General features: G+C 50.8%; 1 protein-coding gene and 1 long non-coding RNA gene across 4 annotated transcripts; one reads left to right on the top strand and one right to left on the bottom strand.

Moving 5' to 3' along the window:
• Positions 1–21,993: 21,993 nt before the first annotated feature.
• On the top strand, positions 21,994–40,341 carry LOC120855105. Its single transcript, XR_005719145.1, has 3 exons — positions 21,994–22,085; positions 24,080–24,083; positions 40,331–40,341. It is a non-coding gene; the product is annotated as an uncharacterized LOC120855105 (long non-coding RNA).
• On the bottom strand, positions 24,963–62,309 carry RPS6KA1 (ribosomal protein S6 kinase A1). Of its 3 annotated transcripts, XM_040229590.1 has the most exons (22): positions 62,128–62,309; positions 56,211–56,255; positions 47,713–47,829; positions 47,367–47,448; positions 45,432–45,512; positions 45,172–45,251; positions 43,444–43,550; positions 42,434–42,471; positions 41,952–42,094; positions 41,466–41,536; positions 41,062–41,150; positions 40,036–40,100; positions 39,673–39,775; positions 38,144–38,274; positions 36,566–36,691; positions 36,121–36,210; positions 35,591–35,749; positions 28,338–28,499; positions 28,031–28,107; positions 27,632–27,749; positions 26,277–26,414; positions 24,963–25,922 (listed from the first exon to the last, which is right to left on the bottom strand). In XM_040229590.1, exons 1-22 carry the CDS (start codon positions 62,188–62,190, stop codon positions 25,800–25,802), a joined length of 2,208 nt encoding a protein of 735 aa, XP_040085524.1. In that variant the 5' UTR covers positions 62,191–62,309; the 3' UTR covers positions 24,963–25,799. The 3 variants fall into 3 exon arrangements, with proteins under 3 accessions (XP_040085524.1, XP_040085526.1, XP_040085523.1); XM_040229592.1 differs by lacking the exons at positions 56,211–56,255; positions 62,128–62,309 and adding an exon at positions 50,594–50,695; XM_040229589.1 differs by lacking the exons at positions 56,211–56,255; positions 62,128–62,309 and adding an exon at positions 48,682–48,886.
• Between the last annotated feature and the right edge of the window lie 8,252 nt (positions 62,310–70,561).

Genomic DNA, 70,561 nt, shown 5'->3' with positions numbered 1-70,561 from the left:
GTGACCTTGGTATGGAATTACTGAAGCCCAGAGCTTGTGCTCTACAACAGAAGCCACCGCAACGAGAAGCCCACACAGGTAGAGAGCAGCCCTTGCTCGCTGAAGCTAGAGAAAGCCTGCATGCAGCAACAAAGACCCAGAGGAGCCACAAAGAGATAAATAAATGGCAAATTTCCTTAAGCTCTTTGGCCGCTTTAATTGTTTCCCATCTGACCATCTTGTGTAGTCTCTCTTCCCTCGCAGTGTCTCTTACACTACTGCCACCCAGAGTGATCATTCTAAAATGCAAGGTTGGGATTTCCCTGGCAATCCAGTGGTTAAGACTCTGCGCTTCCATTATAGGGGGCATGGGTTTGATCCCTGGTTGGGGAACTAAGATTCTGCATGCTGCATGGCAGGGTCAAAAGAAAAGAAAAAAATAAAAGGAAGGTTGATGAAGCCATTCCCCAGCTCAGAATCTTTCAAAGGCTCCCAGTGCCTTATGGAATTAAGTTAAAACTCCAGGCTATTTCACCGGTTTGTGATTTTGCTCATGCTGTTCCCACTGCCAGGGATGCCTTTTCCCACTATCTGCCTGACAACTCCTCTCCATCTTTTGGGACTCAGTTCAGGCATCAGCTCCTCTTGACACCTTTCCTGACACCTGGCCCTTCGACAGAACTGGCCACAGCCTCCTTTGTACCAGTGGCTCCCCTCCCCACCATACTATAATAGCATCATTCATCACGGAGTCAGGTAATTTTCTGTTTCCTTATCTGACTCCCTCCCTGGATTTAGGGCTCCTTGTTTATGAATCTTGAATCAAGGGGTAGATCCCGGACTTCCCTGGTGATGCAGTGTTTGAGAACCCGCCTGCCAGTGCAGAGGACGCAGTTTTGATCCCTGGTCTGGGAGGATTCCACGTGCTGCTTGGCAACTAAGGCCATCTGCCACAACTACTGAAGCCTGAGGCCCAGCACTTGTATTCCACACGAGAAGCGGCTACAGTGAGAAACCCACGCACTGCAACTAGATTAGCCCCCGCTCGCTGCATCAGAAAAAGCCCTCGTGCAACAACAAAGACCCAGTGCAGCCAAAATAAATAAACAAAATGAAAAAATTTTAAAGCTGTATATCCCAGCACCTAGTACTGTGTCTGGTTTATACTAGAAGTTCTATAAATGCTTGCTCAATAAGGAATTCACCTAAAACATTTTGTTATTTATTTATTTTGGCCCTACCACTCAGCTTGCGGGATCTTGGTTCCCCAACCAGGGATTGTACCTGTGCCATGGCAGTGAAAGCTCAGAATACTAACCACTCGGTCACCAAGGAATTCCCACATCTAACACTTTAATTTCCATAAGGGCTTTCATTATAATGTGGCATTTGATTCTGATAAGTGGCAAAGCAAGGACTTGAACCCAGGTTTTCTAAAAGGAAGGAAAAAACTCGAACCCTGTAGTAGATACTATTTTTGCTCTCCCCAAATCCTCTCAGATCTTTTACCAGTTCCTCCCCACCTCTTTTAGGTGCTGTTTGCTTTTGTTTCCAATAACCAGTACCTGCAGCTCTTCCCAGGAGGATGGTCCTCCGGCTACTAGAATGGCTTTGATTCTTTCCTCTTCCCTTTGCGATTGTGTGAAGTCACCTCAGTTGAGTCAGACTCTGCAACCCTGTGGACTGTAGCCCACCAGGCTTCTCCATCCATGGGATTCTCCAGGCAAAAATACTAGAGTGGGTTGCTGTTCCCTACTCCAGAGGCTCTTCCTGACCCAGGGATGGAACACACATCTCTTTTGTTTCCTGAATTAGCAGGCGGGTTCTTTACTACTAGCAGCGCCTAGGACGTCCTCTCTCTTCCCTAGCCTCTAGCAAATGACTAACTGGAGGTGGGAATTTGCAAACTCTGTTGACTGTCTCCAGTAGAATTTATACTCTTGAGTTCCCTAAGGGATTAAGCTACCCTTTCTGGGACTGCCTGAAACCTCCTTTTTGCTTGGCTTCTTTCTCCTCTTTGCCTTGCTTCCCCTTGGCCCTTTCTGGCTTCTTGGAGGACTTCCTTAATTAATCTCCTAACTAAGATTGTTGTCTCAGACTCTGCTTCTAAGTTTCCCAAAGCATCCAACTAAGCATTTCCTTAGTTCTTCCTATATGTCGGAACCTGTTAAGTGCTCTTACAAAGCTAGTTTATTTATACTTCACCAACTTTCTGTGAATGACGTATATAATTTTTTTTTTACACCTGAATAAACAGGCTTAGAAAGCCAAGGTAATTTATCCAAGGTCACAGCCATCGGAAGAGTCAGAAGCTGAACCTAGTTATTTTTACTCCAAAGATGTGTCCTTTTCACTAAATCTTGATGCCTCTTGTGACTCTAAATTCAATGTTTTTCTCTTTGTGAGGACGGCATCATAGGCTGACTGAGTTTAGTGGGAACTCTTTTATTTTGGACATTTATCTGCACATCTGGTGGATTCATTTGCCAGTTTGTATAACTTTTAGTAATGTCAGATAAATAGTAAGAGCAGGTAAGAGACAAAAAGCGCTTCATCAAAATAGGCTTGCTCTTTTCTCTCCTACAGGATGCTCCTAGAATAACTATGTATCATTCTAATAACTTGTGATCTTTTTCCAGTTTCCTAACTCTCTGGGCCTCAATTTTATCATCTTTAAAATGGGGAAATAAGATAATAAGAATACCCACCTTACTTGATAGGTTAGTGAAAAACACTTAGAACTGACACAAAGTGTGTGTTCAATAAATGTTGGTTACTGTTGTTATTAAAACTGCTACTTAATATTAAACATATTATTTCCCAAAAGGCTGTGTATAAATCCTTTTGGTCACATGTACATTACAGTGTAGAGACTCAGGATGGACAAAACGCTAGCAATGAGTCACTTACAGAAGCCCTGTGTGTACTAAGAAAGAGCTTGTTCCTCAGATATCAATATTGTTATCAATATTTCCAAGTAGGTAGATTGTTGTTGTTCAGTTGCTAAGTCATGTCTGACTCTTTGCGACCCCATGGACTGCAGCACGCCAGGCTTTCCTGTCGTTCACTATCTCCTGGAATTTGCTCAGACTCATGTCCATTGAGTTGGTGATGCCATCCAACCATCTCATCCTCGTCACCCTCTTCTCCTCCTGTCCTCAATCTTTCCTAGCATCACAGTAGATAAAAAGTATTATTGAGTTCTTCACAGTCCGTAGAAGTTAATTCCTAGTCCCTCTTGTGGTGACTCCTAGAATTACCATTATCACTTAGATAAATCATAGACTTATAGGATCACATTTGCAGGAGTTGTCAGACACTGAAAGACCACTTTAGTTCAGAGGTTACAAAGCTAGAGTTTGAGACCCCCATATGTCAGAGAAGGTCTAATGAATATTTTTCAAAATTTCAAAAAGTCTAGCTAAAATTGTTCTTTTACTTATGACAGAAAAACGTTTTTTCCCATACATATTAACTCTTTTAATCCTTTGAGGTAGGTGTCACACTACTATCCCCATTTTGCAGATGGGGAAGTTAATTCATAGAGACATTGAATAATCTGTCCAAGCAAGCAAATAACAGAAATGGCTTTGAACCCAGGCAGTGTAGCTTCAGGGCCTATCTCCTCACCTAATTGTCTAGCTGTATAGTTGCAGTAGTACTAGCTCTGTTTTCCCAGTGCTCACTATATACACCAGTCCACAGATTAAGCTCACATCACATTTTCTCACTCTGGAGCTGCATTTTGCAGATAAAAAAGCTCAGACTCGAAAAGGGCACAAGGAAGGTTAGGAGTGAAAGATTCATCACCTCTTTGTGAAGATGGATTCACAGGTGTATACAGATGTCAAAACATCCAATTTACACTGTGTAGTCTATGGTATGTCAATTTTATTTCAATAGAGCTGTTTTTAAAAACAGCAAGAAAAATATTTTGAAAATAAAAACAACATGGAGATGTCAGGTTGTAACGAGACTGGTAAAAATTATAAAGCTGGGGAATGTTAACTGTTAGCCGGAATGAGGGGATATAGAGATTCAAGAGCCAGTGAAGCCATTCAGAACAATTTGCCAGTACACGGCCGAGTGTACTGGCTTCAGCCTCTGTACCAGTAATTCTGTTATTGAGTCAACATTAAAAAAAGAGTCACATCATTGTGAAATTGCACAAAATCAAGGAAAAGAAAACACAAAAATATTCAGGAGAGGGGGACCTTTTTGGCTTTGTGGTGCAGCTTGTGAGACCCTTAGTTCTCCAATCAGGGATCAAACCTGAGCCCCCTGCATTGAAAGCACACAGTCTTAACCACTGAACCACCAGGGAAGTCCCAGGAGAGGGGTACTTTTAACTGCAATATTAATATTTACTTTAAATACTATAAAGCTATAGTATAAATTATACTACAGTATAAACTATATATAAATCTTTAGTAATAAAACAGTGTGGTATTATGTTAAGACATATAGCTCAACAGAATAGAGAGTTAAGGGACAGAGCCACATGTATATGGTCAATTGGTTACCAAGAAAGTGCTGTAAAAGGATAGTCAGTCTTTCAAAAAATGGTGCAGAACCAACTTGGATATCCATAAGTAAAAAATAAATTTCAACCCTTCTCTCATACCATACAAAAAAAATTAATTTGAAGTGGATCATAAACCTAATTATAAATGCTAAAACTTGGCAAGAAAGTAGAAGAAAATCTTTGAGAACTTGGGATAGAAAAAGCTTGCTTAGGAACTTCTCTGGTGGTCCAGTGGCTAAGACTCCATGCTCCCAGCTCAGGGAACTTAGATTCTATCCTTGGTCAGGAAACTAGATCCCACATGGCCCCACTAAAGATCCTTGCATGCTGCAAGGGAGATCGAAGACCCCAGGTACTGCAACGAAGACCTGGCACCACCACATAAATAAGTAAAAAGGCCTTTTAAAGTCACTTTAAAAAAAGAAAGAAAGAGAAAGCTTTCTTAGAGTTAAAAAGGAAAATTAACCACCAGAGAAAAACTTTACATTGAACTTAATTGATAAAAAAACCTTCTGACCTTCTAAAGACAAAGCAAGTTGCAGACGAGGGGAAAATATTTTTTATGTATATTTCTGACAAGGAAACTGTATCCATTATATGTAAAAAAAAAACAACAAAAAACCTATCAACTCAATAATAAGAAAAGTCAGGGAAAAAGAAGCGAAAGATTTGTTCAGACTGTTTTCCCAGGAAGATATACAAACAATGAACAAGCTTGTGAGGAGATGCTCAGGATCATTAGGCAGCAGGTGAAATGATGCAGATTAAACCACAATGAGATGTATCTGTCTGCTTTCACCAGAAAAGCTGTAATTTAAGCAGGCATAACAGCAAGTGCCAGTGATGTTGCTGAGCCACCAGAACCCTCATACGCGGCTGATGGGATTGTAAAGTGGTTCATACAAATATTTTGGAGAACAGTTTGATAGTTTCTTATAAAGTTGAACATATGCTTAACTTAGGACCCAGCAACTCTACTTCTAGATAAGTAAAAATGTATGTCTACAAAATGTCTTGGGACTTCTCTGATGGTCCAGTGGCTAAGATTCCTTGCCTCCAGTGCAGGGGACCCATGTTCCATCCTTGGTCAGAGAATGAGATCTCTCGTGTCACAACTAAGGAGCCTGCATGACAGAACAAAAAAAAAGATCTCGCTTGCCTCAGTAAAGATTGAAGAACCTGGATGCTGCAACTAAGACCTGCTGCAGCCAAATAAATAATTTTTTTAAACTTAAAAAAACGTAGTCCTTAAAAAAGTTTTGTATATGAATGTTTATAGCAGCTCTATTCATAATAGCCCCAAATTGCAAGTAACCCAAATGTCTTTGATTACAGGTAAATGAATAAATAGATTGTGGCATAATAATACAAAGGAATACCACTTGGCAATAAAAAGGAATGAACTACTGAAATATGCAATTATGGATGAATCTCGAAAACATCACGCTGACGAAGGAAGTTAGACAAAAGAGTATATCCGTACGTCATATATTACCTTCTTTACATGAAATTTTAAGGCAAAACTGGAAATAGAATCAGTGGTTTTCTGCGGGTAGAGAGGTTAATAGCAAAAGAGTATGAGAGAATTTGGGGGGCTAATGTAAATGTTCTGTATCATGCTTGGGGAGTTTTTGCATAAGTATATATATTTGTCAAAACTCATTCAACTGTATAGTTTAAGTGGATGTATTTTATTGAGTGAAAATTATAACAGGACATTTCTTTCACTTTTTCACTTTGATTTTAAAAATAAAAAAGATCAGAAAGAAGACAAAAGGAGTAGGAGGAGGGAGGGGAAGAGGAAAGCGAAGGTGAGGGAGAAGAAAACATCACTCGGGGTCAGAAATGGAAAGTCATTTACCTAAGGTCACATAGCTGATGAACTGTTGAGCTGAGAGCCCAGTCTAGGTCTAACTGACTTCAAATCTCAATCTCTTCCCACTGTTCCCATCAGCAAATGTGGTTTGATTTTACACACAGGATTGGTGAAAGAAAAAATAACATAAAGGGAGATTTAGTGGTTTTAAGCAAACAGAACAGTTGGTTGGGTTTTAGTCCCTTATATTACAGATGAGAAACCTGAAGTCCAGAGAAGGAGGTGACTTACCCAAGGTCACACAGCTGGTAAATAACAGGATTGGGACAATAACTCGGCTTCAGTGTTTTTATTTCTCCATGAGACATTTTTTCTCCAATTTCATTCTATCATTTTTCTCTGCCTCAAAGAGTTAAGAAAAGATTAAAAAAGAGTTAAAAAAAAAGAGTAAAAAAACAATAGTCAAATGAGTGTTGCAAGCAACAAAAATAAAAAGAGGCAAGAGCAAGCTATGGGGCTCATATGGTTAAGAATGTTTTTCTGGAGGAGGTGGGACTTGATGGAAACCTGAAAAGACAGCCATAGTGATATTTGTGAGCAAGAGAGTTTAATTACAGGGGAGAAGGTAGATTTCATGGGAATATGTTTCCAAGGTACCTTGCCATCCCATTCAGAGTGTTTTCCTCTGGAAACCTGCCAACCCCAAAATGTTATCTTTCACTGGAATCTTAATTTTTTAGATTGAGATCATATTCATATGTTCCCAGGAGTCCTAGGTCAGGGGAAGTCTCCAACATGCTGAATGCATAATTCAGTCATGAGTCCTTCTGTCATTTCATAACTGTGTCTCCTGAGTGGGGGTGCAGAGTGTGAGGAGGTGTGGCATAATGGGTATGACCCTGTGTGAGCTTCTCAGGTGCAAAAGGACAGATCCTGGGAGACTTGGAGGCTGTGGAGGATGAGAATGGACCCTTTGTTGATCTCTTAAGGTAGTACTTGCTGGGGTAATAAACAAACCCATGAACAATTTATTTTGGACTAATGTGAAGTCCAGAACAGGTGTCCCTGATTGACATGTGACCTTCTTCTAAACAGTGATTCATTAACCCAAGCTCTTTCCATCTCATGGCTCTGCCATCTCACCACATAAAGCCCAAAGTGACTATGTTTGTCAAACCACAGAAAGGAGAAAGAGATGGGAGGTCTTCTTGGGAGGATTTTGTGAACAGATGATGTCTGCTCACATCCCATTGGCTAGAACTCTGTCACATGGGCACATCTTAATAGCAAGTGTAGTCTAGCTGTGTGTCCAGGAAGAGGAGGAAACAGCGTCAGAGGGGACACAGACCAAAGGGACCTTGCCTACGGCTCGCAAATAAAATAACTACCGCATTCAACGAATGTCTGCTTTAGGGCCAAACATGGTGCCGGGCACTTTGCTTAACTCAGTCCTCTGAAACACTTGTGTAAAGTAGGTATATTATACAGAAGATGATAGAGAAAAACACTGAGGTTCAGGAAGGTTGGATATTTTACCTAAAGTCATACAGATAGTGGGTCATAGAGGCAAGTTTTCAAGCCTGGGTCTATCTGATTCTAGAGCCCAGTCTAGTTGTAAGAATGGGATCCCTTGGACTTGTGTTCCTTATTTTTATTTATATCTGATCATCTTTCTATAAACTACTAAAGAGCAAACAAATTATTCGTGTATGCATCCTCCCAGTGCTTCCCAGTATTGGCTGTGATCAATAATTTTTTTTTTTTTTTAATTCTTGGCTGCACTGAGTCTTTGTTGCCATGTTCAGGCCTTCTCTAGTTGTGGCCCCCTCTTGCTGCAGAGCATGAGCTCCAAAGTGTGTAGGCTTCAGCAATCGCAGCTCTTGGACACTAGAGCATGGGCTCAGTAATCATGGTGCCCAGGAGCCACAGCCTGTGGATTTCATTTCGTTTTACCCCTGAACAACATTCCATGGACTGAATGTGCCACAATTCATTTAACCCATTCATCTGTTGATGGACATTTCCCCCAGTTTTGGCTCATTTGAATATTCATAGCTATGAATATTCATAGCTCACATGTAGGAGCTTTGTGTGAACATGTGTTTTTATTTCTCTTCGGTAAATAGAGTTGACCCACAGCATGTGGAATCTTCCCAGACCAGGGATTGAACCTGTGTCTCCTCCATTGTCAAGCAGACACTTAACCACTGGGCAACCAGGGAAATCACAATAATCTTTTTTGATTAAATAATAATACTTTTTTTAAAAAATATAAATTTATTTATTTTAATTGGAGGGTAATTACTTTACAACATTGTATTGGTTTTGCCATATATCAACATGAATCTGCCACGGGTGTACACGTGTTCCCCATCCTGAACCCTCCTCCCACCTCCCTCCCTGTACCATCCCTCTGGGTCATCCCAGTGCACCAGCCCCAAGCATCCTGTATCATGCATTGAACCTGGACTGGGAATTCATTTCATATATGATATTATACATGTTTCAATACCATTCTCCCAAATCATCCCATCCTCTCTCTCTCCCACAGAGTCCAAAAGACTGTTCTATACATCTCTGTCTCTTTTGCTGTCTCGCATACAAGTTTAAAGTGCCTTAAAAGTGTACAAAGCCCATTTGTGACTTAAAAAAAATCCTCACTAAAAAACTTCAGCAAGGACTTCCCTGGTGGCTCAGTAGTTAAGACTCCACATCCCCAGTGAAGAGGCACAGGTTTGATCCCTTGTCTTGGGATGATCTGATGCTGCATGCCACTCCAAAAAACCCCCCAAACTCCAAAAACCTTAAGAAAAAACTAACCTGAGTTGTTCAGTGTCTTGCCTAAAATCACGCGGTAAAAGCAAAATCAGAACAAAGTCTACCAATGCCAAGTCCAGTACTGATCCCTGCTTTACCACTTTCTAACAGGATGACCTTGGGTAGATAATTTAACATCAAAATAATTTAACCTCATACTCTTAAGTAAAATGAGTATAATCAAAGGTAAGCAAGTAAAGGCAGTAATTCTTTTTTTTTTTTTATATGGGGAGGGTGGTGGTGCACTGGCATTATTTTAAATTTCTTGTTTTTTTTTTTATTTTTTTTAAATTTATTTATTTATTTATTTTTAATTTTTACTTTACAATTCTGTATTGGTTTTGGCATAGATTGAGATGAATCCACCACAAGTGTACATGCGTTCCCAAACATGAACCCCCCTCCCACCCCCCTCCCCACAACATCTCTCTGGGTCATCCCCGTGCGTCAGCCCCAAGCGTGTCATATCCTGCATAAGACATAGACCGGCATTTCGATTCTTACATGATATTATACATGTTTCAATGTAAGGCAGTAATTCTTATAAAGCACTTAGTACAGTGGGTAGAACCCACAGCACTCAATACACATGAACTACTGATTGAAGGATTTAAGTTCTTTGATATTTCAGTTAAGTTCTCTGACATTCCATTTTTTCATGTGTGAAATAATAATATCTCTTTGATGTGGTTTTTGACAATTAAATGAGCTGACTTGAAGAGCCAACTCATTGGAAAAGACCCTGATTCTGGGAAAGACTGAGGGAAGGAGGAGAAGAGGGCAACAGAGGATGAGATGGTTGGATGGTATCATTGATTCAATGGACATGAGTTTGAACTAACTCTGGGAGACAGTGAAGCACAGGGAAGCCTGGCATGCTGCAGTCCATGGGGTCACAGAGTCGGACATGATTTAGCCACTGAACAGCAACAGCAAAAACCAGCATTTCAAGGCCCCAGTTAAGTGTTGAGCATGTGGTAAATGGGAGGAAAGAGGAGTGATTACCTTTTAACAAACATCAAACCAAAGTCATCATTTTTTCCTCCAAAAATTAGATGTTGGGTAGGTGCCCAGGAAATGTTTGTTGACTGACAAAGGAGCTAATGCCAACATCACTGCGATGTATCGTGTAATAAATAAATTTCATCTGTCTAAACATGTTGCTTTTCAGGCAGTCAAAACACTTGCCCATCCCTATTTAGGCTTTCTCAGTTTCAGTGCTGGGAATCAGTAAATTATTCCTTTTTCCCATGGTGTCCCTGAGACCCTGGGGAGTAGTTAAGACTCTCATTGACATCCAGAAGGCAGAAAGGTGGCTCTACAGGGCTATGGTCAAGGGTACAGCAGCTGATTCTGAATCTCTGCACTGGTTTGGTTCTTAGGATGTGTGCTTAGGGCTGGACTAGGTTCTGAAAACACACAGGCACACATATATGTGTGTTTGTGACTTTTTTAAAATCCAAAATTCATCTTAAAAAGTCAAGTATTTTAAAAGCACAAAGAAGAATCATTGTTAACATTTTATTGTCTATCATTTTTGTTTTTTCTATACATATAACATTGGGGAAACAGTGGAAACAGTGTCAGACTTCATTTTTTTGGACTCCAAAATCACTGCAGATGGTGACTGCAGCCATGAAATGAAAAGACGCTTACTCCTTGGAAGAAAAGTTATGACCAACCTAGATAGCATATTGAAAAGCAGAGACATTACTTTGCCAACAAAGGTCCATCTAGTCAAGGCTATGGTTTTTCCAGTGGTCATGTGTGGATGTGAGAGTTGGACTGTGAAGAAAGCTGAGCACCGAAAAACTGATGCTTTTGAACTGTGGTATTGGAGAAGACTCTTGAGAGTCCCTTGGACTGCAAGGAGATCCAACCAGTCCATTCTGAAGGAGATCAGCCCTGGGATTTCTTTGGAGGGAATGATGCTAAAGCTGAAACTCCAGTACTTTGGCCACTTCATGCGAAGAGTTGACTCACTGGAAAAGACTTTGATGCTGGGAGGGATTGGGGGCAGGAGGAGAAGGAGACGACAGAGGATGAGATGGCTGGATGGCATCACTGACTCGGTGGACGTGAGTCTGAGTGAACTCCGGGAGTTGGTGATGGACAGGGAGGCCTGGCATGCTGCAATTCATGGGGTCGCAAAGAGTAGGACACGACTAAGAGACTGAACTGAACATTAAGAAGATAAATCTATCTTATACTGTACTCATACTTGCTTTTTTTTTTTTTTTAATATTTATTTGGCTGTGCCAGGCCTGGGAACTCTTAGTTTCAGCATGTGTGATCTAGTTCCCTATCCAGGGGTCCAATCCAGGCCCCTGCATTAGGAGCACAGAGTCTTAGCTACGGGACCACCAGGGTCAGGAAGTCTCCACAATTTTTTAAATGAAGCAAAAGTTTTGAACATACAAAAGAATAGGTAGGAATAAGCGGTAAATACATGAAAAGATGTTCAGCATCAATAGTCATTAGAGAAATGCAAATTAAACCCACAAAGGGAAACCAATTCACACCCACTAGAATGACTAAAGTTAAAAAGACTAATAATACCAAAGATTGGCCATGGTATGAAGCAAATGGAACGTTCATACATTGCTAGTTAGGGTGTTAAATGTCCTTTGGAAAACAGCTGAGTCATATTTTAGTTAAACCTACACCTACCCTAGCATGGAGCAATGACACTTCTACATATTTACCCAAGAGAAATAAAAACGTGTGTCCACACAAAGCTCCTATATGAATATTCATATTAGCCAAAATGGGAAAAAAAGTGTCCATCAACAGATGAATGGGTTAAACGAGTTGTGGCGCATTCAGTCCATGGAATGCTGTTCAGGGACAAAACGAGATGAGCTCCTGACACAGGCAACAGCACAGACGAATGTTCGTAGATATCATGTTGAACAAAGGAAGTCAGACAGAGAGCACACTCTGTATGATTCCATTCATACAAGCTCTAGAAGAGGCAACACTAATTTATGGAGACAAAACATTAGAATGGTGGCTGCCTCTGACTTTGAGGGAGATCGAGAAGGGACAGGAGGAAATTCTCTGGGTAATAAATACGTTCTCTATCTTGTGAGCAGCAAAAATCCACGCGTCTTGTTGACTATGAATTAAACCCCACATAGTTGATATGAATACCCTTGTGCAATTGCTTCCTGGTCTGTCAGCTTGTGTTGGAGTTTAGGAAAGGAACCTCCCTCCCTGAGTCAGCTCAGAATAGAATAGGGCCAGTCATAGTCAAGGATTTGCCCAGCTGCTGGCAGTTTGTCTGCACCCCCATAAGCTGTATCCACACCTCAGCTCCTGTGACCCCAAGGCGTTGTTTTTTTTTTTTTTTTTGGCTGTACTGTGTGACTTGTGGGATCTTAGTTCTCTGACCAGGAAAGGAACCTGGGCCCCAGCGGTGAAGGTGGGCAGCCAGAGGATTTCCAACTTTTTATTACCATTATTATTATTTTTTTTTTTTCCGGCCACGTGTGTTGCTTGGGCTTTTCTTGTTGTAGAGCATGGGTTCTAGAGCCCACGGGCTTAGTTGCTGAGGCAAGGCATATGGGCTTAGTTGCCCCGAAGGTATCGAACCTGCATCTCCTGCATTGGAAGGTGGATTCTTAACCACTAGATCACCAGGAAGTCCCCCCAGGGCCTTTCTTATGCAATCCTGATCCTGCCAGTCTTGGCTAAACAGAGGGAACTTAGGCAAGTCACAGGCCTGGGGAGGGGGCCCGCTCCTGATACAAACGTGGCCAGCTTTGTGGTCAGAGATTTAGGGTTCCAATCCCAGCAGTAGGCTTCCTTCCATTCTCAGATGTCTGTACCTTGGCTAAATCACTTATCCGCCCAGACAGGCAAGGAGAGCTGGTCTTAGCTTCCTCAGTGCATGTCTACTAAGTGCTGGGATGAGAACACTGTTCCGCATACTAGTCAAGTGAAAGTCTAATATCTGCTCCCCTGGACGCAATTTTAGGGGATCACAAACATCTCTGAAAATCTGATGAAAACCCTGAACCTTCTCCCCCAGAAAACTACACAAGCGTGCACCCTTTTACATATCATTTCCTCGTTTCTGGGAAGCCCATGGACCTCAAGTTAAGGCCCCTGGTTCTGGAGGGTCTCTTTCAGCTCTGAATGTTCTATCAAGCATTCTTGCAACATAGCTACCATTTTCTGCACCTAATCTCTGCTAGAGACTTCACTCTTATGACCCTCTGAGGATGGTTTGCAAATGAGGAAAACGAAATTCAGAGAGGTCAAGTGACCTGCCCAAGATCACACAGCCTGTCATGGACGATGTTGAGATCTGACTTCACTCTCGTGCTTTCTGATTCTAACCCTCTACTCACTCCTCCAGGTGAGAAGATTCAGTCCCTGTCAGTTGCTCCCTGATGCTCACACAAAGGGTCTGGGACCTGGAACGCTCTGTAATAACAGAAGAAATGACTGTCCCGACCCAGTCCTCTGGTAAGAAGATTCTGCAATGGGTGAGTGATGCCAGGCCCAGCCCAGGTGCAGACCTCAGACTCTGCTCAAACATGTGTCATCTGCCCCTTGATTTCTCAATTTAGCCCACAGCCTGAGGAGTGGGTGTGGAGCGGAAGAAGGGAAGAGAAACAGAGGAAATTACTTATAAAAAGAAGTTTCAGATTGAGTCATACACATGAGTTATAACTCAGAGAGACGCTCTGAGGTAGGAGAGGAAAAGACAGAGACAGCCGTTTTGAGAGGGTTCCTTCTTCTCGTGGGACAAAGATGTTCAGATGAGTTGACTGGTATCTCTGCTCTGGAGACAGAAAGGCAGAGAGGCAGAGGAGTCTGTGCTCTGGGAGGAGGCAGTGGGTAGTAGTGTTAGCAACACGTGTTAAGCATTTCCTATGTGTCAGGCCCTGTGAAATGTGCTTCTGAGGCGGTGCTTAGTTCTACCTTTACCAGAGTAGCCACTACTATTAATTCCCACTTTAAAGAAGGGGAAATTGAGGCAGAAAGGCTAAATGACTTGCCCAAGGTCACACAGACTAGTGGTCAACATTGGATTCTAACCCAGAAACGCTCATACTTCAAGAAAAAAAGTAAACAATGTGGAGTCTTGCCCCAAGGCTACTGAGCAAGGCCTTGCACCAAGGCTACAGAAGCAGCATCTAGAAACAAGGTCATCTTGGGAACTGACTGAGCTCCTTTGTAACCGCTGCCACAAGCCCCCCTGATTATCACCAGCAGGCTTCCTGACCCCAGTTCGGTTCAGTTTAGTCTCTCAGTGGTATCTGGCTCTTTGCGACCCCATGGACTGTAGCACGGCAGGCTTCCCTGTCCTTCACCAGCTCCTGGAACTTTCTCAAACTCATGTCCATCCAGCCATCTCATCCTCTGTTGCCCCCTGCTCCTCCTGCCTTCAGTCTTTCCCAGCATCAGGGTCTTTCCCAATGAGTCAGTTCTTTGCATCAGGTGGCCAAAATATTGGATCCCATATTAGGCAAAAAAGCCCACCTCGGTGCTCACCCTATAGTGCCCTAACTAGTCACCTAACTTCCCTGGTACCTCAGACGGTAAAGGATCTGCCTGCAACACAGGAGACCTGGGTTTGATCCCCGGGGTTCGGAAGATCCCCTGGAGAAGGGAAGAGCTACCCACTCCAGTATTCTGGCCTGGAGAATGCCTATGGACAGAGGAGCCTGGCGGGCTACAGTCCATGGGGTCGCCAAGAGTCGGACATGACTGAGCGATTTTCACTTCACAATGCCAACCTTCCAGCAGGAATTTTCTTTGTCTTGAGGCTATAAAAATTGGCTATTAACCCATGAAAAGCGTCAGTTCTCCCTTGAGTCACCCCCTGTTCTAACAGCGTCTCAATCAACTCTCGCCGGCCTGTCAGGAAGTCAACCCCGTGTGCTCACCGCACCCTCATTATCTCTGCTCCCTGCTCTTAATAAACTCACTCGCTTTTAAAATGCTGTGTCTGGAAATTCTTTTCCAACCCGCACTTGGACTGCCACGACAAACAAAACCTGGACAGCTCTGACTGGAGTCCGTGCTTAACCCCAGACTCTGGGTTTCTTCCTTGCTTTTAACCGACACTCTGTAGACACACCCTCTCCTTTAACACTCACATCAGCCCTGTTTGGCCATTGCGGAAACCTCAGAGGAGTGAAATGACTCGCCCAAGGTCAAACAGCAGGTCAGCCTTGGGGCTGGGGTGTGACTGCAGATCCAGCTGTTTCCACCACCACCACCTGACTTCAGGGATGAGCTGGGCTAGAGGGCCCACTGCACAGCCCTGGGGAGGCTGCTCACCTCCACATCTGTGTCTCTTGACAGCACAACCTTTCCCCTGTGTCTGCAGCTGCTTCCCTGAGGGTGGGGAGGGGGGTGTCCTTTAGATTTCCCTCCTGTTACTGCTGAGTCATTTCTCCCTCGAGTCCTTGGAGTTAGTGGGAACCCCCTCAAGAAATGGAAGCTACGCAGAAGACCTCGGTTCAAAGCAGAGGAACCTTCCTGCCGTGCGGGGGACTGCCTTGTGATGTGGTGGGGGGGTCTCCATAATTGCTGGCAGTATCTGAGTAGAAACGGGAGAACCATCTGTTGGAGATTCCTGTCGTGGGTGGAGACTGGGTTGAGGCCTTTAGAGCCCTTTTAACTGTGAAATTTTACAAGTCAGTGTGGGATGAAATGTAGGCTGTACAGCAAAGTGGCCTAGAATGAGCTTTGGGGCCAAATAGCATGCGGGCTTGCTTAGTTGCTTCAGTCATGTACAACTCTTTGCGACCCCCTGGGCTGTAGCCCGCTGGGTTCCTCTGTTCATGGGATTCTCCAGGCAAACACTGGAGTGGATTGCCTTGCCCTCCTTCAGGGGATCTTCCCAACTCAGGGATCGATCCCGTGTCTTCTGAGGCTCCTGCATTGCAGGCAGATTCTTTACTGCTGAGCCACTAGGGAAGCCCGGGCCCAAATAGACCTGGGCTCAAAGCCTGGCTCAGTCAACCTCCTTGCTGGTGACCGGTGGGAAAGTTTCCTCTCTTAGCTTCAGTTTCCTTGTTATAAGATGGAGATGATCATACCCACCTCATGAGATTGCTTTGAGTATTAGGGGTGATGTATATACTGTGCTCAGTATAAAGCAGGAACTCAATCATGCCTACTATCATCACCAATAAATGAATGGCCAGATCAAGGATTAAATCCATATGTTAATCAAAGTACCAAATGTTTGGATGCTTAACATTTAGGGGAAATCAGCCTTTTCTCTGAGGGTGCTTGTCCCAGAAATAACCATGAAAAACATAAAATGTAAGTGGGTGAAATACAAGAAACAATTAGGGACTTTGATGCCTGTGCCGACAATTGAGAACTGGCATCTCTGACTCAGAGGGGATGTGTAAAATCATCTAAATAAGCCCCCACCTGGCAACAGGAGTCCTCTCGAAGATCCTGACAGGTCTCATTAGTTCTCTGCCTGAGCCCAGGCTATGGGGAACTCACTTTCTTCTGAAACTGTCCATGGGAAACTCCCCAAATTCCCTAAGCTGTTTTCTGCCCTTTGCCAGCTGGGAAATACTACTTTCTAACAATATCTTCTAACTGAGACCAGACCCCAATACTGTAGGTACCTTTATGACCACATGGCTGGCTGAGAGGAAGAGTGATAACCAGATAACTCTGTGGAGCATGGTAAGTATATTTTGGGCTTCTTGGAAGCGGAGAGGTGGGACAGTACCCTGTTAAGGGCAGTTTCAGAACCACACAGACCTCAGTTTGAGTTCTGCTCTATCACTTAGCTGTATCCTTGGGCAAATCACTTAACCTCCGAGCCTCAACTTTCTCATGCTTGGAATGGAGTTAATCATATCTCTGGGGACTTCCCCAGTGGCCCAGTGGTTAGACCTCTGCGCTTTCACTGCAGGGGGGCTGGGTTCGATACCTAGTTGGGGAACTGAGATCCTGCAAGCCATGTGGCACAGCCAGGAAAAAAAAATCTTCACATGAGGATCAACTGAAATAAAGCCTGGGAAACACCTGGCATCCAGTGGCTCCACAGAGCAAGGATCTGTTTAATAGGCGCACAGGGATATTTCATGGAATGGGCATCCTAGCGGATGGGAGCTCAGGCACTGCTATTCGAGCCTTAATGGGAAGAGTGACTCTGGCACTTGGGAACATCTGGACTGACAATTCGATTCCTCAAGTCGGGTTATTTCTGTAAGTAGGTTTTGCCCAGGGAGTCAGCACTCAGAGAGGAAAGTTCCTGGCTAAGATGCTGGTGATTGGGAAGTGTGCTTCTGAAATCCACTTCCTGAGGGCAGTAGCTGGGATAGGGGCTCACCTTGTAAAAGTTAGAAGAAGCTTAACTGTGTAAGCTGTACTTCTTACCTTTCAAAACATGTGCAAACTCACTTGCTCATTTGATCTTTAGGTTAAGCTGTAAGATGAGCCCAGATTGTGATTCCCATTTAGCAAGTGAGGAACTTGAGGCTCAGGGAGGTGAAGTATATGAGTATCGGGATTTAGCTGCTGAGAAAGCCGCTGCGGACTCTCACTCTACCCATCTTGGTTCTTGAATCCCCCCTCTGGTGCCTGGGGCAAGACACTGACTGCTTGGTGTGGCGGATCATCAGCTTCTTTTCTTCCTCCTTAGTTGCCTCTCCAGGCTTCTGCAACTCTGTGGGTGAAGTTTCTATGCTTCCCCTTGCACCTCCAAGCCCACTGTTCCTGCGTTCTCTCTCATTCACTCATTCAACAAACGCTAGCTGAGAACCAAAATATTGTGTGCCAGGCCTGGAGCTAGGTGCTTAGGATACAGAAATGAACAAAACACAGCCCATACCTTCGAGTTCACAGATGGGGTAGGGAGAAAATACATCATCAGCCAGGTCCAAATCTGTATAACATAGAGTGTCTGGGGATCCCGAAGGAGAACTGCCAAACCCTGTCTAGGATGTCCTAGCTGGCTTCCTGGAGGTGTCATTTGAATTTTCCTAAAGGATGAGTAGAAGTTAGCCAGGCAGAATCCAGTGGAGGCAGGAGCCTGGCAAGTTCAGGTCTTGTGAATAATCTGGGGACAAGTTATGAGAGCTGATGCTGGGGCTCAGCAGGGACCACCTCACACAGGACACTGACCGTCAGACTAGGACTGACTGTCTGGGCTCTCTCTGTGGACAGCAGGGAGCCACTCCAGGGCAGATGCTGGGTCAGAATTTGTGATTCTAAATGGAGGATGCTGGGGACGCAAAAGACCAAAGGGAAGTAGTAGGCAGCGGCAAAGAACAACAACAAAAAACAAGATCGGGACTTCCCTGGTAGTCCAGTGGTTGAGAATCCGCCTTCCAATGGGTGGGGTGGAGGTGATGGTTTGGCCCCTGGTTAGGGAACTAAGATCCTACAGGCAGCAGGGCAGCTAAGCCCATGTGCCACAACTAGAGCGAAGCCTGTGAGCCACAACCAAGATTCCACATGCTGCAGCTAAGACCCAATGCAGCCAATAAATAAATAATAAATATTAAAAACAAAAACAAATAAGCAACAAAAAAGAGGCATATGGGGAGAAGGGAGAGAAGGGGATGGATCCCTAAAGTATTTAGGGAACAATATTGAAGGGACCAGAAGGCAGATTGGATGTAGGAAGTGGGAGAAGGGGTCAGGGATGAACCTCAGGATTTCAGCAAAGATGATGGCGTCCAAGGTGGACGACCTCAGGTGGTGGGTGGGACAGTAAATGTTGATTTCATTGCACAGAGAAATGGAACACACCCTGGTCAGGGGCTCAGGACTACGTGTGTGAGTGGGTGTTCATGAGACCTCCTCGGCCTTTGGGGTTCCAGTGCAGCTTTCCCTGCTCCTGTAGGGAGACTGCTAGCTCAGAAACTGCAAGTCAAGGTCAGCTCAGAAGTTGAACTGCCAGTGTCAGAATCTCCTTCTATCATAATAAGACTTACTCATCTCTTGGGTCCTGGCTTTCCTATCTATAAAGTGAGGAGGTTGAGAAATAACAGAAGCAAAAGCCTCTGGTTCGTAAAGCTCTGGACTGTGCCAGACTGGCAGGTCCCTATTCACTGTTATCTCTTTTCCTTTGCTGGCTCTCCCTCCTCCAGGTCATCTCCTCTAAATGCTAGTATATGCTCATTCTCCATCAATCCCCTTCCCTGCTCTCAGTCCCTACAATTGTTATTATTGTTCAGTCGCTAAACTGTGTCTGATTCTTTGTGACCCTGTGTACTGCAGCATGCCAGGCTTTCCTGTCCTTCACTATCTCTTCGAGTTTGCTCAAATTCATGTCCATTGAGCCAGTGATGCTATCCAACCATCTCATCCTCTGTTATCCCCAACTCTTGCCCTTAGTCTTTCTCAGCATCAGGGTCTTTTCCAACGAGTCCCTCTTCCAATCAAGTGGTGAAAGTATTGGAGCTTCAGCTTCAGCATCAGTCCTTCCAATGAATGTTCAGAGTTGACTTCCTTTAAGATAGACTGGATTGATCTCCTTGCAGTCCAAAGGACTCTCAAGAGTCTTCTCTAACACCACAGTTCAAAAGCATCAATTCTTTGGCCCTCAGCCTTCTTTATGGTCCAACTCTCACATCTGTACATGATTACTAGAAAAACCATAGCTTTGACTATATGGACATTTGTCAGAAAGTGATGTCTGTAAACTTTTTAATATGCTGTCTAGGTTTGTCACAACTTTCCTTCCAAGGAGCAAGTGTCTTTTAATTTCATGGCTGCATTCACTGTAGTGATTTTGGAGCCCAAAAAGAGATAATCTGCTACCGCTTCCACTTTCCCCCATCTATTTGCCATGAAGTTATGGGACTGGATGGCATGATCTTAGTTTTTTGAACACTGAGTTTTAAGCCAGCCTTTTCACTCTCTTCCTTCACCCTCACCAGGAAGTTCTTTAGTTCCTCTTCACTTTCTGCCATTAGAGTGGTTATCATCTGCATATCTGAGGTGGTTGATATTTCTCCCAGAAATCTTGATTCCAGCTTGTGATTCATCCAGCCTGGCATTTCACATGGTATACTCTGCACATGAGTTAAATAAGCAGGGTGACAATATATAGCCTTGACATACTCCTTTCCCAATTTGGAACCAGTCTGTTGTTCCATGTCTGGTTCTAACTGTTGCTTCTTGACCTGTATACAGGTTTCTCAGCAGACAGGTAAGATGATCTGGTTTTTTCATCTCTAAGAATTTTCCAGTTTGCTGTGATCCACACAGTCAAAAGCTTTAGAGTAGTCAATGAAGCAGAAGTAGATGTTTTTCTGGTATTCCCTTGCTTTCTCTATGATCCAATGAAAGTTGGCAATTTGACCTCTGATTCCTCTGCCTTTTCTAAACCCAGTTTGTACATCTGGAAGTTCTTGGCTCACATACTGTTGAAGCCTAGCTTGAAGGATTTTGAGCACAACCTTACTAGTATGTGAAATGAACGCAATTGTATGGTAGTTTAAACATTCTTTGGCATTGCCCCTCTTTGGGATTGGAATGAAAACTGACCTTTTCCAGTCCTTTGGCCACCGCTGAGTTTTCCAAGTTTGTTGACATATTGAGTGCAACACTTTAGCACCATCATCTTTTAGGATTTTGAATAGTTCTGCTGGAATTCCATCACCTCCACCAACTTTGTAGTAATGCTTTCTAAGGCTCACTTGACTTCACACTCCAGGATGTCTGGCTCTGAGTGAGTGACCACACCATCATGGTTTTCTGGGTCATTAAGACCTTTTTTGTGTAGTTCTGTGTATTCTTGCTACCTCTTCTTAATCTCTTCTGCTTCTGTTAGGTCCTTACCATTTCTGTCCTTTATGGTGCCCTTCCTTGTACAAAATATTCCCTTGCTATCTCCAATTTTCCCATTCTGTTGTTTTCCTTGATTTCTTTGTGTTATTCATTTAAGAAGGCCTTCTTTTCTCTCCTTGCTGTTCTCGAGAATTCTGCAATTCAATTTCTCCCTTGCCTTTCACTTCTCTTCTTTCCTCTGCTATTTGTAAAACCTCTTCAGACAACTACTTTGCCTTCTTGCATTTCTTTTTCTTGGGGATGATTTTGGTCACTGCCTCCTGTACAATGTTATGAACTTCCATCTATAGTTCTTCAGGCAATCTGTCTACCAGATCTAATCCCTTGGGTCTATTCATTACCTCCACTGCGTAAATCATAAGGGATTTGATTTAGGTCACACTTGAATGGTCTAATGGTTTTCTCTATTTTCTTCAATTTAAGCCTGAATTTTGCAATAAGGAGCTGATGATCTGAGCCACAGTCAGCTCCAAGCCTTGTTTTTGCTGACTGTATAGAGCTTCTCTATCCTTGGCTGCAAAAAATACAATCAGTCTGATTTTGGTATTGACCACTAGGTGATGTCCACGTGTTGAGTTGTCTCTTGTGTTGTTGGAAAAGGGTGTTTGGTATGAACAGTCCCTACAATAGCACTTCTCAAACTTTAATGTGCACACAAATCCCCTGTAGATCTCATTAGAATGTAGATTCTGGTTGAGCAGTTCTGGGGACTGCCCCAAGTTTCTGCATTTCTAGCAAATGCCCAGGTGATGCTGATCCTGCCGGTCCAGGGACCACATTTTGAAAGTCCAACCTCCTGGCTCTACAAACTTTCTCTAAACTAATGGCTCCCAAATTTAGACTTCCAATCCAGACCTCTCTCCCGAACTGTCACTTCTAATTACAACTCTTAGTTGACGCCTCTGTTTGGATATTTGTAAGGCATCTCCTAAATTTTTCAAGGGCTTCTCTGGTGGCTCAGTAGTAAAGAATCTGCCCGCCGCTGCAGGAGACCCGGGTTCGATCCCTGATCTGGGAAGATCCCCTGGAGAAGGAAATGGCAACCCACTCCAGGACTCTTGCCTGAGAAATCCCATGGACAGAGGAGCCTGGCAGGCTACTATCCTTGGGGTCACAGCAGAGTCAGACACGACATAGTGACTAAAGAGCAACAGGGTTCTCACACCTACTCCTGCCGACGTCTCCCTCAGGACTCAAGAACTCAAGTCAAAACCTAGAAACTATCCATGAATGGCCTTTTTCTCAGTCTCTATATCCAAACTGATAGCAAGTGCTGTCTACTTTACCTCCAAAGCTTATCTGGACCCTTTACTCCCTCTGCTCTCCACTCCCACCACCCTAGTCCAGGCGACCTCCTCGCTTGTGTGAGCTGCTACAGAAGCTACTGGTCACTTTGCTTCCTGCCTGCCCTCTCCCCCTTCTCCCCCTATCCATTCTCTACACATTAGTTAGAGTGATTTTTCTAAAATATAAATCAAATCGCGTCACTTTCTTGCTTCACAAAATTCCTTTAGGAGCTTGCATCTCATCTAGAATTAACCTAACTCCCTACCCTAGCCTATAAAACCCAGCATGTCTGGCCTCTGCCTTCCTTCTGAACCTCATCTCAGGTGAACCCCTGGCCCTGACACCACAGTCTGTCGGCCTCTCTCCAGTCCCTGAGCACGGCCTACTTCCTCCTTGGAGCCTTTGTTCTGACCGTGCCCTCTGTCTCCTGGTCCTGGCTGGGCCCTTCTCATCATTCAGATCTCAGCTTCTGGGTGACCTCCCCTGAGAGGCCTTCCCTGATCACCTTATGTCTCACCCAGTTTCACTCCGCATGTTTCACCAGTAGCTGACCTTTGTTTAATTGTTTCTCCACTAAGAAGTCAGTCCAGGAAAACAGTGACCTTGTTTTCTACTTGGTTCACTGGCATCTGGAACAGGGCCAGAATAGGTACCCAGAGAAAATTTATCATGTGAGGAAATGTCAGTTCCCTCCACCCCAAGCCTCAGTTTCCCCGTCTATTAAACAGGGATAAAAACATGACAGCATCTTCCTCACAGAGTTAAGATTAAATGAGAAGGACGTGCCTAGAGGTCCAGTGGTCAAGAAGCCACCTGCCAATGCAGGGGACACAGGGTCGATCCCTGGTCTGGGAAGATTCTACACACCTCAGAGCAAGTAAGCCTGTGCCCCACAACTACTCAGCCTGTGCTCTGGAGGTCAAAAGTCACCAAACTGAGCCTACATACAACAGTTACTGAAGCCTGCATGCCTAGAGCCCATGCTCTGCATCAAGAGAAGCCCCTGCAATGAGAAGCTTGTGCACCACAAATTGAGAATAGCCCCCACCCCTACTGCTGCAACTAGAGAAACCCGAGCACAGCAGTGAAGACCCAGCACAGCCAAAAATAAAATAAATTAAAAAAAAGATCAAATGAGAAATACACGTAAGGCTCAGGCAGTGCCTGGCACGTGGTCACAAGTGGCTAATAATCCCATTACAAAGCTCAGCAGTGGCCACAGGACTGGAAAAGGTCAGTTTTCATTCCAATCCCAAAGAAAGGCAATGCCAAAGAATGCTCAAACTACCACAAAATTGCACGCATCTCACACGCTAGTGAAGTAATGCTCAAAATTCTCCAAGCCAGGCTTCAGCAATCCATGAACCGTGAACTTCCATATGTTCAAGCTGGTTTTAGAAAAGGCAGAGGAACCAGAGATCAAATTGCCAACATCTGCTGGATCATCGAAAAAGTAAGAGTTCCAGAAAAACATCTATTTCTGCTTGATTGACTATGCCAAAGCCTTTGACTGTGTGGATCACAATAAACTGTGGAATATTCTGAAAGAGATGGGAATACCAGACCACCTGACCTGCCTCTTGAGAAACCTATATGCATGTCAGGAAGCAACAGTTCGAACTGGACCTGGAACAACAGACTGGTTCCAAATAGGAAAAGGAGGACGTCAAGGCTGTCTATTGTCACCCTGCTTATTTAACTTATATGCAGAGTACATCATGAGAAACGCTGGGCTGGAAGAAGCACAAGCTGGAATCAAGATTGCTGGGAGAAATATCAATAACCTCAGATATGGAGATAGCACCACTCTTTTGGCAGAAAGTGAAGAGGAATTAAAGAGCCTCTTGATGAAAGTGAAAGAGGAGAGTGAAAAAGTTGCCTTAAAGCTCAATATTCAGAAAACTAAGATCATGACATCTGGTCCCATCACTTCATGGCAAATAGATGGGGAAATAGTAGAAACAGTGGCTGACTTTATTTTGGGGGGCTCTAAAATCACTGCAGATGGTGACTGCAGCCATGAAATGAAAAGACACTTACTCCTTGGAAGAAAAGTTATGACCAACCTAGATAGCATATTCAAAAGCAGAGACATTACTTTGCTAACAAAGGTCCATCTAGTCAAGGCTATGGTTTTTCCAGTGGTCATGTACGGATGTGAGAGTTGGACTGTGAAGAAAGCTAAGCGCTGAAGAATTGATGCTTTTGAACTGTGTTGTTGGAGAAGACTCTTGAGAGTCCCTTGGACTGCAAGGAGATCCAACCAGTCCATTCTGAAGGAGATCAGTCCTGGATATTCATTGGAAGGACTGATGCTGAAGCTCCCAATACTTTGGCCACCTCATGAGAAAAGTTGACTCATTGGAAAAGATCCTGATGCTGGGAGGGATTGGGGGCAGGAGGAGACGGGGACGACAGAGGATGAGATGGCTGGATGGTATCACCGACTCGATGGAGTTTGGGTGGACTCCGGGAGTTGGTGATGGACAGGGAGGTCTGGCGTGCTGCGATCATGGGGTCGCAAAGAGTCGGACATGACTGAGAGACTGAACTGAACTGACTGATTATCAATACCATGATGGAATCCCTGGCAGAAATGGGCAGAGCCAGTGGGACTCCCACTGCTCGCCAACTGAGCTCCAAGCAGTGGGCCAACTGGCCCAGGCCCAGTACTGGTCACGGCCAAAGTCCTCAACACCCAACAGCAGAGGGTGGGCAAATCCAGAGATGACAAGCAGAGGCGAGCATGCTTCAATTCAACTGTAAGTTTATTAGAAAGGCCATGGACAGATGAACCCTGAGTTACCAGCTGAGGAAGAAATGAAAAAAGCTCCTGCCCCTCTTGGCCCGCCCCACAGGCCTCTCGTGAACTCTGTCCTGTGGCGGACTCCAACAGAAGTCAGCCGGAAAGTGCTTTCTCGATGCTCCTTCAGGGACTGCTCGACCTGACGGCAGGGGACCCAGGGGTGGATGCTGGTGCCTGGAGCTGGGAGCCACAGGGCCTTGGTCCTCTCCTCTAGCAGAAAGTGGTTCCAGACCTCCCCCGCTGCAGCACAACAGAACAGAAAAGGAGCCAACTGGGATAGAGCAAGTTCTGCTAAACAGCCAAAGGCTCTGGGAGGGGACGCCGGACTGCCTCGGAGGTGGATGCAGATGGCTACAGACGGCCAATCGTGGGGATCCCCCTGGGAGAATCCTAAAGCTGCTCTAAGGGGTCTCAGCCACAGAGTGCCCTTGTGTGACTCAGCGCCCTCCTGGGGCTCCACTGGCTACTTCTGCTCCCAGAAAGGCAAATGGATCTTGTAGAAATCCATGGTGGTTGATGCCACTTTGTCCTTAAAAATAGATAAAGAGTTTGTACAGTGAATCGATTTCAACCAGCAGAGCCTGAGCCGAGAAGAGTCCATCCTGGGGAAGGAGAAGGCACTTCTCACACCCTCCCTGGGGTGATCCGGGCTGGCTGCTTCTTGGGCCCCTCGGGGCTCCGCTCCCTCTGGCCCTGGGATTCAGGCCTGCTTCCTCTGGGAAGCACGCTGCCTCCATCCAGCTAGCACTGCCCTGCGGCCTGGATGCTCGGGATCCTCACAGGGTGGTGGACGGCAGCTTCCTCACCCGCCGCTGGGCCAGGATAGACGACTCGATGGGCTTCAGCTGAGGGGTGGGCTTGGAGCTGTTGAGCGCTGAGTAGGTAGCTGCCATGGCTCCCTGGGAGACAAGGGGTACTCAGTTCACGAGGGTGGGAGGTACCTGCGCTCCAGGGCCAAGCCAGCCCCTCCCAGGGTTCTACAGCCCACCCGGTCCCCTGTTAATTCCGTCTTGGTGGTTCTTCATGGTCATGAGTCCTGCCTCCTCCTTCAGACTGGAGGCTTCAGAGCGCAGGAGCTGTGCTCACCCCCAAAGGACTGGGGGCCATGAGTGCACTGTCGACACCCCGGCATGTCAGATGGGGGCTCCCTGGGGAGAGACGTATGTGGCATCTCCTGGCTCTATCCCCCTGAGTCCTCGCCCACGGAACCCTGGCTTGGGCCCCTGCGGCCCGGCAGCCTAGGGTGGTGGTACCTTCACAAGCTGCAGGTCCTGGTGTGACAGCTGGCTCTGCGGAAGCTTGTCTTTCTGGGTGATCCACGGGTGCTGCAGGACCTGCTTGGCTGTGAGGCGCTGGTGGGGGTCCACGTGCAGCATCTTGGACACCAGGTCCTGGGGAAGAGCAGGCAAGGGGTTGGTGGGAGAGGCTAGCAGGGGAGCAGAGTGCTGGACCTGGCTGATGGGGAATGGCTAAGGCAGCCGTTTCCTGCAATCTCCTGCCTGGACCCTTGTAGTAGCCCCTGCAATCCATTCTCCACGCTGCTCCAGGGCCTCCTCGAGTGGCACATGCCCTTTTGGGGGATTTCTTCCTGGACGGCCCTTTCTTTCCTCTTTCACTGTCTAGAAGCCACGCAGGAAGGTAGGAAGAACCAAAGGCTGGGTCTGGGAAGGATCAAAACATCACTCTGCTGCTCATTGACTGGATATCTGGGGCAAGTTACTTTGACTCTCTGAGTCTCAGCTTCCCCTCTGAGAAGCAGGATGACAAAAGTACCCAACTCATAAGGTCAATCGGAGAAGGCAATGGCATCCCACTCCAGTACTCTTGCCTGGAAAATCCCATGGATGAAGGAGCCTGGCAGGCTGCAGTCCATGGGGTCGCAAAGAGTCGGACACGACTGAGCGACTTCACTTTGACTTTTCACTTTCATGCATTGGAGAAGGAAATGGCAACCCATTCCAGTGTTCTTGCCTGGAGAATCCCAGGGACGGGGGAGCCTGGTGGGCTGCCGTCTATGGGGTCACACAGAGTTGGACACAACTGAAGAGACTTAGCAGCAGCAGCAGCATAATGTCAATGTGAGGGGGTACTGTTCACTAAGGACTCAACCCAGCGTCTGACACAGAGGTTCTCACCACCGGGACCTGTTGTTTAGTACTGAAAGCGCAAATGTCCCTCCTCTGAGAAGGCCTGTCTGCCTGGTGGCCCGTAGCCCTGCCTGGGTCTCCACTGCCTATACCTCTGACCAGGAGGACCTGCCTCTCTGTCCCCTTGTGTGCAAACCTGTCTGTCCCCTCACACTAAGTCCCCACGAGGCAGGGGCCATGATGATGCAGCCCTCTGTCCCCCTTCAGGGCCCAGAACACAGGAAGCGCCAGTGAACGATCACCAAGTTGTCCAAACAATACACAAGATAGAGGGCGGGGGAGAGGGAGCAGTCTGCCTGGGAATCTTCCACTTGCAGAAATACAGCAACAGAGGTTTGTGGGATATTCCACTTGGAGAAATGAGGCTGCTAGTCCCCTGTCTGTGAAACGCCGAAAAGCCCTGGGATGGGACCCTGCCTCCCCAGCCCTGAGTGCGCAGGGTCCAGGCCTTACAGACTCACCTTGGCTGTGTCCGAAACCGCGTTCCAGTTTCCCCCACTGAGGGTGAACTTGCCACTGCCGATCCGGGTCAGGATTTCCTCTGGCGTGTCACTGGGTCCATTGGCAAATGGAGTGTATCTGGAGGAAAGTCCACCCGGTGTGGGTATAGCCTCTGGCCTCCATCTGGGCGGCCGGGGTGGCAGGGGGGGGACTGTGTCTCCCCCTTCGGAGTGGGTGCCCCCAAAGGCGGCACTTCCTCCCCAAGGTGGAGCTCCCAAAGGCAGCACCACATCCCTGTCTCCAGCCCTTCCTGAAGCAGGGATGAGTCTCTCCCACCAGACAAGCACCACCCCAGCCTGTACACTAGGGCTGGAGGAAGGGGTGGGGGCAGACGGGGTGCAGGCCAGAGGGGCACTCACCCCGCCAGCATGGTGTACAGCAGAATGCCCAGGCTCCAAATGTCGCAGCCTTCATCATAGCCCTGGCGCTTCAGGACCTGGCAGGAAGGCGGGCAGGGGAGGGTGGTCGGGCTGAGGGGCATATGCCTGCCTGCTACTCCCCAAAGCGCAGGACAAGGGTCCCAGGCGTGGGCTGATCCTGCCTTGGTACTTGGACTGAGGCCACCCAGACTGGAGTCCTGGACAGCATGGGGCCTCTGGAAGGGGCACAAGGCCCTCGTGCCAGGCCCCCCCTCACTCTCGCAGCCGAGGAGGCCGGGCTGCTCACCTCGGGTGCCACGAAGTTGGCGGTGTAGCAAGGTGTCATGAGGAGCCCGTTCTCAGCCCGCAGCTGCTTGGCGAAGCCGAAGTCACAGATGCGCAGGCACTCGGGGTTCCCACTCTCGTCCACATACAGGATGTTGCTGGGCTTGAGGTCCCTGTGCACGACCTGGGGGCAGGGGGCCGGTCAGTCCTCCATGTGGGCAGGCTGCCGGGGGCCCAGGCCCACTGCCAGGGCTGGGAGAGTCAGAAGATGGGCCCAGAGAGGGGGCAGAAGGACCCAGAATCTGAAAGGGGGGAGGAGGCTGCCAAGGGTCCTTGCTGCTGCTGGTGTTATCAACCTGAACCCTCTAGGTCAATGTCTGTGTGCGTGCGCATGCTCAGTTGCGTTCGACTTTGCAACCCCATGGACTGTAGCCTATCAGGTTCCTCTGTCCATGGAATTTTCCAGGCAAGAATCCTGGAGTGGGTTGCCATTTCCTACCCCCGGGGGGGTCTTTCTGACTCAGATAAAACCCAAGTCTTTGTCTCCTGCACTGGCAGGCGGGTTCTCCACCACTAGCACCACCTGGGAAGCGGGGGGCCACACGTGTGACCTAACGGCAACTCCATTCTTCCCACTGCATGGGTCAAAATCTTAGAGTCATTCTTAATTCCTCTTTTTTTTCTCATATTCCTCAATCAATCCATCACCAAACACAGCTGGCTCTACCATTAAAATATATCCAGGGACCTCCCTGGATAGTGGTCCAGTGGTTAAGACTTTGTGCTCTCAATGCAGGGGGCCTATGTTTGATCCCCGGTCAGGGAACAAGATCTCACACACCATAGCTAAAGATCCAGAGTGCCGCAACTAAGACCTGGTATAGTCAAATAAATAAATGTTTTTTTAAAAACGTCCAGAGCCCAGGCACTTCTCAGCCCCTCTACTGGCAGCATGCAGATCCCAGCCATTATCATCCCTCCCCTGGATTACGGCAACAACCTCCTAACTGGTCTCCCTGCTTCTGTCTCACCTCCTATGGCCTGTTCTAAACAGAGCTGCCAGAGTGATCCTGTTAAATGTAAGTCAGATCATGTCACCTCCAAGGGTTCCCCTCTTGGGAAGAACAGTCTTTACAGTGGCCTGGTGGCCTCACCTCCTCTCTCCCTTACCGTTCACCCACATCGCTGGCACTCTCTGGTCCTCTACCACTCCTTTCCTTACTCAGCTGGCTTTGGCCACGCCAGCCTCTTTGCTCTTCCTTCAATGTGCTAAGCACGCTCCTGCCCCAGGGCCTTTGCACTTGCTATTCCCTTTTTCTGGAATACTCTTCCCTTAGGCATCTGCCTGGCTCATTCTCTTATTTCTTTCAGGTTTCAGCTCAAATGTCACCTTACCAATAAGGGCTTCCCTGGACCATTCCATATGAAATATAAAACGCCACCTGGTCCATTCCATATAAAACATCAACCACAGACCCGTACTCCTTACTCTCCTCACCCTGCTTATCTTTATCCACAGCATTTACCACTGTTGGAGATTCAAGTCATCATCTTCAGAACCCACCCGCGGGAATGTAAGCCCCATGCTGCATCCCAGCCTTAAGAACAGTTCCCAGCACACAGTAGGTATTCAATAAATGCCTGCTGAAGAAATGGACAAACAACACTGCCGAGGCCTCAAGCATGAGGCCAGGATCACTCTGGCAGCTCTGTTTAGAACAGGCCATAGGAGGTGAGACAGAAGCAGGGAGGTCATGACCCTCCCCTGGCCCCATGTACTCGTGTGTAACCGGAGGAGGCTGACGGATCCCACTTGCTTTTCATCCACACCCTCTCCCTCTGCATGGTTCCATTCAGAGTCACTCACTCACCTAATTATTGACAACTCTCAGATCTCCGACACTAACCCGGAACTCTCCTGAGTCCAGCATCACACAGCTGCTGACCAGGTGGCAACCACTGAGTGTCCCCTAGCCCCTCAAGCCCAACAATCCCAGACTAAACTCATTTTCACCTTCCTTCTCCCATGAGCTCATGGTACCTCCCTGAGAGCTGTGAAAAACCTTCATTGGCTCCCTACTACTTCGGGATAAAGCCTGAAGTCCCCATCCTGGTGTGGAGAGCCAAGCTGACCTTTCTAGCCTCCAGTCCACCACATCCCTCCAGTGCCTGAGCTCAGGTCAGAGACGGGTCCTTCAACCATGAACAGCCATATCTCTCTGTGGAATACCTGCTCACCCCCAGGACCCAGCACAGGGATTCGCACATAGCAAGCGCTACGTGAACTCTGCCGTGAATGAATGAATCGCCCTCCGAAGCAGAGGAGACCTTACACGTTAGATCGGCTGAATCTCACCAGTTAGTTGGCTTTATGAGGATCCCTGCACGGTCTCTGTGGAGCCACAGGCTCCAGAGGCAGCTGCTGCTCACTCCAGCTGACAATCACTACGCAGCAACTCGGGCCCAGGTTTCAAAAGCAGCCAAATTACCAAACCAAGAAAACACCCGCATTGCGCAGGCCAAACACAGCCACTGAGTCACAGGCTGTGGCCCTAGTGGAGCTGTGACTTCAGTCAGCAGGCAGACGGGCTGCGCGTGAATCCTGGCTCTGCCGGCAGCGGCTGTGTGATCATGACGTGTCACTCAACCTCTCCAGCCTTTGGTTTTCTCACCTGTAAAACGGGGCTGATAAGAGTGTCCAGCCCCCAGCGTTACAGGAAGGCGCACACTAGTTATGTACCAGGAGTATGTAGCACGGGGCCTGGGAAATGACAGCAGCTGCCACAGTAACCCCAGCACTTCCTGGGTGAACCCCACCATCATGCTGGATATCAAGATACAGCGAGTGCTTGTTAAGAAGCCCTTAAAAAGTAGAGGACAAGCAGGGCAGGAAAATGAGGCCACAGATGTCCAAAGCAGCAGCCAATCATATGCAAGGGAGAAGCACAGACTCTAAAGCCAGTTTAGCTATGAGGCTTTTACTTAAGCTCCCAGAGCCTCAGTTTCCCCACCTATAAAACGGGTGACCTAATACTCACACCTTCTTCACAGAGTTGTTGAAACAGTTAAGTGAGTGGATGTGTAAAGTGCTTAGAATCTGTCCGGCCTGTGGAAAGTGCTCTGTGATGCCAGTGGCAGCAAAGTGCTCTGTCCTTGCCAGCATCATCGGAGGCTGTGCATTAGGGCACCTGTGACCAGCCACACACACACACATAAAGGGTGAAGTTCTTCTACATAAGTCGTCCGGTTAAACAGAGAAATCAAAGTGCGAAGCACTACTGAGTTCTCAGACAGGCTGTTCTCGGCACCCTGGGGCCCTGAGGAAGCTAGAGACTTGAAAGGGCTCCAGGTATTAAACAAAGAACTCTTGCAAAATAAGATGAAAAAAAGCAGACGACCCAATTCATTTAACGGATGAAAGACTTGAATCGACTTTCCATAAAAGACTGTCCAATGGCAATAAACCGCCGAAGAGGTGCTCAACTTCACCAGTCATCCGGAAAACGTAAATTAAAAGCACTATGGGATACCACTCCTCATCTCTTAGAGTGGCTATAATTAAAAAGATGGAAAATGCCAAGTGTTGGCAAGTAGCAGAACTCTCACACACTTCTGGAGAGTATAAATATGTAAAACAACTTTACATATTTACACCCAGGTTATCGTGGACAAGCGTTCACGAGAGACAAGTGCAAGAATGTCACGGCAGCGTTACTTGTCATAGTCAAAAACCTGGTAACAGAGACTTCCCTGGTGGTCCAGTGGCTGACTCCAAGCTCCCAGTGCAGGGGGCTCTGAACACAGTTCCATCTCTTGTCAGGGAACCAGATCACACAAACCAAAACTAAAGATCCCGCATCCTGCAACCAAGACCCAGAGCAGCCAAAAGAGAAGCAGAATCCTGAATATCATCAAAGTCTTGCTTTATCAGCTTTGTGAAGCAATATGCCGAAGGGACCAGCACCACTATCAACTCCTTCGTTCTTGAGTACCTTCTTTAAAAAAATAAATAACTAAACTAGTAACCATCCATGTCCATTAACAGCAGAAAGGATAATTAAATTGTGGTCTATTTACACAGTAGAAACCACAGAGCAATGAAGCTACACAACATCACAGGTGCCTCTCAGAGAGAGTGCTGAGTGGCTGAAGTCAGATACGAAAGGGTACTGCTGCTGCTGCTGCTGCTAAGTCGCTTCAGTCGTGTCCAACTCTGTGCGACCCCACAGACGGCAGCCCACCAGGCTCCCCCATCCCTGGGATTCTCCAGGCAAGAACACTGGAGTGGCTTGCCATTGCCTTCTCCAACGAAAGAGTACATTTATATCAAATTAGACGTCAGCTTAGAATGGTTATCTTTGAGGAGGGAGAGTGGAAGGGGCTCAAGGGGGTTGGGGGGAACTAGAAATCTTTCAGTTCCCACTCTAGAAAGCCCTTCCCTGAGGAGTTCCCTGGTGGTCCAGTGGTTAGGACTCCCAGTTTTCATTACTGAGGGTGTGGATTCAATTCCTGGTCGGGGAACTAAGCTGAGAGGCACAGCCCTGTCTGCTCTGGGTGCTGGTTACGTGGGTGTCTTCACTTTTTGAAGACTTATTGAATTGTACATGATGACCTGTTAATGTGATATTTCAATATGAAGATAACATTAAAACAAATAGGAGGGCCCAGAACTGGTCAATCCCTTCTCATTCCTTAGCTGTTATGAGATTTCCGGCTTCTGGACCACAGATGCTGCCAAAGTGTAAATGGCTTGAGAATCTCCCTCCAAAAACCTCCATGAGAGCTTCCAATTTCCTCATCATCTTCCCCTAGTATTTGGAAAGGGCCAGAAACTTTAGAGGCAGCTGGTAAAGAATCCGCCTGCAATGAGGGAGACCTGAGTTCGAGTCCTGGGTTGTGAAGATCCCCTGGAGAAGGCTACCTACTCCAGTATTCTGGCCTGGAGAAACTTTAGGGCCCATAGGTTCCAAAATCCCAAAGATGTCCTTTGGGCAAGAAATAATATTCTCCCATGACACCTCTACAGAGTGAATGTCTGTACTTGGAGCTCACCTACCCCTCATAGAGAGGCTCACTACTTTTGGAAGCAGCTCCCACTCTAGAAAAGCCCTTCTCTGGTTAACTTCCTGGTGGTCCAGTGGTTAGGACTCTGAGCTTCACAGCTGAGGGTGCAGGTTCAATCCCTCGTTGAGGGAACAAATATCCTATAAGCTCTGAGGTACAGCCGTCCCTGCTCTGAGCTTTAGGTGGCCTGCTGGAAACTCACCACTTCAGCTCTATCTTCTAAACCTTCTTCGGGTGATGCTAGCTAGTACTCATGTGAGAACAAAACAGGAAAAGGCAGCCTATGTACCGTCTGACCTGACGTAGTTCCATATCAGTCTGCTTGCACTGGTCATTTCAAAACACAAAACCACTTCAAACACGGCCATGCAGTAACCAAACTAGACCTCTGGTGATAAGGTAAAGTTCTTTTCCACAAAAGAATCCCCCTAATAAGTTAGACAGAATTACACATTGTTATTTTTGCAAATTCTAATAAATGATTGATTCAGGGAAATGTCACAAAAGTCTGAAACCATTGCATGAAAGGTCGGTGAGGTTCTCCATGATATGCCTCACACCCACCCACTGCCTGACAGCTGTTCACCCATCCCCAGACCCGTTCAGCCACCCCCCCCCCGATGACTAACGGGGGCAATGAGACAGTGGCTCCCGGACATGATGCTGTGCGAAGTTCACTGCACCCCCCACGGAGTGATTTTTGACTCCTTGCTCCCAAAAAGAAGTTGAAGTGAAATCTAATTAAGACTTTGGAGCACCTTGGAGTTTACAGGAAATATAAGCAATAGAGAAACAATTAAAATGATGCCACAAGGAAGCAAACACATTCAGAATGAGGGACAGGGATTTCCCTGGTGGTCCAGTGGTTATGACTTGTGCTGCCAATGTAGGGTTACGGATTCAGTCCCTGGTTGGAGAACTAAGATCCCATACATTCTGCAGTGTGACCAAATAAATAAGTAAATAATGTGGGACATTCCACAGAACTGCTTTCAACAAGTCAGTGGCATCCGAAAGGGAGGTTTTACTATGGAGGTGACATGGATGTACACACTTAACGAAACTCATCAACTTGTACACTTAAGATCTACTGTAGGCAAATTTTATCTCAGTTTTATAAGAGATTTAAGGGGTGTGATAAGTGAATGAAAGATATGAACCTTGCAGAGATTGTGAATCCAATAAACAAATTGCAGAAAGGCATTTTTGACATTCGAGTCAGTTCTCATGAGGTGGATGAATCTGGAGCCTATTTGTATAATAGAGTGAAGTAAGTCAGAGAAACACCAATACAGTATATTAATGCACACATATGGAATTTAGAAAGATGGTAACGGCAATCCTATATGAAAGGTAGTGAAAGAGACACAGATGTAAAGAACAGACTTTTGGACTCTGGGAGAAGGCAAGGGTAGGGTGATTTGAGAGAACAGCATTGAAACATATATATTACCACATGTGAAATAGATGACCAGTACAAGTTCGATGCATGAAGCAGGGCACTCAAAGCCAGGGCTCTGAGACAACCCAGAGGGATGGGGTGGGGAAGGAGGTGGCGGGGGTTCAGGATGGGGGGACAGATGTGCACCTGTGGCTGATTCATGTCAATGTACAGCGAAAACCACCACAATACTGTAAAGAAATTGGCCTGTGTTTCCAGCAGCATTTCCTCCTACATCTACTTCTTCTTGTCCTGACAGCTGAACCCGCAGCCAGATTCCTCCCTGAAGCCTTGAAGCTCCCACAGTGATCTTGCTGCTTCCTAACTCAAAACCACTTTGCATCTGTAGCTCCCCACCCAAATTTCTCAGTCAAACACTCTGGCTCCCTTCTTCCCAGGCTGTGTGACCTTGGGCAAGTGAGCTCACATCTCTGAGCCTCAGCTTCCCCAACTATAAAGTGAGGCCAGGAACAGCATCTACCTAATAGAGTTGTGAAAATCAGTTGAGATAACGCAAGAAGGAACTCAGCATGATGCCTGCCTAGGTCCTGAATAAACGTTACTTTTCACAGTGTGGCCTCATCCGTCCCTCCTTTCCTTCCTTACCTCCATCCACTTGCCCACTCACCCATCTCGGGTCTCCCCTCTGTCTGGCTGGTGGAAGACTACCACTGTCTGGGCCAGTCATGGTCCATGCACTCTGCTGATGCTAAGACCCCAGGCCGCCCCCTGCCCCAGGCCCACTCGGTGCCCTCCTACTCAAGACTTACCCCCTGGGAGTGCAGATATTCCACGGTCTTACTGATGGTGTACAGGACGAAGCTGGCCTCGCGTTCCGAGAAGAACTTCTGCCGTAGGATCTTATCCAGCAGCTCCCCTCCCCGCATCAGCTCTGTCACCAGGTACACGTGTTTGCCGTCATCGTACACCTGCCAGAGACCTCGCCGTCAGGCCCCTCCCCTCGACGCCAGGCCTGGGCTCCTTGGTCACCAGCTCGCTGGGCCAGGGAGGCAAGACCTGAGCCTGGGGCCTGTGTTCTGCTCTGGGTCTCATCACCCTGGCAGGGCTTTCACCTGGGCCCCTGGACAGGATGCGGGCTCTCTCCTGAGGGCAAGAATGCTCTCAGAGAATGCCAGCGTCACCCAGGGAGGGCACCTGGTGCAGCCAGACTAGAGGCGCCTCAGTGGACCTCCCATCCGTGAGCAGACGAGGGTCAGAAGTCAAAGGAATGGCTACCCTGAGACCCGCCAGAGAATCGAGGGCCCGTGTCCCCACCCTACCCTCAAGGACCCCCACTCACATCTTTCAGAGTGATGATGTTGGGGTGCTGCCCGTACCGCAGAAGAATTTCAATCTCTTCCGAGGGGTCTCGCTTGCTCTTGTCAATGACCTGAGGAAAGGGGTGCACGTGGCGGTGTTGGGGGATCAACTCCAGAGTCCCGACCTGCCACAGAGCCCCATGCTGCAGGGCGTGGAGTCTCAGCCGCACACCTTTCACCCGGCCTGCCGCAGAGCCCCATGCTGCAGGGCGTGGAGTCTCAGCCGCACACCTTTCACCCGGCCTGCCGCAGAGCCCCATGCTGCAGGGCATGGAGTCTCAGCCGCACACCTTTCACCCATCCACAGAGCTTCCAGCACCACCCGTCCCCCCCGCCGCCCTGCCCGACCAGAGGGCCAGGGCTACATCACCCACCACCTCCACCCCAGCCGAGCGGCCTTGGCCCGGACAAGGTCGTGAGGCTCACCTTGACAGCATACTCCGTGTTGGTGGCTTTGTGGACACAGCGCTTGCACTCAGAGTAGGAGCCCACACCAATTGTCTCTTTTACCACGTAGCCATCGCTAAAAACCAGGTTCTTCCCATGTAATTGCTGCAGGAGACCAAGAGGTGGGACTGATTATGTGCTCTAGAATGGAGAGTCATGTCCCAGAACCCCAGGCCTTGGGCCCTGGAGGTGGCACTGGGCAAGAAGGAAGCCTGGTGCGCTGCAGTCCTTGGGGTCACAGGGTCGGACACCCCTTAGCGACTGAACAACAACAGGAGGCCTGGGGCAGAAGCCCTGGCCCTCTCCAGGCCTATTTTCTGCACTCTATGATGGGCACACTTGGTGGCTCCCGGGCGCCTGGCTGCATTTTGTGGTCAGTGGGTGCTGGAGCAGGCAGGTAAGGAGCCATAACACACACGTGGAACAGCTGGAGGCTCTGAGAACCCAGGCAGGCCTGAGGGGCACGGGAGCCCTGAGGCGGGTCCCAGCTCTGCCACTTCCTGTGGCCGTTGGCGGGTCGTTTCCCTTTTCTGGGTGACACAGCCCACCGTGTGGGATGTCTCGAGGCTCTAAGACGTTAACGGTATCAAATCCTTCTGTGATGCTGAGTGCGTAGCAGGCTCTATTCTGAGCCCTTTTCTCCAGGTGACCACATAGCCCACACATGGCCCTGCTTCACGTCTGTTCTCCTCACATCCAGTCTGGTTTAACACTTGTCTGGGACCAAGATATCCCAGTTAGATAATAAATCACACAGTCACCCTAACTTTACACATAACTTTGTGCTATATAACTCACATAATCCTTGAAACAACCCTCGGGGAAAGGTTCTATCATCACCCCCATTTACAGATGAGGAAACTGAGACACCAGGAAGTGTCCCCTCCACAATCACTGACCTTGGAAGCTCTGACCCAGGTAGTGAGCTCCAAAGTCTCCATTCTTGCCTCTCAACTCTAAATTTCCCATGGAGTTTGGAGAGTAGGCAAGTGGGAGACAGTGGGAAGAGATCCGAGGGCGCCCCCCACTGGTCAGGGCCAGCCACCGCCCAGCACCACCAACCTGGGTATGCCCCGGCCCTCCAACATTCTGGCTGTGTCAAGAAACTCACAACCTGGAGAAGGGAAGGGCTACCTACTCCAGTATTCTTGCCTGGAAAAGTCCATGGACAGAGCAGCCTGGCAGGCTACAGTCCATGGGTCTGAGAGAGTCAGACAGGACTACGGAACTGAACACACAGACACACGGGGCTTATTAGGACCAAATGTGTGTGAAAGGAAAGCAGATGGTGATTCTTGAAAAATTCAAATTTCAGAATATTTTTAAAATAAAGTTTCAAAGTACTAAAAAAAAAAAAAGAAACTCATAACCACGCTGCTTTCCCTGTTTTACAAGTGGGGAAACTGAGGCTGAAGGAGGTTGAGGTGCAGTGGGCTCCCTGGTGGCAGCAGGGTCTGAACCTAAGTCTGTTCAAGTTCAGTGTCTGTGTTCTCAGCTGTTCTACCTTGTGGCTTCCAAGAAGAAAAGGACAGCTGAGAAGCTTCTCCCGCCCCTCACCTGTACCACCGCGTGCAGGGGTGCCTGTGTGGCCCGAGGCTTGCCATCGTCCTCCATTAGGCCGGTGGCCACGAAACTGAAGCCGCGGAACAGCTGATGGGCCCCGGCACTGGGGGGGATGCCTGGGGAGTCTGCAGAGGCAGAAGGCGGGGGTGAACAAGAGGAGGCACCCTTGACCCGAGGTAGCCCAGAAGCTGGCCGGGATGGGAGCCTGGGCAGGACCTCTCATCTCTGGCTTTAGCCCATCTGCCCGTGTGGGTTCAGACAAGTCCAGCCCTGTCATATAAGAAACAGCAAAACCCCTCACATCCACCACCTGCCCAGGCCAAGGCACTTTATCCCTTCCTGGAGGCCTCCTTGTGTCTGGTCTGCCCCTTCAGATCCATCTTCTCTGCAGCAGCCAGAGGGAGGGTTCCAATCACAAGTCTGTGCCCTGTCTGTACCTCTCCCCTGCCCTTGGGCTAGCCCAGGCAATGAGGTGCTTGTGATCTTAGCCTCCTTTCGCCCCACTCCACAGCTCAGCCACGCCCAGCTTCTCAGATCCTTAGAGGAGACTCTAAGCCATTGGACGTGCTGTTCCTGATAACTAGACAGCCATTCCTGTCCTCCCTCTGAGGCTCAGCTCACACACTGTCCTCTGAGAAACCTGGCCTCACGCTGCTCCTCCAACCCGGTGCCCGTTAAGCTGCACTTGCCGAGCTGCCCGGAGCTGACTTTGTGTCTCTCTCCCACTACAGTCTGAGCCATATGAAGGTGGGGCCTGGGTCTGACTTGTTCACCATCAATCCCTGCATGGCTGGCACACTAAGGGACCTGGTACTTGTCAGATAAATAAAGATGGGACAGGCTGCTCGGAGAAGTGACAAGTTCCCTGACATCAGAGACGTGCAAGCCACAGTGAGAAAAGCACCCCTCTGCTAAAACCTTGTCCCTCTAGGAGGCCTTTCGGAACACTCCTCCCCAATATGTGGCCAAAACATTAGGATTTACCAAGTTCCCTCTCAGAAGCCCCCTCCTTGGCTTCTATCTGTAATCCCATGGACTGAGTGGGTCTGCGGCTAAGTCTGTGTTCCAGATGCGTCACCGAAGCCCAGTTGTCAGAACAGCCAAAGCTAATTCCCACGCTTGCCCCTGACCTCTGGGCACCGTCAGCCCTGCTCTGCCGGACCGTCCCCACCTCGCGTGATTGCCAGGGCAGATTCTTCACCCCTGACGTGAGTGGGAGCCTGATGTCTGGTCTTTCCAGTGGGCTGAAGGTGCCCGGGGCCAAGGTCCTGACTTTTCTACTGTTGCCCACTCACTCACTCACTCCCACCCCCTTGCCCAGGCACAAAGAAGCCCATAGAGCCCCAGAGTGGGACCGCCAGGCTGAATGAGACAGGGACAAAGAGTCAGAGACTCCCCGCCTGTCTGCCCACACACCTGGGCCTGCTCAGCCCTCAGGGCCCCTGCGCCCCAAGAGGCCCCTGACTCCCCACTTCCCTCCTGGGGAAGGGAAAGCCCAGGACAAACTCAGATGAGGGACGCACCCTTGGGCGTGCGGGATGTGAACTCAGTGTCAAAGTAGAAGGTGTCATCAGGTTGTGCCACGGCTGGCTTGAAGGGTGGCTTGATCTCACGCCGGTACAGCTTCTGCAAGGTGGGGTGGGCGCCCTGGTTACCTTGGCACCCCCACAGCCCGCCAGCAGCCCCATGCAGGAGGAGGAGTCAATGGCCTGGACAGAGCACAGGCTATGCAGACAGGGCATAACTGATCGCCCTTGGGAGGCCAGCCCGTGCCCTCAAGGCCACGCTGTCGCCTCTGCTTCACCTCGGAGGCACAAGTCAGCAGAAGCCCCCTCCCACCACAGCCGAAGCCCTGCCTGGGGCCCAGGGTGGACAGACTCACTCACATTCCAGTCAATGGTGGAGTAGAAGACGTGCCGCTTGATTTCCTCTGCCCCATCAGGGCCGGAGCCTGCAAGAGCCCAGATGAGGGCCTGCCTCAGGGCGTGCCAACCCCAGACAGCCGCCCTGGCCTCCGAGCGGCTGTGCCTCACTGGGGTCTCGGGCCAGGGGCTCAGCTCACGCCACCCCAAGTCCATCCAGCCATCATCCTGAGGCCTACAGACCACTCAGCATTTTCCACTTTCTGGAGCCTCTTGATGATCAGGCTCCCATGTGCTGATGGGAGGAGGGTCCAGAGAGGAGAAGCTAGACAGCTTGTCCAAGGCTAAAGCTGGGACAGGTCAAACCTTTCCTGAGATCTGCAGGGGTTCCCACCTCCCCCAACCCTGCACCATCTTAGGCCTCATCTCTGCTGCTCTTAGCCCATCGCCTTTGTCAGCCACCAGACAGGCTCTCCCTCCTTTCAAGCCCAGACACCTGGATGAGACCTTACAAAGCTGGTCAAGGTCCAGGTGAACCCGGGAGCCAAGGAGCCAACACATACTGAGCAGCTACTACAGGCACGTTCATGTGACTTCGTTTAATCCGCGAAGCTTGAGACCATTGTCCCTGCTGGAGACAAGGACCTCAGGCTCCGGGGGGAGACGTCAACTGCTTTGGGTCACTCTGCTCACAAACAGCACTCATCCAACCACAGTATCTGTGGAGGGACCACCGCGTGCCAGCAGTGGGGTCCCGAGCCCCCGGCGCCTAAACTCGTGCCCCTTCTCCTGAGCCAGCAGCCTTGGCGGAGGAGCCATGCCGGCCTCTGTCCTCACCCCCAGGGGGAGTGGAGATGACTCAGTTCCTGCTTTCCCCCAGACACAGGTCACCCCCCCGCCCCACACTCCACACATGGGGCCAGAAGGCAGGGTGGCCGCCGGCATTGTCTGCCCACACAAAGGACAACGGCTCCTTTCAGCCCCAGATGTGGCCCCGTGGCCTAGGCCACAGCTGTACCCGCTCCCCTCCCCTGGGCTGGGGCTACTTACCAAGCCGGTTGGCAGGATTCCGCTTGAACAGGGCCCGCAGGAGGCTCTGGGCTTCCGTGCTTAGAAACTGGGGCATGCCTAACTTCGCCCTGCAATGGCCCCCGGGTCTCATCAGGGTTGAGCCCCGCCCCAGAAGCCCCATCTCACCTCCCGCCTCTGTCCACGTCTCATTTCCAGCTCAGTCCAGACAAGCCGTCCACTAACTTCCCTCCCAGAGACTCAGGATTCTCCACCCACAGGCCCCTGTGGGTGAACAGGGGGCCCTAACAAAAGCGCAGCACTCGAACTGGCGGAGTATCTCGCTCTTGGAGGATCTGAGGATAGGTGGAGGGTGTTAGTCTGGCCCCCAAACGAGGCCAAGAAGAGGAGACACCTGGAGGTGTCAGAGAGAGGCTGGAGCTTACTTCAGAATCAGAGTCATAGTCTCCTTCCGGTCCTTCCCCTGGAAGGGCAGGGAGCCCGTCAACATCTCAAACTGCAGGGAACAAGGATCCGTTCAGGCTCTGGTCCCGCCCCTCAGGCCCCCCACCTCCTCCCACCCAGGCCAGCCGCTCAGCCCCCGGCCCAGGAGGTCCACCTGGATCAAGAACTGTGTGTGTCCCTCCCCGCTCTGTCAATCAGACCACCAGGAGCAGAACTAGGGGCCTGAGGTTGAGGAGAGGCCCAGTATGGGGCGGGGGGCACCCCAGGTGGGGCCAAGCCTGGAATCCTTCCAAGGAAGGAAACTGCAGCTTGGAGGAGTGTGGGGCCAGCTTAGCTATGAGAGGACAAGAGAAGAGCCTTAGAGACCAGCAACCACCCTCCCCTGACCCTGTACCCCACAGATGGGGAAATGGAGCCCCAATGCCTGGGCTGGATGCTGGGTGCTTTACCCCTGCCTGGGTACTCACCATCAACACCCCATAGGACCACCAGTCTGCACTGTGGGTATGGCCCTGGCGGTTGACGACCTCGGGGGCCATGTACTCCACCGTCCCGCAGAAGGAATAGGCCTTCTTCTCATGGTCGATGGCCTCCTTGCTCAAACCGAAGTCTGTGGCAAGGAGCACAAGTGGACACACCTTCAGGACCCCCTGCGTTCCTCGCTGCCACCCCTGCACACCCATGCCCCCCTGCCCAGAGGCCTGAGGGCATCACCGCCATGGTACTTAGGAGGAAGCTGAGGCCCAAGGGGGTGAGATAGTCTGCTCAGCATTATACAGTGGGGACCTGGGATTCAAACCCAGGTCATGCCAGGCCCGGACTTTTGACCACTTCTAAGTGCCTGGCACAGCCTCTCAGGATAAGCAGAGACCCTAGCCCTCAGCTCAGGTCCATCTAGAGCCCATCCTGCCCTCCCCTGAAACGGGAGGGGCAGGTGCCCTCCACTCACCAGTGAGTTTGATGTGGCCTTCCTCATCCAGAAGGATGCTGCAATGGAGAGAGGGGGTCAGGGCCCCTCAGTTGTGGGCCTTTGGTGGGGTCAGGTGACGCCACGGGTCTGTAGGGGCTGGGCTCAGCCCAGGGAAGCTGGTCCACCAGGTCTAGCTGATGAACGGGTGGGTGGCGCAGGGACCAGTGGTGCTGCACAGGAGTGTTGCCTACCTTTCCGCTAATTCTTGAAATAACTGTGTGAGGTAGGTACTTACATGGCCCCATTTTAATGATGGGGAAGTTAAGGCCTAGGGAGGTTAAATAACTCCCCCAGTCAGAGAGTTAGGAGGTGGCAGAGATTAGATTTGAATTCAGGTCTGCCTGACTCTGGGCTTCCCCGGTGGCTCAGATGGTAAAGAATCTGCCTGCAACGCAGGAGACCCAGGTTCGATTCCTGGGTCAGGAATATCCCCTGGAAAAAGGACTGGCTACCTACTCCAGTGATCTTGCCTGGAGCATTCCACGGACAGAAGAATCTGGTGGGCTACAGTCCAAGTGGTTGCAAAGAGTTGGACATAACTGAGTGACTTAACACTTTCACTTTTCACTTTCTGCCTGACTCTAAAGCCACATCTCACTCCACATAAGCACCTGCCCCTGGCTCCCAAGTTACCACTTGAGGATATTTAGATGTTAAGGAAAATTCTACAGAGGGTCATATCAAGGAAGGACCTTTAACGGTGGCATCTCAGATGTCACACTGGGTTAGCAAAAAAAGATAGGCAACGCCCAAGCACAGAGGTACCTGGTGCTTGGTGATGGCAGCCCTAGTGATGAGGCAGCCCCCCAGGCAAGCCTGCCACCACCACTCTGCTCCACCCACCCGTTCTGGGGGCAACCCAAGAGAGGGGGACTTTCTCAGGGGGAGTCCCCCCCCAACCCCCTCAGACTGGCTATGCTCTGGAAGAGGCCCCTGGGGCCTGCCTCTGCACTCCCTAGGGAGCTGGGCAGAGCTGGGCCTTCACTCACTTCTCAGGCTTCAGGTCTCTGTAAATGATGCCTAGACTGTGCAGGTGGTCCAGGCCCAAAGCCAGCTCGGCCAGGTAAAACTTCACATCCTCCTCCGTGAACATGACCTGCAACAGGCGGGAGGGGCTTCAGCCGGGACCACCCCTTTCTCAGGAACTGGGGCGCTGGGCAGTCAGCAGCTTCCCTGTCCTCCTCACCGATTCCATCCCCCCTTCTCTTTATGAAGGGGTTTGAAGAATGAACTGACTAATATGCAAGTTGCTCATGGTAGCGTTGAAAGGCACGTAGGGAAAGGCTGGAGACAGCCCAAGGGTCAAGCAGTAAACTGAACTGTCTCCTTCCCACACAACGGAGTGCTATGCCAGCCATGCGGGGTTCCCAGGTGGTTCAGTGATGAAGAATCTGCCTGCCAAGCAGGAGACACGGGTTCAACATCTGGGTTGGGAAGATCCCCTGGAGGAGGGCATGGCAACCCACTCCACTATTCTTGCCTGGAAACTCCCATGGACAGAGGACCATGGCAGGCTACAGTCCATGGGGTCGCAAAGAGTCAGACACGACTTGGCAACTAAATAACAATGCAGCCATAAACTAGAACAAGGATCCCTCCATATGGTGGATGGCTACAGATCCATCTCCAAGATATAGGCTCCAAGTCACTCCAAAACACCCTGCCATGAAAAAAGCAAAGTACAGTATATATAGAACAGTATTCTGCATGTAAGAAAGTAGGGGTCAGGATTCAGGTCATATGTTGAATTGGTTTGTATTTTCTTCCCAAAGAAACATGGGAAATTTAGATAAGAAAAATGTTTACCTAGAGGAGGGAGTCGAGAGGGCTGGGGTGGGAAGAAGACTTCTCAATGGATATTTTTCTTCTCAGTCATGTATTATCTATTCAATCATTCAAACAGCATTTTAAACATTTAAAAACTTAGGTTCTCTTCTAAAATTTAATTTGTATTACTGGTCCCATTTTTATATCTGGCTCAAATTCTTATATGTGAGTTCAAAAGCCTTTTGGTTAACAGCACATAATCCTAAAGAATCCAGCTTTCCAGGTGGATTTGGGCTTCTCCGAATCCTCATAACCCTGCCCAGGGAAGCCCTGAAAAAAATGGAAGTGAAGGGGTTTCCCTGGTGGTCCAGTGGTTAAGAATCCACCTTGCAATGTTAGGGGCCGGATTTGATCCCTGGTCTGGGAAGATCCCACATGCTTTGGAGCAACTAAATCTGTGCATCACCACTGCTAAGGCCAAGCTCTAGAGGCCACGAGCTACAACCACTGAAGCCCATTCACCCCAGAGCCTGTGCTCCACAACGAGAGAAGCCACCACAAGGAGAAACCCAAGCACTGCAATGAGTCACAGCCCCCACTTGCTGCAACTAGGGAAAGCCTGCGTGCAGCTATAAAGACCCACCACAGCCAAAAAATAAATAAAAACTCTCAAATAAATAAATCTTAAAAAAAAGAAAAAGAAGCAAGGAAGTGAAGAGGTGAGAGCCACGCTTGGGTCCCTGGAATCAGGGCAGGATCACATCCTGGGCCTGATTCTCCTCACCCATCTTAGGGAACTCTCAGAAGCTCTGCCAGGGAACGGCCTCTGTCCCAGGGTGGGTCAGGGAATGCTGGGCAGGCCTGCGGAGTCCCAGGTGGAGGCCTCACTGTCGCGCCAGCTCCATCCAGGGCCCCAGTGGGGTGTCCGGGTGTCCCGGGTGTCAGCTCACCTCTTTAGAGAGCCGGGTGAAGAGGTCCCCGCCGCGCAGGAAGTCCAGGATAAGGTAGAGCTTGCCCTCGGTCTGGAAGGCTGGGGAGATGGGAAAAGGCCATGGAGGAGCCAGCTGCGCCCTGGGCCTTGTCCCTGCCCCTCAGCTCCCTTGGTCCGCCAGGTGGCAGATGGGTCAGTATACAGGGGAGGCAACAGCCTCCCAGCAAGGGCAAAGGCTGGCAGGTGGGGAGAGAGGTCAGCGAGGGTCTGTGGTCTTACCGTAGTGCAGCTTCACCACAAACGGGTGGTTTACGTCAGCCAGGATGTCTCTCTCCATTTTGGTCCGAACGCGGTCACGCACTGGTCAAAGGAAGAAGGGGCTTACCAAAGGTCTGGCCACCCAACACAGCACTGCCCCTAGCCTTGGCTAAGGACTCTCTTTTCTACTTGTTGCTCATGTCTCTTGGCAGTGCCCAAGACTGGCCCTTGGTGCCCTGCCCATCTCTCTAGCCCTGTCGCTAGCTGTGCCCCAAGGGGCCATTCAATCCAGCCAGTCTAAGTAAACTGTTCCTTGTGTGCCCCCCAGCCTCTGCCCCTGTGGCTCCCCCTGAGATGCCTTCATCAGCCCCTTCTCCATCTGGCATAAAAATCTCCAATTCCCAGACTTCCCTGGTGGTCCAGTGGTTAAGACTCTGAGCTTCCACTACAGTGGGCGTTGGTTCGATCCCTGGTTGGGGAAGTTCCACATGCCATGCTGTGTGGCCAAAAAAGCAAGAAAAAAAATCCCCGATTATAGCTGGGGGTAGACTCCCTGGGCATGAATTTCAGAGTCATGGGTCTGAGCAGGCACCTCACCCCCTCCTTTTTTTTTTTTTTTTAAGAATAAAAGTCCCTAGGCCATTCTGATCATCAGCAGGTTCTCCTCTGACTCAGTTCAGGCACTCTCTCCTCCAGGAAGCCTTCCTTAACCTGCCAAGGACTCTTGCTCTATGTCCCCCTTCAGAGCACCTTTCACCTTCTTGTAATTTTCTTGCTTCCCTCACCAGACAAGGCTGGGACCATGCTGGATTCACTCCCCTCATCACTGCTTCCCAAATACACCTATCATTTTCAAACTATTAATATCGCTCTACAGTTCTGTTCAGGCATAGTTCCTCCCTCCTGGGGTGTCTTTCCTCTATGCTTTCAGTCTTGGGAGAAGGCCTAACTCACCCTCTAAAGGCACAGCTCACCTGGCTACTCCCATGGAAGCCCCTCCTGTGTGAGGCTGAAACCCAGATTCTCCTGGGTCCCAGCACCAACTGCACCAGCCTGTGGGGTCCCACACCCCCTCCCCCGTCCCAACCTGGGAGCCATTCACAGCATCTTTCTCCTCCCATCATCCCTCCTGGGGAAGGATTCCCATCCCTACCAGGCTGGTCTTAGAGCACCACAGCTAAGTCATCCTACAGACAGCCCACTGTGGCCACAGGAACCCAAGGCCAGTACCTCCTATTCTGCCCCCATCATCCTAGCTAGAGCCCACTCCTCCTGGTCAGCGGGACCAGCCTGGTCCCCAGGCTGATCAAGAAGTCACTGTCCAGTCCAAAGCCCACTCGCAACTACCCTCACACCCTCTCTAAGTCTGGGAATTCTAGACGTGGGCTCAGCTCCCTTCTGAACCTCTCCATCCATCTCTGGGGCCCTGCCTTGACTCACCCTCTCCAACCTGCCCAACTGCCTCATTCCCTGGGTTCTCTCCTCTCCTCTCACGCTCTCTTCCACTCTGAGAGGTCTCCCTCAGACTCTTCAAGCATCATGAAGCAATTCTGCTTACAGAATGCCTCTGCCCAATTTTGCTTACAGAATGCCTCTGCATCAACCAATGTGATGCCTGATATCTGAAGCCCTTGCCCCCCTGCCGCCAACACACTGCACTCACCCCCTGCCTCCTGCCAGACGTCCTTTAGCTACAGACACTGGCACTTGGCTTAGGGGGGTGGGAAGGGGTTAATCCCCGGAAGTCTTTTCTTCTGAATGGATCCTGTCTTTGCCATCAGGGGCAGTGGGAGAGAAGGAGGGGCTGAGAATAGGCCTGTTTCTGTATTTTCAGACAGAGTATTCCTGGTGAGAGAGCTGTCTCTCCCATCAGACCCAAGGGCCCTGAGAGCTGGTGTCCTCTGCCCTCTATCTCTGCCCAGCCTGAGGCTCTGTGGGGAGGTGCCCCCCACTCACCTTTCAGCGTCGCCTTCTTTAGTACCTTCATGGCGTACAAGTGCCCACTGTCAGGTCGGGTGACCTTTCGTACCAGGAAGACCTTAGAAGGCATTGGGGTGGGGGTGAGAAGATGGGCAGGGGGCTGAACCTGCCAGCTCGCATGTCCCAGGTCCCAGGCTGACCTCCAGCTTCCCTAAACACCAGGTTGCCCTTGTGTTGCCCCTGAGTACCACAGTGACCTCTCTCCTCCTCCCCTCAGACCCGTCAACCCTTGCCCTCTGATCCTTGGAGCTCCAAGGTGGTCCCCCCACCCCCACTGTGACATGACCAGTGCCGCCCTCCCAGCTATGGGCTCGGGACTCACTTTGCCAAAGGATCCCTGGCCCAGGACCTTGAGGAGCTCAAAATGGGATGGGTCGGCCTTCTCTGAGCCAGCCTTGACATGGTGCGTGATGGAGATCTCCTTGAGAACGCCCTCATCCTGATGGAGGAACAGAGCTGGTGAGCACGGTGGGCCCCATCCAGGTCAGCACAGGGCATGGGCCCCCATCCCGAGATCCTACTCCTGCTGGATCTCAGCAGACAGGGTCCTGCAGGCCCAAGCAGCCAGCTACCCTGGAAGACGGGGCCTCCCAGTTCATCCATATCAAAACCCGGGGAGGGCCAAACCACCAAGGTGCCGGGTCAGGCGAGCTCGTATTGCTCCTGCTGCTGCAGCCTGGTCAGGCCCAGAGGGGTGCCCAGGCACGGCCGGGCTGAGCCAATGCCAGGCTCTGACTGAGGCCTACAGACCTGCCCCAGGTCCTCCCTGGGAGGCTCCCCTCCCGCGGCTACAAAGGTTTTGGTTTTGCCACAATAGGAAGTCAAGTTTGCTCGCGTACTGGAAAGGCACAGCTGGGCTTTTGTTTCTGTCCAAGATGGAAGATGGGCTCTCCCTGGTAGAAGGACAGGGCTAAGATACACAAGGACACAAAGTTGCCACCTCAGACTCCCCCTAGCAACCCAGTAAGTGCCGGCCTGGGGTGGGGGGAGCAAGACCGGAGACTCTCTGCACCACCCTCTGACACTTCCTTCACACAAGTCTACTAGAAACTCCTGCCAGTCCCAGATGTTCTAGAACCCCTCTGCTCTCCCTCCAATCTGTTGATACCGCCCTGGAACCCGGAAGCACCTCCTCACTTTCCCAGGAAGCAAGGCTGGACAGGGTCTAGTCACCCAGGAGGGTCAGGCATGGGCAAGGAGAACCCAGAGCCAGCTGTTTCCAAACTGGTTACCAGGGCACCTGTTCCAGGGGCCACCATCAGGCCAGGCCCAGACATCTGGGCACACTCACCAAGTCCTGCCTGGGGCCAGGGCCAGGGCCAGGGCCGGGGGCAGGCAGGGAAGTCTGGCTGATCCTGGGCCGCTGCTTCCTGGGCAGCCAGGGGAGCAGGGCCCAGAGCCGCAGACGGGGCGGCTTGGGATCCTGCTCCATGCGCCCGGCCGGGCCGAGGCACCATGGCAGGAGCAGGCAGCGTCCGGGGCTGCTGCGGAGGTGGCCAGGCCCAAGGCGGATGTGCAGGGTGAAGGCGGGGGCTGGGCCAGCCCAGGGCCACCAATCACTCAGGGCCTGTGGTTTCCCAGCTCCCTTACCACGCTCCCTTCCTCTCTCTCCCCCACCCTCCCCATTGCCGGAGGGCTGCCCTCTGGCCCTCCCCGCCATCCTCCCTGTGGGCCTGCAGAAGGAAAGCCCCATATGCCAAGCCAGCTGCTGAGGAGGAGACAGGTGCCCAACAGGCAGACACAGGGACCGGACATGTTCAGGCAGATGAGGAGGGACACCCAACAGGCAGAGGCAGGCTCCCTACAGGTGAAGACAGATGAAGGCACACATCCAACAGATGGGTAGGAGAGTCCTCGTGCCCAGCAGGCTGGGATGCACGGGGCCATGCACTCAACAGGAAGGAGGTGGGAAGAATATACTTCCGACGGGCAGAGACAGATGGGGACATGTACCCAACACATGGAGGAGGCAGGAAGGGACTCATACCCAACAGGCAGAAGTGGACAGGGACTCATATCTACCATGGAGAAGCAGATGGAGGGGACACATTCCAACAGGCAAAGATAGATGGTGACATGTACCCAACAGGCAGAGGCAGATGGGGATCCAACAGGCAGAGGCAGATGGGGGCTTGCATCCAACAGGTGGAGACAGATGGGGAACGCACTCAACAGGCAGAGGCAGAAGGGACACGACACCCAGCTATGTGACATGGACCCAACAGGTAAAGACAGGCACTCATGGAGTGGAGACAGACAGGAAGCCAACGGCAGAAGCAGGTGGGCAGCAGTCAGAGGCCCAAGGAGGCTGACAGACACCCAGGGCAGACACACGGGCACCCAGAGGGTCAGACCCTGGACTTGAGGGCAAGAGCTCTGGGTTCTTGCTGGTCCAGCTGGGGGAATGTCACCTGCAAAGCCCCGGCACTTGAGAGAGAGCAGTCTGGTACCCGTGGCCGACTCATCTCTGAGGAATCCCATTTCTTTGGGCTTTCCGTCCCATGCCAGGGCCTGAGAGGGGCCCAGGATCAAGTCACTAGACGGAGACGGATGTCTGCTGAGTGTAATCTGAGGACTCTGACCCTGACCCAGACAGATATCCCAAAGCTGTCGTGCCCCACTTCAGGAACCAGACACTGAGCCCCACCGGACAGCGCCTCCCCGAGGCTCTCAGTGAACTGCTGGCAGAGCCGGCTCAGGCCCAGGTCCTCTCCCTGGTCCCCACCTGGCCGGGGGTCAGCAGGCCTCAGGGGCCAGGAAAGCGAGGGCGGGTAGGTCAGCCAGCGTCATGTCCTGCAGAGCCAAGCCCGCCCCCTCCCTCAGTACCAGGGAGAGTCTGGGGACTTCTCCCTCTAGATGTCGACCCTCAGAGACGCCTCCCTTGAGGGACCCTGAACAGCCACAGAAGCTGCAGTCACGAAAAACCGCAGGTCAATCAGGCCCCTGAGAGGAACCCAGGAGGTGGGACAGGCAGAAAACCTGGCTGAGAGGGGCTAGGGAGGGCCAAGACCACACAGCAACACCGACTCGCCCCGTCCTGAGGTCTGTGTCTCCACCGCTCGGTCTGCCTCTGACTGAGAACCGTCCCTGGGGACAGAGGTAGTCACCCGGAAACCCCAGGGCACAGAGCCACCCCCAAACCCATTCCTGGCGCAGAGTCTTGGTGACAGATACCGCTGGAGGCTGGCCAAGCCTCTGCTCACCTTTCTGGGGCAGGGGCGTGAGTCTCTCTCAGCCCTGGGGAAGTCTGCTGGGGTCTGCATGGTGGGGCCCACGCCTATGGCCAGAGAGCCTGGCTACTCCCCTCACTTCTGCTTTTGCAACTTTCCTGGCCCAGAAGGCAGGGTCCCTGACCCCCTCCTTCTCACTTCCCCCTCTGCTGGGAGGAGGGACAGAACATGGGTAAGGCTCCCCTGCGGAGGAGGGGACACCGTAGACCCCAAGCCCACGACTCCAGGGTGGACCCAGGCAGACCCCTCTCCTCGTCTCCTCTGATGCTAAGGAGAGGAGAGTGGGACACAGACAGAAGTCACAAGGAGAGGCGGCAGCGGCACAGGGGACACCCTCTACCTGCAAACACCCCCAGGAGAGAATGGGGGGCAAAAGGCTGCAGGGTCACCGGCTCTGACAGTCCGGCCCAGAGCATGGGCGTTCCTCCCGCTGTGGTGACCTTCCCGTGGCTGGGCCCACCCAAAATGGCAGCCCACAGAGCAGGCACGACTGCACTCGGCGCTGCCCTGAAGAAGCCGGTCAGTCCAGGGCCCTGAGGTGGGGGCGGTGGGAGCGGGGGAACAGTGCAGAAGGCATGGACCTCACAGGTAGCCAGGAGGCAGGGGGAGACCGGGCCCAGCCCTTTGCCACATGTCCTCACCACATCACTCACCCAGTACCCTCACAGGAACTGACACACACACAGATGCACGCAGTCCGCTGATCGGAAACCATTTCCACAGACATCCCCTCTGTGGAAACACACCCCCACGTACACAGAACTTCCCCTTCCAGTCCCCACAGAGCCCCTGACAACAGTCTGAGGAGGGCCTGCTGGCTGTTGTGCAAGATGCTTCCTTAGACGGAGGCCTCTCGTACTCCAGCTTCTTCTGGGGGGCCCAGAGTCTGGGGTTGCCCTGAGAGCCCCAAAGCTCTCTGGTCCAGCACCAGCTACGCCCCCTGCCCCGACTCCTCACTACCCCTGTATCCTTCAGAAGCAAAGGAAGGCTCCCCATGGCTGGCAGGGCACAAGAAGGGGCAATAGGAAGGAAGCTGTCTCCAAACTGCCTGCACTGGAGGGGTGCGTGCAGGGCCTGGGAGCCTCCGGTGGCAGCAGCAGGGAGGACAGCACCAGACCCCACCCCCTGGTCGTGGCCCCGTTCCCCCCATAGATACTTCCTCTTATTTACTTCCTCCCACAAGGCAGCTGGAGAGAAGCCCAGAGCGGCCCCCCCACCGCCCCCACTACCACACTCCCTGCCTGATCCCTGGCCTGTAGGGTCCCCATCCCAGGCCTCCCTCCAGCAGCTGCAGCCCAAGCCCACCTGCTGATCTCTGGCCCTAACGGACATCAACAGCCCCGCCCCCAGCTGGCAGCATCTGCAGGGCCTCCCAGGGGTGCCCCCTCTCATGGGGCAAACATCCCAGACACCTCTCCCGGCATGCCTCTGGGGCAGTGGGTCCACAGTTCCCAGGCCTCCTTGATAGGCAAGCTGGCCTTGGGCCCGAGGCCAGGACTGGCATGCAGTGACAATGAGAATCATGTCTCTTAACTGAGCATTTATTGCAGGAAGCCATTCTTTCCTTCAGCTTTTATTGGTGTGGATTCTGCCAGGCTCGGGTGTCCTACTCCAAGGGAAGTGCTGTCCTCCCATTCCAGAGAGGAGGAAACCAGACTCAGACAGAAAGTGACTTGCCCAAGGCCACACGGCCAGATAGGCGGTCAGCTCGGGACAAAATCGAAGCCTACAGGCCAAAGCATTTCATCATCACCCTCCTTGCGAGGCTGCCAGCCTGCATCCCCTCTGGACATTACTCACAGCTATGGGCCCCCGGCTGTGTTCCCAGGCCAGTAGCCAGACACTAGGAGGCGCATGTGTTAAGGAAGCCTTCAGCCTTGTCCTCAGGCAGATCCCCGAAACACACAATAATGACACGGAAGCATGGTGTGCAACAGTGCAGGCAAAGAGCTGGAGGTGCCCACAGGTTCTCACTGTCTGCCCAGGGTAAGATCTGGGAAGATGCGAAAGTCTAGCTGGACGCTGAAGATGAACAGGAGCTGGCCAAGCAGAGAGGAGGAAAAAAGACACTCCGTGTAGAGAAAGACCAGCACGGAAAAGAGGCCTGAAGCCAGGAGGGCCGGGTGGGAAGTTAAGAACCGTCTACTCATTTGTTCCCGTGCAACCCTCTCTCCCTATCTAAGCCTCAGTTTCTTCTGTAAAATGTTCGCACCCTCAAAAGGTTGTTTTGAGAAGCAAAAATGGGCCACAAAGATAAAGGGATGTGGTAAACAGAACTCCCTGAACGGCAAGGGCTTTCTTACTGCTGCAGGGGCTCCCCTGGGCAGGCTGAAGGGACAGAGTCCACAGGTCTCAGGTGTTGAGAGGGTGGAGGGTGAGGGAGCCTTCCCCGGCCAGTCCCAGGGAAATTCCCCCCCAACACCTGAGACTCCCAAGGCTCCCCGAAGTCCACAATCACATCCTGCCTGAGCTCCAGCCAGGGGAGCATGAGGGATCCGGGAGGGATCAGGGTTTCATAAACAGGAAGAGAGGAGGGGAGGGGGGGAGACGCTCAGCTCTCAAAATAGACCTGCAGGCACTTCCAAGGGGTCCAGCTCCGGAGATAGCCAGGGAGGGGGCCTGGGGTGCCCAGTCCACCCCCAGGAAGGGAGGGAGGGTGAATGGAGCCCCAGCATGCCTGAAGGACCAGGTGCACATGGGGAGCTCTCATCCTAGACTGCAGTCCTCTCTACAGCTGCTAAAACCCCAATCCCTTCTTCTGCCTGAAACGGATCAAATAAACAAGCATTAAACACCAATATGATGTCTCAAACACTGCTGGATGCTCCAATTTATGCACATCACGTTCGCTCCTTCTGGGTGGCCCTGACAGGTGGACTCTATTCTTTTACAGAAGAGGCATCTGAGCTTCCGAGGGGTAAAACAACTCGGCCAAGATCAGCTGGCAAATAAGAAAGAGGAGCAGAATTTTGAACTCAGAGAGCTTGCTTCTCCTCCAAGTCAGGCCTCTCTTCCCCCTGGAAGGCCCACTTCTCTCTCCAGCTGCCCAAATCCCGGCTTTCGAGGCCCAGGCAAACGCCAGCTCTGTGGGGAAGGTGACCTGGTGCCCTACAGCCCACGTTTCCTCTTCTGCCACACACAGCAGTGCCCGTCCGTCTGGTCCACCCTCAACCTTGAGAGTGGATGCTACTGGGTTCCCTGAGACGTGCTCATCTCATCATGCCCCAGAGAGGCAGGTAGGAAGGTGGTGTATTTCACTGCTCACTGTCAGGCCTGGCACTGAATGGAGGTTCTATGTGCCCACAGCCTGTTCCTCCCCATCACTGCATCCACCACACAGCTTTCTTGTCACCACCCTTCCCCAATGCTGAGAACTCCCTGAGGGTGGGGTGTTGAATTCATTTTGGGATTCCCAGTGCCATGAACATGTGATGATGCAAAAGATAAACCAGCTCCTTCCACTGCACAAAGCAATGAGGTTCTGACCACAGGCTGAGTGCCCCCTGGTGTGCTGAGCCCAAAAGTGGGCACTGGGGATGCTACGAGATTCTGCAGCAACAGAGAAGGTGAACGAGCAGGTGCCGAGTAATGACAGACACTGCGCTCACGGGGACGCAGTGCTCCTCCTCTTCATCACTCAGTGTGTCTCCTGGGCTGCGAGGAATGTGGGTTCTGTGGTCAAGCAAGACCTGACTTCATTGCCCATTAGCGATCTGACCTAGGGCCTCAACTTTCTCATCTGTAAAATGGGGAGAGTAACAGTTTCTACCTCTGGGGATGTTATGAGAACCAAATGCAAAGCTCCTGGAATGGCACTTTCTCTCCCTTAACGTAGCATTCAAGGCTCTCCCTGCCCCATCCATGTCCAGCCTCGTCTCCCTTCCAACCCCAGGATCTGCTCCAGAAGCAGGAAGGAATCACAGACTTGGGATCAAAAGTAGTTTGTCCACCTGGGTAAGTGCTTGTCCTCTCTTAACCAGCCCCTCTAGCTCTGAGGTGAGAAGCTGTACTCACCACCAGTTCCCTCAAAGCTGCAGGCACCTCTGCAACCCCTAGAACTATAGCCCCAAGATCTGAACATCTGGATCTTCCCTGGAGACCAACAGTCCCTTCATTACCAGGCAACCAGGCAACCAGTGGCAGCTACTTGGTGGGAAGAGATTCTCCCACATGAGGCTGAGACATGGGGCTGAGACAAGTCAAGGGGCCCAGTCCACATGACTCGGCCTGGCCTTTGGTGACCCAAGGTTGCCATAGTAACAAAAAGAGGAGGGGGTGGGAGCCTACTTCTGTTGGCCAGCCCTACCCCAGGAAACTCGGCTCCCTTATCTTAGGAGGCTGAGTCAAGACAAACATCAGGACCAGCCCTCAGTCTATCTCAAAGGTCGGGCTTATGGTCTGGTACCTCGGCAGACCCAGGCCAGAAGGGCGCGGCCACTAACAGGCAGTGGAGCTGAGCAACACGGCCAGGCACTCAGGCTGCCAGGGCTAAAGCTACTGTGTGCCAGGCAGCTGCTCTTCTACCTGTCCTTCATGTCACTCCTGAGAGGTAGAAGGCAGGTACCATTATTCCCATTTTACTGCTGAGGAAACTAGACTCAGAAGGGAAAAGCTTCGGGTCAAATGGCGATGGTGGAGGCAGGACTAGAACTCAGGTCAGCTCTACCGCCAGAACTCATGCCTTGTCCTGCCTGGCGGCTTCCACAGCCCCTCCCCAGCCAGCAGCTCTGCGACCTCACAGCGCCTTGAGAACTGGGTGAGGCCATTCCCAGCACGGCGATGAGAAAGCCCAGGCCAGACTGTCCCCCAGCCTCGCAGTGCTGTCAACACACAAAACCAGCAACAGGCCCTGGGGGCTGAAGGGAGGGACCCAAGGGGAGCAGAGAGCGCAGAGCTGAGGGAGCCGGCCTGGGGCTGGGAGGGGGCCCTGAGAAACGGCCTGTGTGCCCCACGCCGGGCACTGGGCCCTGGTGTGACTGGAGGCTACCAGGCTCCCTCCAGCACCAGGTGCCGTGCCCCCGTCAGGCCCAGTGGACTGGAGCCTCTCCCATCACCCCTTAACCCTCTTAATACAGTCAGCCAAGCCACCACGAGCAAATAAGCAGAGGAAGCGGCCTGGTCTGGGGGACGGGTAAACCTGAGTTCTAGCCTGGCTTCTGACCCTGGCTGGGCCATAGTCCACTCCCCTGAGGAACCGGAAGGCTGAAGCGAGTAATCCTGACATATGGGGCTGCCTCGAGCATTAGGTGGGCCCAGAGAAGGGCTTGGGCTTCCCTGGTGGCTCAGTCGGTAAAGAATCCACCTTCAATGTACAGTTCGATCCCTGGGTTGGGAAGATCCCTTGGAGAAGGGATCGGCTACCCACTCTAGTATTCTGGCCTGGAGAATCCCATGACTGTATAATCCACAGGGTTGCAAAGAGTGGGACATGACTGAGTGACTTTCACTTTCAGAGAAGGAAGGCTGAGCTGGGCCAGGGGGCCTCACACCCGAGTGGGACAAGGTCAGTGCCTCCCTCCTTGTCCACTCCAGGCAAACAGTCACTCCACCCCGACGATCCCTAGCTCCGGTGCTAGGGCCTGGCCCTTACCTTGGATGGCTGAAGCCCAGCTTCCTCCCCTGAAGCTTGTCCATTCTGGAAAAGAGAGGAGAGAATGGGGAACACTGTCAGAACTTACCAGAGTGGCACAAAGCAAAGACAGACCCTATGGGGCGCCCCGGCCCTTGGATGCTCCCAGTGGCTAGAGGGGCCCTGGAGGCAGGGGCGGGAGTTCTGGGAGGGCACAGGCCTCAAGCCTCCTGCAATCGCCCCAACTCAGGCAGCCCGCTTTGGGCACCCCTCCCATGTTCTCTGCCTAGAAAACATCTCATCTTTGAAGGTCCGGCTCAAATGCCACCTCCTCCCAGTGAGAAGGAAAGGACTGTGGGTGTGTGCCAACTAACCAACTCAAGAGGCCTCAGTTTCCCGACCCATAACATGGGCATTTACATCCACCTCCCAGAGTTGATGCAAGGGCTGAAGGACATAGTCTGGGAGAGTATCCAGCCCAGAAATGCTCTGGCCCTGCCTGCTCTGGAACCCCTCTCCATCCTTGCAGAATCACTGCTACTCCCTATGAACCTTCATTTTACCACTTATCACAATGCAGGGACTACTGACTCATGGGCCGTGCGTGTTGAGTCACTTCATTTGTGTCCGACTCTTCGCGACCCCATGGACTGTAGCCTGCCAGGCTCCTCTGTCCATGGGATTCTCCAGACAAGAGTATTGGAGTGGGTTGCCGCTCCCTTCTCCAGGGGATCTTCCCCACCCAGGGATCGAACCCGGGTCTCTTAGGTCTCCGGCACTGGCAGGCAGGTTCTTTACCACTAGTGCCACCTGGGAGCCCCTTCTAATAAACGGGGAGCCCTGGGAGGCAGAGATGAGGCTTTGGTGCTAACAGCTGCTCTCTTCCGCGCCCCTGCTGCACGCCAGCACTGGCTTTGATGCCTCACACCTGTGGCACCATTAAACCCTCCTGACCTGGGAGGTAGGCCCAGGTCCCATTTGGCAGAGAAAGAAACTGAGGCACAGAGGAGCCTAGTGATGGCACCTAAGGCCACACTGCTGCTCAGCGGGGATTCAAAATCCGGTCTCTGACACCAGGAGGTGCTCAAGAGGACTGAGGAAGAGGAGCCTAGCACCCAGCCAGGGCAACAGAGATGCAGGCATGGCAGCTCGCCCCTGCGCAGTCCTCCAGACCCCAGACTTCACCCTCCGCTGGGTGCTGTCCACCCTGGGTATACCACCCCTTTCCTGTGTGATATGAAGTGAGTAACCTACCCCATCCGGGCCTTGGGAAGTAAAAGGAGTGGTCCCCAGTCCTCATGCACAGCAAGAGTGTGGAGAGACCAGAAAGACCCAGGACTTTGGACCAGGGGCCAAGTCCACAGGGCAGCTGCAGTCTTGTTGGCAGCAGCGGGCACAGCTGTGCTTTCCCCATTATATAATCTTCTCCCTGCTCCCGGAGCAGCACTCCCTCCCCGCCAGTCCCTGGACATCCTGCCCCTTGAACCCCCTTAATGCCCCTAATCCTCCTCAGGGGCCAGCATTCTGAGGCTCTACCATACGTGTTCTCTCTCAGGAGCTTGAGGAGCAGGACCGGGTGGAACCAGGCCTGAGAGGAGGAGGAGGCGTGAGGCCTTCGTAGACGGAGTTCCGCTTCACCCAGCATTGCAGACTCTTGACATAACCCTGGATGGTAACAAGGGCCTACACACCAGCCTCCCCCATGCTAAGCCCTCACCCTTCCTAAAACTCAAATGCAACCATTACATTTGAGTAAGACTCCCCTGGTCACTCACTCACTCCTTACTGAGAACTTTCTAGGTACCAGGCCTCAATCTCTTCCATGGCTTCCCACTGCCTGTGGGATAAAGTCCCAACTTCTTGGTATGGCGTTCAAAGCCGTCATCTCCAGCTCCCACAGGTGATTAATGTGGGTTCTGGAATCTGACCTTGTGGGTTCAAATTCTGGTTTCTATCACCTGCATAACACTGAGGTTACTGCATTTCTCAAAGCTTCAGTTTCCTCATCTGTGAAATGGGGATAAAAGTAATGTACCTCACTGGGTAGCTTTAAGAAGCAAGCAAAATAGTGTCTATAAAATAGACACATCCAGGGACTTCCCTGGTGGTCCAGTGGGCCAAAACTCTACACTCCCAAAGCAGGGGGGCCCAGGTTCGATCCCTGGTCAGATCCCACATGCCACAACTAAAGATCCCAAGTGCTACAACTAAGATCCGGCACAGCTAAATACATATTAAAAAAAAAAAAAGTACAGCTGGCATATAACTGGTCCACAAACAATCACCATTATTACCATCCCTATTTTGGAGCTAAACTGAACAAGCTGAGACCCTGAACAGACCAGCTTGTCCCCAAGCATTCGCACGGTGGCTTCTTCTAAGAAAGTCTTTCCTGCCCAGTCACTCCAGCACACTCCTGGTCTTCTTTGAGGACTTGGTTAAATGTCTTCTCCTCTGTCCATACAGCCTCAAGTCCTTTCCTCCCTCCTCTGGGCCTCACAGCACCGAGCAAACCTCAGATTAACTCAGGGAGGAGCCACGGCTTGTCCGGTATTGTCTCCTTGGCACCCAGCTCAGGGTCTGGCACACAGCCTGTCAAATGAAACCTCAAACCAGCAAAGCAAGCAAGGAGGCCAGAGTAGGTTCTATTCCTCCCATTTTTCAGATGAGGCTCAGAAGAGCTGAGTGACTTGACTGTGGCCTCTCTGTTAGCAGGTGACAGACGTGGGGCTATGACCCAGAGTCACGTGAATCCCCAGTGGGAGAGAGGAGGAGATGGTGGGTGAACCCAGAGGTGGGCGCTTAAAGACAGAGCCGCTGTACTGGCTCTGCCAGCCGCTCGCTCTGAATGTGTCTGTCACACTACTTCTCCGAGCCTCGGTCTCCTCACCTGTTCTGGGAGGGCAGGTCTGTTTTGTTCACAGTGGCACCCTGCTGGTGGGAGAAGTTCTTGCCGCATTGTTAGTGCTCAATAAACCCTTGCTGAATGAATGAATGAGGACAATGATACTGACCTTGCAGAATACTGAATGAAAGACCTTGTCTACGAGTCTACAGGAAAGGCCTTCTGGCCCCTTAGGGGATGGAGACTCTCTCCTCCCGCTTCCTCAGAGAGCAATACTCATGGGCACAGCAACCAAGGGCCCCCAGGCCATTGTGCCCCCTCCCCAGAGGTCAGAGATGGGTTCCAATAAGCATTCTTCCTTCCCACCCAAGCCACTCTGTCTTGGAAGAGAAGTGTCCGGGGCAGTGTCTGGAGAAGCTGGGCAGCAGATGGACAAAGACAGCACGTGCCCCATAGGCAGGAAGCAGCCCCAGGAGTTGGGTTCAGAGCCCAGCACTGGCAACCCTGCCCGCTGCTGGGAGCTGGGGGCCAGGTGCCAGGGCTGGCTGGCACTACTAGCCCTCAGCCAAGGCTGGACAGGAGAGTCTGCCAACATCCGGAGCCTCTCCTGGAGTACCTTCCACCTGGCCAGCTTGATCCCAGCTCTTGCCTGTCTTTAAGTCTCCCCCCTACTGGGTAGAAGACAGCGAGAGATCTGGATTCTAATTCTGACTCTGACATTAATTCGCAGGCCAGGTCCCTCTGAGTTCAGTTGTTCCATATGATTGATGACAGGGATAATACTCCCGACCCTGAGAAGCTGTTTGCAGAATTATTTGACTTTAATAAGGCCACCGTGGCGGAGTGGGGTGGACAGCACAGAGCAAAGCTCTGCACAGGGAGGCTGGGCCTGCGGCCACGGTTACTGAGACCAGCAGGGCCAGGGGAAGGCCCCGGCAGGATCCTCACCCACACTTCCAGTGGGGTGGCTCCACCTGGGCCACACCCCAGACAAGGCCCTGCCTCCGAGCAGCCCATTCTCGGCAGCGTCACAGGGAGGGCAGATCCCAGGCCTCTGCCAAATGCCCTGCCAGCCCCTCGGCCTGCCTCCCTCCCGGCCAGGAGCCTGTACCTGCAGGTCAGGGTGCTGTATCACTTACGTGTCACCTGGGCTGAGAACAGCAAGGCCCTGTTCTCCAGTAAGAACCTGCACCCAACCCGCGCCCTGGCTGCCCCATGGCTCCTGTTACCCAAACAATAACACCGAGTCGCCTGGCACTTCCATGGAGTGGGGAGGAGGAAAACAGGCAGCACTCCTTAGGGCTCCGTACCCTCTCAGGCCCAGAAAGCAGAGGCCAGAACCCAGACCTGGCCAGTGGAGAAACAGAGGTCCAGAGAGGCTATGGACTGACTGAGGGTCACACAGCAAATTCGAGGTGAAGCTCCTGGAGAAATCACAGCCCCCCTAAACCAAGGAAATAAGCCTGCCTTTTTTTCCTCTCAAAGTTCAGGTGCAGTAGGACTAAAACTGAATTGCATTTCCTGTTTAAACCTGGTCCCTGCCTCAGGATTTCCCAAAGAGAAGCAGGAAGCAGTGCCCTGGACAGGGAATTGAGTTTCTGGGTGTCTGCCTTCCCAACGAGTATAACCCACAGTAAGTCCCTCCCTGGCCTCTCCCAGTCCACCCTCCTCTAGGGAGGCCTAGGTCTCAAGGGTGTGCCAGGACAAAGGAATTTACCTCTGAGCACCGCCCCCAACCCCTTGTGCCCCAGTCCTAGAGGGTGGGCAGCCCGTGGCTAGGGGCTGCAGAGGGCCATGTTCCTCAGTTCGGAGGGTGAGTCAGCGGGAGAACTTCTGAGCTGTGCAGGGCCCGTAAAAACCCCATGGCAGGGATCCCAGAGCAATTTACTCCAAATTGCGCCTTCAGGTTGGTTACCTAATCTTGCCGCGCCCACCCTCCAATAGCCAGTGTCAGCGGTGACCATCCCTTTAAAGGGGCAGCACACTCCGGGTGCTGGGGACCCGGGATCCTCACTCAGCTCCCAACGAGCAGCCCTGAGGGGCAGGGCACTTGGTGGTTGCCCCAGGTAAGAGAGGGCAGAGGAGGGGATCTAAGTGGGGAGGGGTCCAAGCCCCAGCCAGAAGAAAATCACTTTGGGTCTCAGGCTCTCTGAGGTTTCCATCATCTCCCTCATATCCCCACATCCCTCTGGAAAGGCAGTATCACCTACTGTCCTTCCCATAATGAGGCTGAGGGGAAAGTTTTCTCCATCTGCCAGTTCAAGGGCTTGACCTTGACCCTGGGGGGCACAGGAAGAGCGGGCCTTCTGCAAGGTTAGGGCCTAAACCACAGTATCCTCAGAAGGCAAAAGTTGCTTTTGGGAGAAGCTAGGCAGGCAAAGGCCAAATTCCCTAGAGGCCCAACCCTTCCTATGGGAGGGGGCAGGAACCAAGGACCTCCTCATCTCCAGGAATAATTTTCTCAAAGGTCTAAGGACTTTTCCCCATTCTTTTCTCTCCAGCCTGGGAGAGTTGACACAGGCGTCCTCTGACCCTAACCTGGGGCAAAGAAAACCAAGGGTTTCAGCCCCAGACGGGCAGAGTCACCCCAAATTCCACAACTGCGACGATCAAGAAGGAAATCCTTCTAAGGTCAGCAGCAGAGACGCTGGCAGCTCTTGGGGTAGGGCCGCTGTGAGACATCAAGAAGTTAGCAGGGGGCGCGGGGGAGGGGGGCTCCCATGACCCTCGTCTCTTGTGGAATCCAAGACATCTGGCATCCCAGCCCAGGTCCGTCTGCCCCAATGAAGGAACCTCCGACGGCTCCGGGTACAGGTCCCAGGTGTGTGTGGGGTGAGGCGGGGGTCAGATCTAAGCGCAGCACGGGATTCGCTCTCCGGGGTAAGGGGCTTCCTCGGGGCTTGGCAGAACGGTCCCTCGCGCACACACACACGGGGCATTAGGGGGTGGAGCCGGAGACGAGGCTGGAGACCGGAGGGCACTCGCGTCCTCGCGGGCGCCCGCCAGGCTACAGCGGCGCCGCGAGCCGCCCCGCCCCTGTGGGGACTCGGGCTTGCCGGCCGCCGGCGCCCGTCCCCCGCCCAGCTCACTCACCTCCGGGTCCAGCGGCACCAGCTCCATGAGCGGCCAGGGCTCCTTGAGCTGGGCGAGCGGCATCGCGCCGCCGCCGGGCCGCCCGTGCTCCACCGGCGGCCAGAGCCGCGCCGCCTCCTGGGTTCTGAGGTCCCACGCTCAGCGACCCCAGCGTCCCCTTCCTCCCCGCCGAGACCCTCTTGCTCTGGCTGGGCCGTCCGCCGCCGCCGCCGCCGCGGCACTAGCACTTCGGCTCTCTCCGTCACCCGGCGCCGCCGCGCCCATTGGCTACCTGAGCGAGGGGGCGGGGACAGCGAAGCCCCGCCCCGGCCCCCGCGGCGCGGCATTCCCAGGGAGGACCCCCGCCTCCGCCACGCCGGGAGTGAGGGCCCCGGCTCCACCGTGAGCCCCGGGCCTACGCTCCCCTCCACCCAGGAGAGGCCCTCCTGGCTCCTCCCTCCCAAGCCCGGTACCCGGGGCCCAAACCTCCCCACACTCAGCTCATTTGGAATAGCTCCCCAGATGCCCCCTCTCTCTCCAGCGGGCCTGTACCCCCTTATTCCCTTTACCTCCCCTATCTCCCCTCAAACCACCCCCCCACCCACCCACTCCCAGTCACACCGAATGTCCTAGGCCTGACCCAGGGAGAAGCTGGAAAAGGAAGGGAACCTGAGCCCTACTCCCCTCGTTGCGAGGCCCTAGGACACTCCGCGCATCCCACCCTCCCACACCCCCAAAGCGACAGTGGGATCCCCTGCGCCCCAGCTCCGGGCAGGGTACGGATCTTCTTTCGCCACCATCAGGGCCCACAGTGCCTCCAGACTGATGTCTTAATACGCGTGCTTTGCTCTTTTCAAGCCATGTCTCTCCAGAATCTCTCCAGCTGCAAACCTGGCTCTGGGCTGATTTGGGTTTGTGCCCCCTCTGGGGGGCCTCTCAGGATCCACCGACACTTGGGCTGCACTTGTAGTAAGAGGCCAGGGAGAGGGATTCCCCCTGGAGAGACTCAGCCTCCATCTAAAGCAGTGTTAGGAGTCCAGGTGTGGTGAGATTCAGCCCTGGAAGAGTGTAGAGATGGGCTTGCGGGTTTCATGGAGAGGGAAGAATGGCCATTTGCAAAGCTGTTCTAAGGCAGGATTGTTTATCAGAGGTCTTCTTCTGATCAGGCTTCACCAACTTACGACCTCCCAGTTTACACATCATAAAACAGCTTCAGAAAGTCACCTTCGGGTGACTTACCTGAGGTCACACAGCAGGTTGGGAACAGATTATAGGACCTTAAAAAAAGTCAATGAAGGTTTCTCCTGAATCCACATACTCCCATTATTTCATGATTTTCCAAGGGTAGCACCTCAACTGTTGAAGTGAATTGAGTTTTGAGTGGAAAAGACTTTGGAACCTAACAAATCTGGGTTGGAATCCTGTCCTTGCTACATCCTTAACATTGGAAAACTCCTTTCGTGTCCCTAAACCTGTTTCCTTATCTGTAAAAAGGGGATCATGATTCCAATCTTTCTGGTATATCCTGAGGACTAGATTTAATTCAATAAATATTTATGGGTATATATTACATGCCAGGCCCTCTTCTTGAGCATGTACTGTAAACCAGCCCCACTCCTAGCAATGAACAAAAGAAAATCCGTGTTCTCATGGAGTTTACATTTGGTCTGGTGTGCTTAGATAAATAATCACAGCTAACATTAACACAGCACTTACCATGGACCAGGTACTGTTCTAAACACTTCACCTGTAAATGCATTTAATCCTCACGACATCTTTATAAAGTAGGTGCTGTTATTACTCCAATATACAGATGAAGAAATTGAGAACAGAGAAGTTAAGCATTTCATCTGTTGGGTCCCTCCAATGTTACACAGCTAGAAAATGACAGAGCTGACAGACAACCCTGGTAGTCTGGGCCCAGAGTTCATTCTCTTGTTCACTCACTTGGTTACTTCCCTGATGAGGGCCAAACCGGAGGTAACCTGGGCCAATGTTGGCACCTGTTATTATCATCAGCGTTAGTTATCAGTTGACCGGAGCCAGTTTCTGACACCCCAGCCCCTGCTGCTCAGGGATAGCGTTGTAATATTTGGACCTACTTAGACTAAAAAATTGTTATTGTTTATCTGATTTCAGATTTAATTGTGTATCCCATTGATTTGCTAAATCTAGTCATCCTACTCAGGACTCAGAACAGATTGCACACAGGTGCCGAATATCTGGCTGCAAACCAGTTTAAATAAGTTAAACTTGGGAAGACACATTGAGACCCAGAGAATAAGGGAAAATGAGGTGGATGAGTGGGAAGTGTGTCGGTGAAGGGAAAACTGGAATGATTTTGCCTTCAGTCTGCCCCCTTCCTGGAGCTGCTGTTCTTGTCCTTTCCCTTCTTACATGAAAGGATTCCCTATCAAGTGCATCATCTCAATTTAAGGATCCAGTAGTGATTGTGCTTTCCTGTGAATATTTCATTTCCCGTGTCCTCTGAAAAGTATTGGAAAGGCAGCAGGTCATGATGGAAAAGGGAGCGGAGGGTGGGGGAGGGGACAGAGGACACTAGGCCCTGCCTGGGAGCTTGGGCAGGTCAGCTTGCCATCACTGTAGTAGGGATGTTGCGGTCACTCAGCAGAGAGCTGTGGACCCCAAGACACCAGTCTATAGCCTACAATGTGCTGATCCCGCTGCAGCCTCAGCTCACTGCAGCCTCAGCTCAGTTTTCTCCGTTTCTCTCCAGCTCCAGCAGTTCTCCTGATTGGAACTTTCCTGATTTTCCTGCAGTTCCCCTGCCACAGCGCCTTGTTCTTTGTTCTAAAACTGTCTTCCATCTTCCTCAAGCCAGTTTATCTCCACAATCACTTCCTCCAGGACATCTTTCTTTACCTCTCTGTTATGGACAATGGACACTGCTCCTGAGTGCTCCTCAAGGTGTGAAAGTGAAAGGGTTAGTCACTCAGTTGTATCCAGCTCTCTGAGACCCCATGAACTGTAGCCTACCAGGCTCCACTGTCCGTGACGTTCTCCAGGACAGAATACTGGAGTGGTTTGCCATTTCCTTCTCCAGGGAATCTTCCTGACCCAGGGATCGAACCCGGGTCTCCGGCATTGCAAGCAGATTCTCTACTGTCGGAGCCACCAGGGAAGTACACCTCAAGGCATACTTTTGCTTTTGTTTTTGTGATTGCTTGATTAACATCTGGCTCTCCAATTAGACAGTAAGCTGTGAGAGGGCGGCAATCAGCTCTTCTTGGCTCTTTCTTGTTTTCCTGGCACCTGACACTCTGCCTGGCACATAGGAGATGCTCAGCGAGGCTAAATGATATGTGCCACATCATCTGGCTGCAACACAGTACATCTGGGACTCGGATCCAGGCAGCCAATCTATCTCAGGCTCTGAAATGCTACACTCTGAGGCATGGATAAAAGCTGGCTATGATTATTATTCATAATAGGATGAAAACAGGCTGTTCTGGGCAGTCACTTGAGGTGTTTGTTAAATGAATGACTCATAAGTGTGTGCTGGACACAGGTGAGGTTCTTAGTCTGTCCCCTGTGGAAGAGGTTATTCTGGCCTGGAGCAGCGGTCTGAGCTGATAGGGGCTGAGTACCTGGTTTTAGGTCCTTCTCCTGTAGCCTGGCCATGAGCTTGCTATAATGTTCAAGAGTGCAGGTTCTGGATGCTCCCTGCCCCAGGAAGGGAGTCTGTCACTACTTTTTTCTTGGCCTGTCAGTAGAGGAAGGTCTTGGCACATGTGTCTCCCAGTAGCAGGTGGAACAGCATGCGGGGAACGGTCATAATGGTAGTTACCTTTAACCAGAACTTGGCTCAGCATTTAAATACTCATCAGCAGCAGATATGACAGCTTATTTTTTCAATCTGGATAATTAAATGTTTAAAAATATTTTATTTATTTATTTGGCTGTGGCACATGGGGTTTTCAGTCTTCATCGTGGCATGTGGCATCCAGTTCCCTGACCAGGGATCGCACCCCTGTCCCCTGCATTGGCAGGTGGATTCTTAACCACTGGACCACCAGAGAAGTCCCAATGGTATTATCTCAACTTTCTTTCATGGCATGCCTGTCTACCAGCAATCATATTGTATATTTACCGGTTTATTGTTTGTTTCTCCCACTAGGAAAAAAGCTCCATGAGGTAGGACTTGTCTGTTTTGTTTACTGATACTAAACAGTCACGGCAAGCCCTCAAAACAGGCTTGTGAATAGAGCCACACCAACCTGGACTCTAACACCTGCTTGCCCGCTTCCTAGTTGCCTGACTGAGAATTTCAGTTAACATATCTGAGTTTGTTTCCACATCTGTAAAATAGGAGTGGTTATGAGTTATTAGGTGAAGTCAGAGAACAAAATACCTGTGCGGTGTCTGGCGCACGATTGGTGCTCACTGGAAAGGGTATGTAAGAATCCTAGACTCTCTCCTTTCTCTCCAAATTCTTGCCCCTGAAAAGTAGGAAGAGGGCAGTAGACTGGGGCTTGGGGGGCTCACTGGGTGAGTTCTCCATTGGTGAGAGATGAAGATGTAAGAAGAGGCTTCAGCTTGAAGGAATTCCCATGACTGTGATCAAGATGCTGGTAAAGAATGAGGCTAAAAGCCAGGACTAAGGCTGTTGGTCAAGCTGTACAGGTTTCTGGCCAAATGAACCCATCCCTTTGATCAAGTTGTGCTAAAGAGCTTGTTCATAAGTTACACCAATCAGCCACCTCTGGCCCTTTCCCGGATGATCTAGAAGATGGAATTTCCTGGCCAGGAAGGCAAAACAGCTGTGGTTGTAGGGACTCTAATTGATGCTGTGCCTGCCCAGGAGGTACCAAACTGAGGGTGTGTAGGCTGCCCCAGGAGCAGCCACATCCAGGGCATCATCTCCAAGGCCTGGAGGAAGATCCTCAACCTTCAACCACCTGGCCCTGGACTCTCCCAAGGGCTGTGGTGCTGGCCTGCTCTCTGGTCCTGGTGAAGACTGAGAGGTGTACAGGCAAATCCTGCATTCCCAGGGCTAGAAGTTTAAGTGCGCCGGAAACCAGTGGGCCAGCTGCTGCTACAAAAACTAGCCCCAGATCCTGCCTTGTTAGTAAAAAAGATTTTGGATGCTGGAGAAATAAATATGAGGCCAAGGGCAGTCAGAGAAGAAGAAGAGACATGGGAGCATCCAGATGAGACAGTCCCAGGGCTACTGGAGAATTAGCTAGTGGGGTCCTCCACTGACCTGGAGATGGGGCCAGGGGTGGGAGGGCAGAGAGACGTAGAAGCTTCTCGCTGCTGGTTACAGAGGATGGGAGCTGGCAGGAGAGGGAGATACAGTAGTAGCAAGAGATGAGGATGGAATTGGAGACAACAGGCAAAGAGTAAGCAGGGGGTCATCAACAGATACTAATGGGCAGCTATATGCCAGGCACTGTTCTGGGCACTGAGGACACCGTGAAGGAAAACACAGAGAGGGTCTCTGCCCAGTAGGGGTGGGTAAACTATGAATGGCCTACGGACCAAACCTGGCCTCTTTTATGTGCCTATGAGCTAAGAATGGTTTTTACATCTTTAAAAGACTGAAAAAAAAAATCAAAAGGATATTTTATAATGTGTGAAAATTATGTGAAATTCAGATTCCAGGATCCATAAATAAAGTTTTATTGGAGCACAGCCACGCTCCGTTTACGTACGGTCTAGGGCTGCTCCCACACTACAACAGCAGCGTCGAGCAGTCGCAACAGAGACCATATGGCCAAGAAAGCCTAAAATGTTTACTAGCTGGCTCTTCAGGAAAAAAATTTTTTTTTGTCAACCCCTACTCTAGGAACTTGCATTCTCTTTGGAGAAATGGTTAAACAAGCAGGTAAGCTAATTTCAGAGCCAGACAGCATCAGCATTTCCTCACACCCTGCTTCTGCCTCGGCCACCTTCCCCTGGAAGGGAAGTTGTTCCCTCCAGCTGGGATGTAATACAGCAAGAGAGGAACTGGGGTCATTGTGATCAGCCCCTTGCTTCTGGGCCAAGAGGATCAAGCCTTTTCCTAGAAGGAGAAAGTCACTGTCAGTGATTCGTGAAGTCCAGCACCCACTAGATCCCCTTCCCCTGTCTCAGATTCTCGATGTAGGAACAATTCCTTTATGACTTTGGAGGAACATTGTCACCTTTGTCATCAAGGCCTGCCACCTGGGTGCCTGCCACCTGTGTGCAGTGTCTCCTTCTTTACAGAGTCTTCTCTCACACTATCTCCTTGAGCTCTTATGGGATAAGACATGGCTTTGGGTTACTGTTCCCCTACAGATGAGGAAACTGAGACTTGGAGGGAGGACCTGACTTACCCAGGGTCACATAGCTTGAAATAGCTTGCAGAGCCAGAATTAAAAGTAGTGCAACGTCAGCTTTGGAAGGGCCTTGAGACTGTCTCAGCCAGAGATAGGAAACTGATGGCCTGAGGCAAGAGGTGAACCAGGTAAGGGTGGTGGCCAGTCCTCCATGTGCAAAACAGAGGCATGCATTGTCTGTGCAGAGGTTTAAAACATTAGTGAAACTAGGCGTGTCAGCTTTTATTATCACCATGCCCTGGCAATTCTAAACAATGTCCTTGGTGATAAAAACCCTCCCTCCTGAAGAGATCTTTATTGGTCTAACTTATATACATACATACATATATATATATATATCGGAGAAGGCAATGGCACCCCACTCCAGTACTCTTGCCTGGAAAATCCCATGGACGGAGGAGCCTGGTGGGCTGCAGTCCATGGGGTCACTGAGGGTCAGACACGACTGAGTGACTTCACTTTCACTTTTCACTTTCATGCATTGGAGAAGGAAATGGCAACCCACTCCAGTGTTCTTGCCTGGAGAATCCCAGGGGCGGAGGAGCCTGGTGGGCTGCCATCTATGGGGTCGCACAGGGTCGGACATGACTGAAGCGACCTAGCAGCAGCAGCGTGTGTGTATATATATATATATATATATATATATATATATATAGGCTTCAAATTAGTACATTTGATCACCTAACCTTTCATAAATAATGCATTCCACGTGGAAGCTAATGTGGAGAATTCCCAGTTACACAACTGGCCCCAACATACACCTTCAGGTGAGAGTTCATAGCAGGTCAACATCACTGGAGCTCACATCGGGAGTGTTCATGTTCCGTGTCCCTCCATTTATCTACATTTTTTAAGTCTTTATTGAATTTCAGTATTTCTGTTTTATGGTTTGGGTTTTTGCCTGTGAGGCATGTGGGAACTTAGCTCCCCGACCAGGGATCACACTTGCACCCTCTGCATTGGAAAGCAAAGTCCCAACCACTGGATGCCCAGGGAAGTTCCCATGTCCCTGCACATAAACAGCAGATTTGAAATCAACAGTGACAGCACAGTGACGGTAAAACAGGAAGTTGTTACTGCAGTTCTGTCACCCTCTGCGCAAACCATTCTCTGAACTTCACGGGTTGCCTCTTTTAGAGGCATTTGGTCGTGTGTGTGTATGTCCCTTTTTGTTAAAAAAATAATGTAACCAAAAATTAGTAGTCCATTACTTTGTTCCCCTTTGTACTAGAGCTTTTATTTTAATTTATTAAAAATTTTATTGGTCTGAGTGTATATATGAGGTTCAATAGAAGCAAGTTTTTACTATTTTTGTTGCTTTTCTGCCATTATTATTATTTGTTTTATTTCATGATTATTATTGAAGATAATCTTGTCATGTTGGCCTTAAAAAAAGGATCTATTCTACTCACACTACTGTATACAAGATGGATAACCAACAAGGACCTACTGTATAGCACAGGGAACTCTACTCAATATTCTGTGATAACCTATATGAGAAAAGAATCTAAAAAAGAATAAATATACGTATAACTGAATCACTTTGTGGTACACCTGAAACTAACACAACATTGTAAATCAACTATATTGCAATAAAAATTAAAATATTTTTTGAAAAATTACCAGAAAATATAAGTTAAAGAAGTTAATGAAAAATAAGATCTGATAACTTGGGAGGAAAAAAGATACACTCTGGGTGTCAAACATACCAAGTTCACCATTGGTTTGAAGACAGAATAGGACCCACAGACAATGACATTGTTATCTTCTCAAACATAATCACCATTATTATTTTATTGACATGTGTCATCCCATTATTTCCCCCACTCAGCAAATATTTATTAAGATCCTACCCATGTATGAGGGGCTTCCCTTGTAGCTCAGTCGGTAAAGAATCTGCATGTAGTGCAGGAGACCTGGGTTCGATCCCTGGGTTGGGAAGACCCCCTGGAGAAGGAAATGGCAACCCACTCCAGTATCCTTGCCTGGAAAATCTCATGGACAGAGGAGCCTGGTGGGCTGCAGTCCATGGGGTCGCAAAGAGTTGGGCACGACTGAGCAACTAACACTAACCCATGTATGAGGCAACATGGTAGGCGCTGGAGATATGACAGTGAACAAAGTCGAATGCT

The sequence above is a fragment of the Oryx dammah genome, unplaced genomic scaffold (genome assembly GCF_014754425.2).
Source record: "Oryx dammah isolate SB20612 unplaced genomic scaffold, SCBI_Odam_1.1 HiC_scaffold_27, whole genome shotgun sequence".
Lineage (NCBI taxonomy): Eukaryota > Metazoa > Chordata > Mammalia > Artiodactyla > Bovidae > Oryx > Oryx dammah.
Note: the sequence above shows the minus strand (reverse complement) of the source record. Positions and strands in the feature narration are given on the sequence as shown.

Excerpts from the sequence above, each read along its gene's own strand:
- RPS6KA1 (XM_040229589.1), bottom strand. The coding sequence starts at position 48,822 with ATGGAGCAGGATCCCAAGCCGCCCCGTCTGCGGCTCTGGGCCCTGCTC. Across the intron at positions 42,095-42,433 it reads AGGCCACATCAAACTCACTG|ACTTCGGTTTGAGCAAGGAG; the intron begins GTGAGTGGAGGG and ends TCCTTGCCACAG. Across the intron at positions 35,750-36,120 it reads ACATCATCACTCTGAAAGAT|GTGTACGATGACGGCAAACA; the intron begins GTGAGTGGGGGT and ends GGTCTCTGGCAG.